The following is a 72,089-nucleotide window of genomic DNA, read 5'->3' as shown; positions in this document are numbered from 1 at the left end:
TTAACCAGTATGCAGAACATATTTACAGAATGACATCTCCCATCAATGGAGAGAATGATAGAGATCTGCAGTTTGCCTGCCTGCTTCCCTGGGTGGAATGGCTTGTGTGTATTCCCACAAAGTGCCTGCTGTAGATGGGCTGTGGTGTGTGAAATAAAGCCATTTAAATATATGTATGTATATATGTATGTACAATTGCTCTCAATTTCTTTGTCTGTGTTTATAATTTATTGCAAACATGGTTAAAGATTAAAAATATTTAGTGTGATGGGTATAATGGTGTCAGACCAATAAGGAGAAAGACAAATATAATAATTTTTCACTCTATCATTTTTTTCACATCAAGACTTTTATCATATCTGGGGTTTTCATGTATGTGGGGCAAGAGGGAAAATGGTGTGTTTTTCTCCATGAAAACACTTGGCTTGAATGTTTTTAAGAAAAAGTCAGGCACTAAACTAATGAACTATAAGCTCTCAGTTATCAGTCTACTAATACAGTATTTTCAACATACCAATCTAATGTATATTTCTATATGCAGAACTTATCCAGAGTTAATTTACTATAACTCATCTGCTGACACTACTTCCAAAAGTCAACAAACAGTATTCCAAGAGGATTTATTATACTTTGTATTCCAACTAAGTAAATAACGCATATGAAGCAAACACATTTCTAGTACTACCAATTATCAAAGCTGACAAAAGAAGAAATGGAAATTTTCAATAATAAATAAATAGTAAATTTCAATAATAGAAAATTCACTCAGAAATCAAAAGCCATTCAAAGGAGACCTCAGGTCCAAATGACCTCATGATTCAATTCCATCAAATATTTAAGGGACCATATTAACTTTTTTCCAAATGACTATAATAAATAAGTAAACACTAATATATATGTTTAATATGTTCTATGATGTATTATCTTGCTTTTAAAGCTCCTGGCCAATGATGTACAAAAAATTTAATGGTGGAGGGAAAGTTACATGATCCTATGAATAAACTCCCATTCCCACCCCTGTAAGAAACCCTAATGAAATCCCTCCCTCCCTCTCTCTCTCTTTCTCTCTCTCTCTCTCTCTCTCACACACACACACACACACACACACACACATGCACACACACACAGGCATAGAAGATGTGGGGCTCTTTGGGATAGGAAGGAGATTGATGAGCATGGGCAGTTATAAAGGGAGAGTAATGGGGTGTAAATGTAACCTAAATACATATTGTTCATATATAAAAATGTTATAAGCAGGAACACAATCATGTTGTGAATAAATGGTAATACAAACACTACAGTTTTAAAAAATACCTGTAGTCAAATATCACTTTTTAAGTATCAGTACAAGAAAAATTATAGTAAATAGAATTCAACAGTCTACTTAAAGGATTATAATTTATTTCCAAGTGAGATTTATCCCAGAAGGCAATTCAAACTTTTTTAAAGCAATGCAATTTAGAATCAACAGAATTGAGATAGGGTATCAGATCATCTCTGTTAATACCAACAGCATTTGACAAAATTCATCCTTTTTCATACTAAAAGCATCCAGCGAATAGAAAGCAACTTTGTCAGTATGATGACAGGCCTCCCTGAACTACCAGTTAACATCATCCTTGTTACAGATTGAGTTATATGACTCTAAAACTAAGAATGTCTCAAAACCCGGGTTCTTAGGCACATGGCTGCATTCAGAAATATGGTTTTTAATGAGGTAATTAAGTGTAAATCAAGTCATATGGGAGCCTACTAATAGGACTGTTCTTTTTCTTTTTGAAAGAAAAAACATTGTGTGTGTGTGTGTGTGTGTGTGTGTGTGTGTGTGTGTGAGTGTGTGAGTGTGTGCTCATGTGTGTTATCATGACAAGCATGTGTGTGCATGTGTGTGAGTGTGTGTGTATATGTGTATGTGTGTGTTATCATGACAAGCATGTGGAAGTCAGAGGACAATTTGTGGTCATCAGTTTTCTTCATCTACCATGTAGCTACTGGGAATTGAACTCAACAACTTTATCTAATGAGCCATCAACTGAACCCTTTGTCATTGCAAGAGGAAGAAACCAAGGACACTTGGAAAAAGATGGTGAGGATGTGGCAACTGGCAAGCTAGTGCTGAAAGCCTCCTGAGAAATTAAACCCATCTGACTGGAGATAATGACTGACACTCTTACACCTCTTACGCATTTCAGGCTTTGGGTTTTCTCTAAACTGTGCCAAGGATGACGTCTCCCTTTAATGGAGATCTTAAATATCTTTAATGATGGTGTTTGTGTGTAAATGTATGTAAGCACGGGGGAAGCACGTTTTTGAACTCTGAAGTGGTAGCAGAAAGGTTATCCTGCAATTTTTTTATGTGTATCTTTTTTTTTTAATTTTAAATTAGGAACAATCTTATTTTATATCTCAATCCCAATTCCCTTTACCTCTATTCTCCCATGCCCCTCTACCGACCCCCATCCTATCCCGCTTCTGCTCCATAGAAAGGGTGAAGCCTTCTATGGGGATCATCAAAGTCTGCTGCATCATTTAGAGCAGGGCCTAGGCCCTCCCCTGTGTGCCTAGGCTGAGAGAGTATCGCTCTATGGGGAATGGGCTCCCTGTTCATGGGTGACAGTTAGGAGGCCTGGGCAGTCTATGGGGCCCCTGGTAATGGAACAGTATTTATACCTAGTGTACAAATGAAAGAGACAATTTTTTTTGGGTGAGAAATGTGGGGCCAATATTTTACCAAGTGAGTCAGGATGAAGGTTTAAGCACTTCTGAGTCTCTGAGTAGTGAGAAGTCCCAACAAAGGCCTTGAATTCAGAGCCAGTTCCTGCAAGAGAAGGTGAGTGAACAAAACAAAATTATGTAGGAGGCCCATGTTATCTTCCATACTCTTTTAGTAAGGGGCCTTGCACCCAATGTCCATTAAACATTCATCTCTTTAGACTCAGAAGCCTCCCAAGGCATTTCTACCTACAGCAAGAGCTGGCATCTCTGAGGCAATAGGAGAGTTTTATGTACACTATCTTAGCTAATAGAGCTGGAGTGATCGATATGATCACTCTCATCTTACAGACAAAAAGCCTTGGGGAGTTCTCAAATGATTTTCTCTAACTAAAGCTAAACACAGACCTCATCCCCAATCCTCACATCCTATGGACTCGTTACACATCTTCCAAATAACATGCTATATTGGACTCTCCAAAATATCTATCTTTGTTCTTAGAATCTACTCTTCTGTTTCAGGTAAACACAGACATTTTTTTTAACTTTAAGTATAAATCTTATTTTTTAACTTTAAGTATAAATCTTATTTTTATTAGTTGATGCTAGTGGAGAGAGCATTTGCCACTAGATGAGTAAGACAATGGCCAGAGTGTGACTTCCTGACCCATATCGAACTGGAAGGAGAACCCTGACTCCACAGAGTGGTCCTCAGACCTCCACGCATGTGATACATACATGTACTGGAAATGAATGTGCCCCCATGATCATACATAAACACATAATTAATTAACAAGTAAACAAGCAAACAAATAAATAACATGGCATATAATAGGTTGAGAGATTGGCAACAAAATAAGTAAGACAGTGTCATAGATGATCTAATGAATGCTGAGAGTTACTAAGCTGGGCGGTGATGGCACACACCATTAGTCCCAGCGCTTGGGAGGCAAAGGCAGGCGGATCTCTGTGAATTCAAGACCAGCCTGGTCTATAAGAGCAAGTTCCAGGACAGCCCCAAAAGCCACAGAGAAATCCTGTGTCAGAAAGAAGAAATAGAAAAAGGAAGAAAAAAAAAAAAAAAGAGTGATGAGCAAAGGGGTCAAGACCAGGCCAGAGAAACCCACAGAAACAGCTGACCTGAACAAGGGGGAGCTCATGGGAAACCAGCGTAGGACTGACCCAGACCCCCTGAACATGGGTGTCAGTTAGGAGGACTGGGCGGTCTATGAGGCCTCTGGTAGTGGATCAGTATTTATCCCTAGTATATGAATGGACTTTGGGAGCCCATCCCACATAGAGAGATACTCTCTTAGCCTAGACACATGGGGAGGGCCTAGGCCCTGTGCCAAATGATAGGACAGACTTTGAAGACTCCCCATGAAAGGCCTCACCCTCTCTGGGGAGCAGAATGGGGATGGGACAGGGGTTGGGAAGGAAACAGGGTAGGAGGGGAGGGTGGGGGAACTGGGATTGGCATGTAAAACAAGCTTGTTCCTACATTTAAATTAAAAGTTATATAAAAAATCACTAAAATAAATGTTAACAGCCTGTCACAAAGTTTGCCAGAGTGCACCTAAAAGAGTAAAGAGTTTATCTCCACCCAGAAAGTATGCCTGAGCTGGGCTGGCCTAGGTGGTGCACGCCTTTAATCCCAGCAGAAGCAAGTTTATCTCTGTGAGTTTGAGGCCAGCCTGGTCTACAGAGGAGTTGCAGGACAGGCTCCACAGTCACAGAGAAACCCTGTCTCAAAACACCAAAAAAAATCAAAAAACAAAAGGCATACCTGCAATTTGAGTTCAGGCTCTATAGCTTAGTGAGAGGGCAAGATCGAAGCCAGAGTAAGAGCAGAGAGAAAGTACTGTGAACACACCTGGCACACTTCCGAACGGAATTTACTTCTGCATAACTAATGCCTACATTATGTGTAAGGAAATGATACAGAAAGACTGAAGGCCTCGGAAAGTCATGTTACAGAGTCTGACATGAATTCAGTGTGCCAAGAGGAGCCATGGTAAGTTTGGGATTGTTTTAGAAGGTAACCAATTGATTATGTATCAAATCCTTCATGTTATTTATTAATTGCCGCAGAGTGAACTAAAAGTGATCATTTATTTTCAATAAAAAATGCTTTTGAAGGTTTCTTTTTTATTTGTGTGTATGCATGTGTGTTTGTGTGAATTTATGGCATTGCGTGGGTCCCTGAGGAGACCAGCAGAGGGTCTTGGATACCCTTGGACTAGAGTTACAGGCAACTGTGAGCCACTTGATGCAGGTCCTGGAAACTGATCTGGGATCCACTGGTAAAGAAAGAGGTGTTCTTACTACCAGAGCCGTCTCTATAGGTCCTCAAAATATTAACGTGACAAAATAAAAACAGTACACATGTTTCATCACAAAGGTGAAGAAGTCACTTGTATAAGTGAAAAGTGTATGTTTAGTTTATGCATGTATATAATAAATACTAAGTGTTACATAGTTATATAAATTCTTAAGTCTCTTAGTCTTCCCTTACCTACTTAAGCTAAAATTACGTGCTGAGCTTTTTATATTATTTCTCCATCTTGGCACAAGGACAGAGAGTTCAAAGCTGTCCTCAGCAAGTCATAAGACCTAAAGGCCACAGGTATGGCTACAGTAGGGTGCTTGGCTGTCTCAGTCTAAATAACAACAGACCTGAATCTGAGGCGTGGCTTCTCCTGAGCTAGGTTAGGGATCATCTTGATTGATTGATTACACTAATTGAGATAGGCAGCCCCACTGTCTGTGGGTAGCAAACTTCCCGCAGCTGGGATTCAAGTGTTTGTCGATGGGGAAAGAACACTGGGCAGCTTTGTGCATTCATTGCTCTGTCTCTCCTTCCTAATTCTGGAGATGATGTGATCAGATGCCGTGTGTCCCTCCTGCCTTGACTTCTCTCCATCATGGTGGGCCGACAGCACTGTGAGGTATAAGCTCAAATGAACCATTTTTCCTTAGGGATGCTTTATTTGTGGCATTCTATCACAGCAATGAGAAAGGGAACTCATGGGAACCAAGCACTTATTAACAATCCCATAAGGCTTTGCTCTGTTTATCCAGAAATACTCCAACCAGATTTGTGTTCTCGCAAAGGCTTGGCTTGATATTATTACTAGGAAGAAATGTTGCCTGCCTTTTGGAAATGCTCTCACAACCCCCAGTGTGAAGTTTTGCATGTATAACCGTGTGGTTCATATGTTTAAGTCACTTCTGATGAAAGGAAAAAGGAACAAAGGAACGAAGTCAAATCTGACTCTGAGGTTGGAGGGCCTGCGGAATCCCAGAGGTGTCATATACACGAGCCAAGAAGGGCAGGGCAGGCTCTGAGCATGGGTGACCACTTCTGCTCTGACTCCATGATTGGAAAGCATGTAACAGGAGATGATATTTGTTTCCCGGGGCCACACTGAATGAGTGCCAGCTCCTAGAATCTAGCCCACTTGAGAAATCAAGAGCACTGTCTGTTGGGAATAAAAATTGTTAATACAATATTTGGTTAGTGTATCCAGCGACATGTGAATTTTATCCGTTCCCACAAAGAACCCTAATGGCAGCAGTCACGTAGGAACACCAGCTTCGGTGAAGACTCCAGAGTAAAACCTTAAAGACAGCCAGCGCTAAGCTTGACTTCTGAAGCCCAAGAGGCCTGAGTTGGTTTAAGTGACTTGTTTCTCATGGATTGCTTTCTGATGCCTTTTTGTCTTAAAGCCAGGGGTTGGTGGCTTAAAACAAGTGGGCAGAGTATGAATATTTGAAGATGTGGATGTATAAGAATATCCAAGGCAGTTATTTCTGAACCAGGGAATACCTGAATTTTAGTTGTCCCCAGTTTTGTGGAAGATATGATATCAAGAATTTTCCTTAGTTCCTAAATGCCGTGTTGGAAATAAGTTTCATTGTTACAAATACTAAGGGATACTCTCTCAGCCCAGATACATGGAGAAGGGCCTAGGCCCTCCCCCCAAATGATGTGACAGACTTTGATGATACCCCATGGAAGGCTTCACCCTCCCTGGGGAGTGAATGGGGATAGGGTGGGGAGTTGGTGGGGGACATGGGAGGATGGGCAGGAGAGGGAACTGGAATTGATATGTACAATATGATTGTTTCTAAATAAACAAATAAATAAAAAAGACAATAAAACAAATATTAAACCTTATAAAGGAGAAAAGGGAACTCTATAGTGCTAAGGTAAGGAAATCAAAGTTGTCTGAAGATTAAGTCCCAGAAGGAAGACTCTGAACCCATCAGTGTGACACAGAGCCTGTCAAATCACCATCCACTGTCTCTTTGTAGCAGCTCTCTCAGTCATATTCAAACAGTGCAACTTGACAGATGAGCCAATGTGCTCTCTATTCTGTGTGAGGTCTCCTGGACACTCAGGTCCACCCATCCATCTCTTTGGTCATTCCCAGTGTACTCTGCAAAACATGCTTAGAGGACTGTTCCCTGGGCGGACCAACCCTGTTCCCCACCCCTTTCCTACATGTAGTTTCCGGTAGTAACTGCGGAATGGGCACGCCATCCTGAGACAGGGAGACGAACAGTCTCAACTGGTCCAGCATTTTCTCACATCTCTCAGTGTTTGGCCAGGGTTTCCTATTGCTCTGTAATATAAAACTCAGGACTAGCTATTATTTCCCTGCGTCTTCAGCAAGTGGGACCTGTGTAGCTCATGCCCAATCCCCTGGGGCAACTTTTTCTTTTTCTTTCTTTCTTTTTTTTTTTTTAATGGTTATAACAATAAGAACAGTTTATTACCATGCCCATTTAGCAGAATAATAGTATTTTCTCCTAGGGCCCTTGACCTAAACCTTGCTGATTAGTTTGCAGTGAGCCCTACATGTCATATTTTGCAACATTGTAAACCCACTTCATGTAACATATAAACGGACATTTTTCTCTCGTCAGACTCAGGCAAATTGATAAAAAAAAAAATATAGTGAATTCATGATTCTGACTGACATCGTAAAATACATGGCATAGTCACGATTAACAAGCTACTCTGAAACTTTATTTATTTACTTATTTATTCATATTTACGAGGAACAAACACAGCACCCAGGCAAGCCAGACAAACAGTCTAGCATAGAGTCATACACTCAGCCCCATAAACTTTTATTTGAACTATAAATTATAAGCTTGTCAAAATTCTTTGGTTCCCAATCTACAAAATTATTTACATAGTGTAATTAATCATTGGATTAACTAGTGGACTAGGTGGGAAAAGAAACATAAAAACAACTTCTTTTACATTAAAATATTAAGTTTTTAACAGATAATGAAAAGTTATTTTTAAAATATTGTCATTAAACTTTACACAGTAAACAGAATGTGTGTGTGTGTGTGTGTGTTTATTCATCAATTTGGGGATGACAGGTAAAGTGTAAAAGTTTATAATCAATTTGAAAGTATCTTTACATCATTGTTCTACTTTAAAGAAGTCAGCACTTGGAATTTGCAAATGATACAACTTTCATTTCTACAACAAAGTCTGCCCATTCTAGTTAGAGGACAGTCATGAGGAAAGCATATTTCTTTGTCAGAATGTTTGAATATGATGTTGTACTTTAAATTAGAAAAGAAATATTGTGCTGCCTATTATTTTAATATAACTTGCTTTCAAAAACATTTAAATGATTATCAAAACTATTGATTCTGAATATGTTGGATAGTAAAGTTTACAATATATGGAGAGACAATCTATTCTATAAATAAAAGAGAGATCCTCTATTAGAATGATTTATGTTGAGCTTCGCATACCTCAGAAATCAAAATGACTTAAATGGCTTGAATATTTCTTGTGTGAATAGTCTACACCAATGGTCACTTCCCTGAAGTATGAGCAACTCTAGTTATAAACAAGTTGAGGTTAGCAGTACAAAAGTGAAGGTTGCTAAAAGCTGAGTTGATATCTTTGTGAAAGTCCCACTCTGGCTCATGAACTCCTTCTATGGCCTCATGGGAAGACTAGTTTTTAAATGCCTTGGGATGCTAAGAATAATCAGTGAAAGCAAAAAAAGTAATCGTGGTTGAATAAGGATTGGTCCTCACTTGTCAAGTTCTATAATAAAATTTCTTTGTGACTGCCAGGCAGGCACAGAATATGGTCACAGAAATCGCACAGGCCTCAGAGTAGTTCAACAGAACAGGCCTGATGCACAGCCTTCTTCGAGTCTTTGTTGCTGGGAAGGGACACCATGACCATTAGGGTAACAGTTCACAGATTCAGTCCATTATCGTCACGGTGTAACATATTGGCCTGCAGCCAGACAATGTACCAGCTACATCTTAATCAGAAGACAACAGGAAGTGGACTGACCTACTGGATTTGGCTTGAGCATATATAAACTCTCAAAGCCCTCCTGGACAGTGACACACTTCCTCCTACAAGACCTCACTTACTCCAACAAAGCCACACCTCCTAACACTGCCACTCCGTTTGGGGATCACGCATTACTCTCTTTCAAGCCACCACAATGGTTTCCCTTGACAGTCCATCCAGCTTCCTGTCCTTCCAATCTGTCAGCCATCAGTTTAAAACATAGCCAATATATCTTAGGGTGTTCGTTCATAAACTCTACATGAATTTCCAGAACGAGAGATTTAAAAGAATGGAAATGCAAGCATAATAAATAAGAGCTTTCATGAGGAAAGTCCAGGCAGCTGGATGTATAGTAACTGCTTTTTTAATGATGTGTGACATCTTCAATGTCTGAAAACTTTCTGCTTCTGTGGCAGGGTCTCTGTCATCCTGGGGAGGAGCTATGCTTCCTGTGGCTTCCTTTTCCTCCTTAGTTTTCCCACTTGAGCTGTTTGGACGGAATATCCCTGTGCCCTCACACATGGTTTCAGAAAGTTGAAAACTGTATTGAGTAGAGAGCAAGTGTGCTTTTAACATCAGCTGGGAAAGGGGAATAAATTACCTGGCAGCTCAATAGCACAAGTGGCCAAACAGCTGATGGTACCTTGGCTGTTGCTTCTTAAAGTGTGATTTTTCTATTTCAGGGTGATTAGCTATTCAGACACTTCTACCCTTCAGAGCTTGTCCTTTAGCAAAATTGCTAAGGTCATTATGGTCATCAAGAGCATGGAACAGTGGGGGGGACTCTGACTGATGAAGTGGAGTGCTTTTAAACAGCCTCTCACATGCTGTACGCCCTCCCATTTGGGGCCCTCCCAGCTGGAAAAGAAACCAAATTATCTAATGGTTGTCGAATTTATTTGCTTTATAACTGACATTTCAAGCTTTCTCACCTCTGGAATTTTATGTGTTAACCCATTATTACCTGCTCTTGAACTTTCAACTTTCTGTATTTTTCTTCTTGTCTTGGAGACTCTAAAGCTGCCAAACAAAAGTAATGGTTGATTTCTTTCATAGGAGAGAGAAAGAGAGAGAGAAAGAGAGAGAGAGAGAGAGAGAGAGAGAGAGAGAGAGAGAGAGAGATGGACTACAAGCCTATGGCAAATGTGAAATTCCCAGTAGCCAAGGTCATCACTGTTTACAGTGACAGAATCCCTCTTCTCTGGACAAAAGGAGTCCTCGTCACGTGAGAGACCAGAGATGAATAACGGGTACAGGGTTTCTTTCCCTATGCTTCGGTCCCAGATCACCAAGTCTCACAAGGTTTCAGACTCTTCCTTGCTGAGATGTAACATTCTCCAAAAGCCACTCATTCAGAGGAGGCGCTAGCCCTCTGCTGGTGGGCTTCTTAGGGGAGGAAGTGAGTTCCAGAAGCCTGCAAGCATCCACCCACTCTCCTTTACATTTTAGAGATATGCTGTTCACCAGAGACACAGAAAAAGCATGGGTATTTTTACCAAATGATACAATTGAAATATAAAAAGTAAAAGCTTGCAAACATGCAAGATATTGCCAAAAAGGGAAGAGGAGGCTTTGAAATGCCACTCTCTTCTAGAAAGATTGATGACAATGATTGTTACAGATAATGTTTGACATTAACTGCCTAACTATAGTAAGATCTTTTCATGAACTGTCTAAATTAATAGTTAAGCTATCTGGGATGATAAGTCATTATTAACTTTCAAAGGAGCAATCTGAGATTTAGGAAGGTTAAATAATATGCCCAAGCAGTGAAGAAATGGTGGAGCTCACACTCGAGTCCACCATGCACCATGATGATCACACAGCTAACTAGCTGGTCACTCATAGCTCTACATATATGGCCAGCTTTGGCCTCATACAGCCATTTTTTTTTTTTTTTTGGAGTCAGATTAGGAAATACATTTCTGGAATGCATTTTACCTAAATTTTCTTTCTTAATCAAAAGGCATTCTCATATAATATATTTTGTTCATGGCGTCACCTACTCCAACTCCTCCCAGATCATGTCCATCTCCCTACCTGCATATTTCCAATTCTCTCTCTCTTTTTCTCTATCAAATGAAAAAATAAACCAAAAGCCAAAAACCTCAAAACAAATAAACAAAAAAGCAATTAAGACTAACTGTTTAAATAACATACAAAAGCATATACACTACACATGTGCACATGCACACGCATGCGCGCGCGCGCACACACACACACACACACACACACACACACACACACACACACATACCCCACACTGAATTCATCTGTTGTTGGAAACCTCCTTCTCCTGGGTATAGGGTCTGCCCTGGAGTATGGTTGATACTGTCTCTCACACTTCATTGGAGAAAACCAATTTTTCCCATTACCAACAGTTATCAGCTGCAAGTAGCTTCTTGGTTAGAAAAGTTATCCCATACCTACCTCCCCTTTTTGGTGTCGGACACCATGTGACTTGAAACTGGGCAGATTCTTAAGCCGCCAGTCTCTGTGAGTTCATGTGTGCACCAGTCCTGCTGTGTCAAAGAAACGGTTTCTTTGACGTCATCTGTCATCTCTGCACTTCCATTCTTTCTACCTTCCCCCCTCACACCAACCCCTGAGCCTTGAGCGGAGGCATTTAATTTAATATGGCATTGGACCCTGCTCCTCATGGGGTTTCGATGTAATCCGCTGGTCCCTTCCTCCTCCTGACTGCAGCTAAGTGTCAGTCCTGCAGAGATCACACTCCAGTCAAACATCCTCCAGGCATGGAAATCTGTATTGCCTCCTCCATGTATGACCTCATCCTCTGTTCCCTCACTTGTGAGTTCCTCCGGATATGTCTGGAGCGTGGAATTGCTGAGGCAGAAGGGAGATGCGTGTTTTTTATTAAATACTGTCAAACTTGGCGTCAGAGCTCCCATCAGAAGAAGTAGAAAACATTTGTTTTTGTGGGAATTTCCCCTTAGTAGTTTTTGTGGGAATTTCCTCACTTTATTGGACGGAAACACCAACCTGCCGCCACTCTAGTGGTTGTAGAAAGGATCTTGTGATTTACATTGCATCTATCTAACTTCCAGTGAAGTGTAATATATTTTACGATCCTTTGCCCTATATTTTCTTGAGTATTTCTCCCTTCTTGCTGTTTCCATGTGAAGCCTGGCATTGAACCATGTGTCGTAGTTGGTTTCAGGCTGGGGATATAGCTCAGAGGGTCGCGGCTTGCTTCGTGTGCACAAACCTCTGTCTTCCATCCTCACAACTTTAGAAAAGAAGAAAATTAATAATGTGCTAGGGGGAGTGGTAGATTGTGGCTGAAGCCAGAGGACCATGAGTTCAAGGCCAGTGTGGGCTACAGAGAGAGAATCACATCAAAGGCAGCATGCCTACACAACCGAAGCAAAGGGAAAGCCAAACCAGCCAAGCTCATTTACTTTCGTCTCTGCATGCTCTTCAGTCTTTGCGATTTTGAAGTCCTATTCTGATACCCATCTCCTAGCTTTCCCTTTGATGCCTTTAGTTGAATAGAATGTTCATTTCTGATACTGCTAAATTCCAGAATGCTTGCCCATGATTGCATATGGTCCCAGAAAAAGCATTTGATTTTCTCCTGCCATTAGCTTTCTGCGCTTACTTTTCACAGAGAGAGCTATGATGTATATCTTCTCCATGCTATAAGTGAATTCCCCCAGCTCTTTTTTGTTTTTTCTTACTTCCATTGACTGGTACTTCATTCTCCTTGGAGACATGAAAAGGACCAACCCTGAACTCTATTCTGTCCTGTCCTCCAGTTACAGGATCATAGAGAATCAATTACTATGACTTTATATTGTATCCATATCTCTGAAGGAAGATTTCTTTCTTTGCTTTACTTCAAAAGCAATTTTCCTCTGGAACATTGTTTATTTATATACATTTGAGTATCTTTTTGTAAAAGCAAACAAACAAGGGCTCTTTAGACATTTGGCCACACTGCACATACACAGTGATTTGTGGGAAACCTTTGCCATTCTACCTGCTATGGAACAGATTTGTAGCGGTTTTGTAATAGCGGTTCGGTGGATGTTCAAGGCTGTTTCTGACATTTTTGTGTCATTTTAAGTTTCAGTTCCTTGGCACTTTGTCTGCTACCACACTTTATATTAGTTTCCAATGTAGAGAAAGGCAATTTTTTTAAAAAAATGGGCTTGCTTTGATGATACAACGAAATTGCTAAACTCCATTACAGTGTCATTACAGGTATGTGTTCACCAGAGACAGTTAGGAACATCAGGCAGCAAACGTCTACGGCGAGGCCACTCACCGCAGCAAATGAGGCTCATCTCCCATGAGCGAAAATAGGATTCCGAAATCTCACTGACCACCTTTACTACACAAGCATTGGCTTTTCAGTGTCATTAGTTGAAGAGCTATGGTAGAATAAATGTCCTACCCATCTATGACACTAATGAAGGTTTTGAGTCCTTACATGACTTGCTTTGTGAAAACAAGTTTGCCTGGTTCTGCTTTTTCACTTACAAACTTTTTCACTTTATTGGTTTTCTTAAAAAAGTGTGCTTTTAAGTGTTTAACCATTTTCTTCCTTCGGTTTCATTTTATATCAACAATGTACGTCTGGAACAGCACACAAATCACTAGTCTACAGTCTGAGGAGCAATCACAATGTAAAAACACAGTTGCAGTCAGAACCCAGACCAAGAAACACTAATGTAAGTACAAGTTCCCAACGCGCACAACCTTATTTACAATTCTGGTTTTATTTCCTTTGGAAAGAGTCCTAGAAAATGAGTTATGAGTTAAATAACATAAGAATTTTTAAAGTTCCTTATAAATATCAGCAAATGCCTTGGGGAGAAAAATCATTTCATAGTGTTAATAAAAGATCACATAGAATCATCTCAGAGTAGTTATTGCTGTATCAATAATTTCCAATTTGGTGTTTTAATCTCATTGTTGTTATTTCTTGTCTCACTTTTAAAAGTGATTTTTTTTTTCTTTTACCTTCTCGACCCATGGATTCTCTCTCCTCAGGTTGTTTCAGTTTTAGACGGAGTTCTAGTGGCTTTTACAGTTAGGCAGTTTATATATGAACAGTATCAGCCTTGAGGAATTCTGGTTTTAAGTGGTTTTTTATTCTATTGCTTTCTAATTTCAAGAATGTATGTTTAGCTTTGGTTGTTTTCCATATTTTGTATATATTATATTTTAATTATTTAATAAAGTTTAGCTAGTCTATATCTGCCTTTCATCTAGTTAGTAATGTTGTCTCTGCCTCTCTTTTTTAATGATCAGCAGGCAGGGTATCTTGGTGGATCAACACCAGGGAATACAGCAGAGACCACACCACACAACAGATCCCAACCAGGAGACTTACTGAGGATGGGGCGGCAAAAGGCTATCTCAGAGTTCAGACAAGAGAGAGAGAAGGAGAGGAGATAGAGGCAGACAGACAGCGAAAGCTCCGTGATGGGGGAGACCTTTGAAAGGGTGCATTTGTCTTGAGAACCATTGATGACATGGCTGCTGATGCTGAGTCACTGAAGGCTGGCCAGGAAAGTGCCTGTTTTCTAGCAGCCTCTATGACTGTTTAGTAATCTACCCTTCCTCTACAAAGCTCTCCTTTATAAGGAGTGTTTGTTCTGGAATTTATTTTCACATTTGTAAACTGTGTCATTTCCTTATGTTAATACTCCTCGCTTTTTAATATCTGCTGGTTATCTGTGAGCTGTCCACAGTGAAGATAAACATTTTGTTCTTACCGCACACATCTCGTCTGCCCGTGTAGCCTTTCTGACTATGCCAACATAACAGTAATATTGCATAGGTCAACATTTAAGGTCCATATTACCACAGGTATGTGATGATGTTCCTAGCTTGGCCATAAGTTAGTAGTATGTATGTATGATTGTTTCTCATCTTTCTTAAATAGTTTTGTTTCTTCTGAAGTTAGTCATTTGTTGCTTTTTGCTTCTTTACCTCTCTATTAGGTCTAATTCACCAGGAAGTATGGAAAGTTCTTCCATATATGTGACAAATCATAAAAGTTTATTATTTTAATATTCCAAGAACCTGTAATTACCTGCAATCTGGTTTCCTTTGTATCGTACTTAGTCAACTGAGGGCTACACATGAGTATATGGATGTGGGGAAATCCAGTAAATCATGGGAAACACACCAGTGGCTACACCCTCCAAAGAACAACGTAAGTGTGCTCTGTATGGGTAAGCACGGCTGCCGGAGGAGGGAAGTGGGGAGTGGGAATGGCCATATTCTGTTGTAGACATATGTGACATTCTCAACACCCAAGAAAAAGTATTTTTTAAAAGAAGATGCTGATGACGAGTTGATTAATGAAACGCGGAAACTGTGGGTCTCCCTTTCATGATCTGGGAGCCACAGCTGGGGAGCCTCTGCATGTGGGTTACAGTTGTGTGGCTTGGTCTGTTTGTGGCAGCAGGATCCATCGCTGGTGCATGAGCTGGCTTTTTAGAGCCCTTTGTCTACGGTGTGATGTCTTGTTTAGCCTTGAGGCAGGGAAAGGGGCTTGGCCCTGTATTAACTTCAAGTGCCAGGTTTTAATTACTCTTTTTTCTTATCTCTACATTTTCGTTTTTATTTTAAAAGATGTAAAGACAAACTTCGTGATTTTTTTATGTGAAGACAGTGTGACCATCTGGGGTCAAAAGTGCTCAAATTCTATTTTAAAAAAATACAAAGCAGAACCATTTACTTTATGATCTAGCTAACCTAGAAGTAGCTGAATTTAAAATGTGCAGCCTTTTAATTTGAATCTCCTGAGCTCATTTCCAGGTATTCTGGAAGAATAGTGAGCTTGATATAATCAAGAGTAACTTGCTATTTAATTCTCTTAAAATTTATTTAACCTTCAATTGTTACGTTTTCATTAGTCATTCAGCTCAGTAGTTTTAATTCCTCTTGCTCTTGTTTAATTTCTTTCTCTACTATCTTTAGTCAAATATTTATCTATCCTGTGGCAGGAGATGCCTGTAGTGCTGGCATTTACATTAAAAGCTGCAGGAAAAGCAAGGGGTTAGGATATAACCCAGCAGGATGGTTACGTGGACCAGATTATGCCCTCCCAAATTCATATGTTGAAACCCGAGCCGCTAGCTTTCATGTATCTTTTTCATGGGGCCTTTAAGGAAGTAATTAAGATGATATGGCAAAAGGGGGTCTCTACCCAATAACTACTTGACTGTTTTCCCAAGAAGAGCAAGAGGCACCAGGCATGTCCATGCACATGGGAGAAAGGTCATTGGAGCGCCCGATGAGCAAACCTCTGCCTCTGGAGAAATCAAACTTGCCAAGGCTTTGAGTTGGATTTCTAGGTGCTGGAACAGTAAGAAAATCAGTGACTTGTGTGTAACCTACCAAGCCTATGGTATTTGTTATGACAAGTCAAGATGACTAATAGGGTAGATAGATTTAAAGGGTATATATGTTTGTTACTTCAAGATCACTGGCAGAAGTAGAACATCACATTTTATGCCTTAAAAAAAAAAGTAGTAGTCTATTAAACCAGCTTCATGAACAAATGAGGCACCGTGATATGGAGATTTGACAACTCGAATCACTTTTAAATACAACCACATACTGTACATTGACCAGATTCCCTTCTATGCACAGAGCTCTCCCTTTCTTGGCCCCTCCCACAACGTTTGTCACCGTGGGCAATGTCACTTCTGTCTTCATGTTAAAAAATACATATATGGTTTTCTATAACTAAAATCCAGGCAGCTGAGATGACAGAAAACACATGACATGTATCTTTCTAGCCTAATATGATTATCTCTAGTTTCATCCATTTTCCTACAAACACATAAAACTGTATTCTTTATAGTTGAAAAATTGTCTATACATCTCACATTGTCCTCATAAATTCCTGTCTTTGCATATCTATCTAGCCTGCTTTGTTAATGTAGCTATTGTGAATGGTGCTACAATAAACATTAATACGCCAGTGTCGCTGATATACTTTCGCTGGGAGACTTTGAGTAAATACACAGAGCAGTATAACTGGGTTGTGTAGTAGATCTATTTTACGTTTTCTGAAAAGCCTCCAAATTAACATGCATGGAGGCTGGACTCGTTTGCAGCTCTACTGGCAATATATAAGCAAGTGTTCCTCTTGATCCACATCCTTGAAAGCATATTCTTTATTTTCTTTTTCTATTTTTCAATTCTTTTTTTAAATTTTATTTTTAAAATTTTGTCTATTCGTGCTGTGTTTATATCATGCCTGTCTCCCTGTTAGCCTTCCAACCCTCCCTAATTCACTCTTAAAACCATGACCTTTTTTCTTGATTATTATTGTCACATGTATGCATTTATGGATACAAGTACAAATAAAAATTTAGTGCATGGTTTGGTAAATGTGAAAAATGCTTCCAATTAAAGGGTTTCACTACATGATACTAACTTTCTACAAAATAAAGATCATGTGGAGACCTGTCATGACTGTGTATCATTTGATTATGAATCTATCAGTAGATTTCATTTAATTGAATTTTCTCATTATGGCTTATTCTTTCACTTTTTTATTATAAAAAGCATACAAACAATATAAGAATCCATACTCCATGATGTTATGTAACAGATTCCCCAAATATTGAACATTCTGTCCCTTGGGAAGCTCCTTAAATAGAAAGGTAACTCAAAATAGCTTCAAGAAGTTCCCGAAACTGACCAGATTCACTAGGTCACTCCCTGACGGAGTAAGCAACAATAATTCATTGTCCTCGTCGGATAGAAGGAAGCCTGGCAGCAAAAAAAAAAAAAAAAAAAAAAAAAAAAAACTGTCAGGCAAGTGGAGGTACAAAGAATACTGTGAGACCAATCCAGTTGTCTGAAGAAACCAACCAAGTTTCCTGGTTTAGAGCAACTGAATCTCTGTGAAAGGACACTCTGCAACTTGGTAAAGTGCAGTGTGCTCCAGGTTCCCAGAGTTTGTGAAATGTCACCCACTCTGGGGTGGGCTTTGGTGATGCAGCTGTCTTTGAGTCATTTCTGCTCCTGTATGTAACCCTCCACCCATATTCCTTTAAGTAATCCCAATAAATCTGCTGGTTCCCAAGCTGCTCTTTAGTGTTACTCATACTTTGGTGTGTTGTGGGTTCCCTGTCTGGGGTGAGTAGACATACGTAGTACATCTCTCCCCAAAAAAAAATGTTGTCACAGAACACATAACAAAAGTTCTTTAATATGTTTTATTTTTGTTTTGTAGGTTGTTTTTGTGACTACTATGATTTAGATTCAAGCTGTCTTGGAAGCCACCATGTAGGTCAGGATGGCCTTAAATTGGCTGTCTTCCTGTTTCAGGGTCCCCAGTGGGGGGATTACAGGTGTGTGTCATCATGCTCATTTGAAAGGTCTTAAAATGATTTAATACAAACTCTCAGAATAAACATTGGCAGTTAGATTTTTTTGTCCTTGGGGGGAAAAAGATGATAATAGAGACAGATAGTTGGCAATGGCCTTACTTCTGTGCTTGGCTTTTAATTTCCAACTCAGGCTTCTGCTTAACTCCAACCCTGACATCACAAATGGCTTTGAGGAATGTATAACACTGGTGGAAAGGTGGTACTACTCAGTGCACAGGTACTGGGGGGTATATGGCAGGTACTGGGGGGTATATGGCATGGTTAATGTCTGACCAACATTGCTGCATCCAACCCTTCATAGAGTCCATAATTCCACTTACTTCATTTTCTCAGTATTTGAAACAAGTACATTGGTGGGATTTGTCTCTTCCTTTGACGTAATGACACTTGTCCCTTTGGAGACAAGTATGGCTGTCATAGCCATTTCTACTTTAGTTACTCTCCATGGGCTGAAAATTTCTCAACTGAGAAATGAAAAGTTTGCAGAAGATTTCCTGGAAACCAATGCTTACTGTGTGAGACATTTTTAAAAACATCGTATTTCCTGAGAGGGAATTCTTAACTTCTTATCGTCTCCATAGTACCCAGCATTTTAGCTCCAAAGAGAGGTCTTAGACTATTAAGCATCATATAAGTAGACACACATCACAACACACCACCTAGGTAACATGTGCTGAAAAAAAAAAAATGGAAGTGTCAAACTTCCCCAGTGATGCAGTGACTTAACTTTTAGACAAAGTGGGACATGTTTCTTCAAGTTTCTTTTTGCATGTTTACTCATCTTTGTTTACATAGTACAAGTGTTATTAACCATAACTTCCTGAGGAATAGAATAAATGATACCACAAGCAACTCTTTTGAATTGTAACTCAAAGGTGGGATTGACTTGGTTTTTTTTATAACACTTGAACAATCTCTGCCAAAGTGAAGTATACAAAACTGTTTCTATACATCTTTAATCTATTTTCAGCAACAAAAATATCATTGCTTAGAATAGCAGTGTGTCATACTTAATGACCAATGCAAACTGAATACACCTGTGCTTGTGACCTATGAAAATGCAACCCTAACTAACATTTAAGCATGTGTTAAACTGACCTGTAGTTTTTGAGAATTAATGGAAATGCAAACTTCATATGGAGCCATTTCTCTGGTGTGAGCTGCCAAGAAAAACAGATCTTTGAAGCAGATCTGAAAAGCAGGTGGAAAGCAAATGTGCTTCTAAAAACCATTCGATCATAACCTACTTAATGAAAGTACTACTAAAATTTAATTGTTCCTACTCAGCAATTACATTGTTTGTACCAACGATGTGGTGTCTTTCAATGAAATTTTATCCCTGGTCTCCCCCTGATGTAACTGCATTTTAGTCTACTTGCCAGTATTTACATGACAATATCTTGTTATAAGTGTTAAGAAAGTAGTGGCTTCAATGATGAGATTATTATACTTTGCTGAGAAAGGGCCACCAGGAGTAGGATGTGCCAAGCAGAGGAAAATGTCTATCTTGGAGACTTCTTGCTATAATAGTAAGGCTTTTGATGATTTGACTTGCCTTCTTGACTCCCCTGGGCATCTCTTCTTCTGTCCATCGTACTGAATCATATCACTGGTATCTGCCATGCAACTTATCCTGCTGCATGCTCGAAAACCACATTTCACCCTTGAAAACAAATTCAAGAAGCGTTTCTTCAGGGCTCTCTTTTTCCACTCTGCCTCTTGTCACAAGGCTTCTTGCCTCTTGTGCCTCTCAATACTCCACACGGCCATTTATTCCATCTGGCTCTGCCTCTGAAGCCCTTTAGCATGGCATTGCACTTTTCAGGGTCCATGGATCCCTGAAGCAGAAAATAGTGCCTGGCATGGTGGAAAATCAAAAAATATGTATTGAATAAGTAGAAATATTTATTTATGGAAAAATCCGTGCCAAATATGTAAAGTAACATACATATTTTAAAGGTTTAAAATGAAAATATTCTATTCTATTGAAACACTTCTCCTGTGCTAGGTTAGGAAAGGGGGTTTTAATGAATAATAATTTGGTTCCATGAATTCTTATAGCCATAATTTACCCAAGGAAAGTGTTTAACATATTGTTTCAGATTTTAAAAAAAAAAACTGGTGTGTTGTCTTAAGAGAGGTGTCCACTGTCCCCTCTTTGTTCTGTATTTACAGACTTTTTATTACCTTAAAACTTGGGAGCTTGAAGGACTTGACATGACAATGTAGATAAGCGATTCCAGATGCTGCCATCACAGGAGACCATTGTGGATTACATAACACTTAGCTGCCAGGGGTCACTCACTTTCCCAATTTCCAGGGCCCTCACTGTAACCCGTGTTCTTCTACCACAAAGTGTTTTCAGAGAGTAATTCCTCTTTCTAAACACGTATTTTTAAAGATAAAAGTTGTACATTTCCTGTAAAATGAAATTCCAGTGATGCTTATCAAACTGGAGAAGTTTCTAGAATGCCTTGTCACGTGTGTATGACTACTACAGATAATGACTATTGTGAGTAATGTCTATTAATGGATCACCATAAATCCTTCCTAGCTTGACTATTGTCTGTGTGTTCTCTTACACAAACGATGCGCACCACAGTACACACATACTCACACAAACACACAAGTCAGCTTTAAACCAGGAGGTAAGTGATACTTTAGATGATACTCACAAAATGCATCATTTAAGCTTCTGCTTTCATGCATCCTCCTGTCTGGATTGTTTAATGTCTCCAATTTGAGGTGATTTTCTGTGCACTTAAGTCATCTGCTGAATCCAATTTTCCCATACTAGTAAAATGCTTTAGGAAGGGAGTGAGGTCTATCACTTTACAGAAGGTACAGCAATGAACATTTTGTCAGTATCTCTAGATTTGATGGGTATTTTTTTTCTTCATGGAACTAGTAGTGTGGTTACTAATTATTCGCTATAATGAGGCAATTATCATACAAAGAGGAAAAGTTTATTTTAGCTCATGATTTTGGAGGTTCTTTTTCAAGATGACACAGCTTCCCTGTTGTTGGGCTTTTCATGGGGACAGCATGTCATCACAGGCATGCATAACAGAGCAATCTATTCTTACCATGGTCTGGGAAACTGAGAGAAGGCTGACCTTGCTTTCACAAAGTCCCTTTTAGGGCATGTCTGCAATAACCTAAAGGCCTCCCATGATATTCCACTAGGTAGTCTAATGAGTTCCCAGGAGTGTCGCTCTGGGGTTCAAGCGTCAAACACTTGGCTCCTTAGGTGACATTCCTCCCAACCCACCAGCTGAATTGAACCCATGTATTCCCTCATGTCAAACACACTTGCAATCTTCCCTTCAGTTTCAGTTACTTTACCTTTATTACATTTTTATTCTTTTCAGAATTTCTCATAAATATAGTTTGATCACATTCATTCTTCTTAGAGTCCTCTCAGGTTCTCCCTACCTCCCTACACACCCAACTTCATCTTTCCTCTCTGTGTGCATGTCTCTCTCTGTCTCGTGTGTGTGTGTGTGTGTGTGTGTGTGTGTGTGTGAGAGAGAGAGAGAGAGAGAGAGAGAGAGAGAGAGAGGCCAAAAAACCCAAAAAAGACATGTTTTCAAAAGAAAAACAAACAAACAAAACACAAAAGCATACCAAAACAGGTACACAAACAACATGGAGTCAGTTCTGTATAGGTCAGACGACTCCTGAGCAGGAGACCCGCCCTAGGGAGTGGCTGAGGAACACAAGGGTCTGTACTTCTCCTGGTTCTTCGCCTGGGGTCCATTTGTTCCTCTTTTTGTCTTAAAATGTTCACACTGGCATGCAAAAGTGATTTTGTCTTTTAATAGATCATATTGTGCATTTGAAAATTGTTTCTTTTAACTTATAATCACATTTCTTCCTTCCCTTTCCTCTCTCCAAACCTTTCCATGTACCCTTCCTTCCCGTTCTCTTTCAAGTTTGTGACCTTTTTTATTTTTATTTTTTTCATTAAGTGTGTGTGTTCCTAAATACATAGATATAACCTTCTCTGGTTATATAATGTTAATTGCATTGTGTTTTCAGGACTGATCACTTGGTATTGGATAACCAACTGGTATGCTTTTCCCTGGGGACGATGATTTTTCAGTCCACATTTATCACTAATAATACAGTTATCAACTGAAATGTAAACGTAGTCAGTTTTTTATGTAGAATATGAAAATAGTCAACAGCGACAACACCACGGGCTTGCATAGACTCTGTCTTATAAAGATTGCTCTCTCATGGAAAATTCTCCCCATGGCCATCTGTAGCTTAAGGAGGCTTCGGTCTTTTGTGTATGACACAGTTTGCTCTCATTATTTATGAAATTAAGCTGCGATCTTGACTATTTACATTTTTCAAGCAGAGTCCAGTGAATCTGAAAGCACATTAATGTGCCATAGCATTAGCAAGGCAAGCAAACACTTAAATGTTTCTTTTAACTCATAAATCTCAAAATTTAAGTTATAATCTCACGTGGCTCCAACACTACACATTGCTGCAGCACCGGGTCCCATTGTGTGTTGCAAAGCTGAGCCTCAAGATGTGGGATTATATGGCCATAAATTAAAATTATTTGACATGTGTCAATAAAATAACATTGCCAAGTACTAAAACACTTTGGCTTTTTGTCAACTCTGAGGTCAGGGTCTGTGAGAATGGCATAGTCCCTTTTCTTGCTGTGGCCCTGAGGCTGTAACAACCAGATGTCTGGCACTTTGCATTTAAAGGGCTCACAGTTTTAGCAGATAAAGCCCCAATTTTCCTTCTTTAATTCACGTTATACTGTTTCCATTGAATTATATGCTCCTTTTTATTAATGTGATTTTTCCCTTTTTCCATACTCTGTCATTACCAGCTAAACAACAAGAAAATCATAGCTTATTGTATATTTGAATTACTTTTTACCAGATGGTCAGAAGAATAAATATGCTTAATTTTTTCTCGTGTTGCTTATATTGTATGTCATAAATCTTAGATGATACCTTAAAATTTTTCCATGCAGCTTTGGCATCCTAAAAGGCTCTCATCTTAAACATCTGCCATGTGCCTAAGGTGTGTGCCTGTATATGCTGAAATGGAGAAGGGATGAATATGCATCATTTGCAACTATGATTTTCTTAAGACTGGCTAAATACTATCCTTTAAAATAAAATTAAAAACAAAACAAAACAAAAAACCCAGGAACATTGGTCTGCACTAGTTCCTTGAAAGACTGTTGGCTGATTCTCCATAGATATGTTTGCAGTTGGTCCTACCATCATAGCTAAAAAAAAAAAAAAAAAATGAAATTTCATAGACTTGCAGCTATGTTTTGTGGGGCTTTGAGGCTCTAATCGTCTGTCTAAGGGAACACTGCGTCTCTATCATTTAGTTCCCTTATTACACTTTAAAATGAGATTTCACTGTGGTTCTTACATGCAACCACCTGGGATTTATCTGAGCACTCGAAGAAACTAGGGCCCTGCTATACCTTCCATAACCCTTACAAAAACACTGTCCAAAAGCAGCTGAGTACTGGAACAGCCCCTGAAGACAGAGGCCATGAACGCCCTGGCTCCTTCAAAATATGATTGATTCTAAATCTTGTCACAGAGACACAGGGTGACCTCAACATGTTGTTTGATCGTGAGCGGAGAGCTCTGTTAGAGACTAGAGAACCAAGAAGAGGTTGCCACCTGCCAAAGTGAATAACTTGAGTATCCATAATGAGATGTTCAGAATCACAGAACAATATAGGTGTGTCTCAACCCATATGTGCATGCCTCCCTGTTGGAGGAGACTAGGGGGACCCTAACGGGGTGTGAACAGTGGTAACAGAAGGAAATAAACATTTCTCTTGACTTTTCTCTATGAATTATTCAAAGTAGTGTAATAGGTGTTGCTCTGAATGAAGCTCTCCTTTTTAGTGAATCAGGAAAGAATAATTGCGTTGTTACTCTTTTGTCATTATTTGTAATCTAAATATCTAAGAAATGATGTTTGTAAGTGAAGTACCACTACCAAAAATGGCACAGCCAGACATCTATGACATATACGCCTGCTGGTGGAAGGCCTCTAGAGCCTAGGATCTCATCCTGTTAAAACATTAATTTCTAATTCTACATGACTTTACACAGTCTGCCCATTCATAAATGGCACAGTATATGAAAAAAAGCACAGTATACGAAATACCTGGTAAACAGCATTCTGGGGACACCCCATCAATGATTACTGTATCTCAAGGAGAGGAAGTCCCTGAAGCAGAAACCCCGAATGGTCCTTGGCCAGCCCACAGTACTGTCAGAGCTCATGGAAGAATCTATGTTAATTACATCACTAGCCACATGCCCTAAAATGCTCAGGTGACAGAAGCTGTGTCATCTGGGACAATCCTTCTTCTCACACAGGTCAGCAGGGCCAACATCACAGCACTAGTTTGCAGAACAGCTTGACTCCCTAAAATGATATACTTATAATTAAAACCATAAATATGTAAACATGAATAATGAGTAACATATATTGTGAGGTACATATAAATTAAAATATATAAATTATAATGTGTAATTTGAAATATATATATAGGGGAAGAAGTAAAAGTCTGTTGATGTATGACTGGTGCAGATGAGGCCCTTAGTTTGATTTCCAGAACTTAAAAACAAAATTAAAACCTGAACAAAGATGTGACCCTCCCTATTACTCAGTAAACCCTGGAGCTAAAAAGCGAAGTGTATGCAAATTGTAAACTAAGATCAAGGAAAGCTGAATAATGATTAGAGTTTGATATTAATGGACTGTTCATTTAGAAGTGGGATAACACATTGTTGTTGCATTTCCTATTAGGAGACAGACTTCAGGATGCTGTGGGTAGAATAACAAAAGGCTTAGCTTTGCTTCAAGCAATGGAGAACTGAATAAACTCAAGACAGACTAAATGTTGTCTTTAATTGAGTGATGGTGCACTCATGCACTTTCATCATTGTATTCCCCCTGATTTTATGTATATTGACATTTTCCAAACTAAAAGTTTAAAATTAAAGCTAAAAGAAGTTTGATATCAATATAATAGCGTCACCTCCTTAAAATCAAAGTGATTGTAGAAAATGAAAACCTAACATTAAGACTAAAATACCACTGAGTAATTTTCAAATAGGCAGGAATAGTTAATAAAAACATGATATGTATATTGGGAACAAGTTAACCCTTCTCTTTGCCAGAAAATTGCTTTTCCTAACATTGAAATTTAGATGTCGTATAAGGGTATATACATAGATGTTCCTGTAACCCACTGAGGTCCATTGTCTCTCCATTGCATGCACTGCCTTAGCCCAGGGACTGTGGTTGTGAACAAATTTAGAAATTGAATTCAGTCAAGGCAGGCAAGTGTCTACAAGAACGGGGAAGGTCTTGAATGAGATGCTGTGAGAATCCCATGTTACCACATTGGCAAAGACGGAAGTTACAGCAAGGCCCTCTCAAAACATGGCTGGCACTCAGAATTTAGCAAAGTGGCATGGAATTCTCCTCATTGAAGCCATCCAAAGGAAGAAACCCCACTGATGCGTTGGTTTCAGATGTCATCCTCCGGGTCTAGGAGAAAATATGTCTGATGTTTTAGGCCACCTGAGTTGTAGCACTGGGAACTAATACTTTAATTGAGCTTATTAGGAACATGCAGACAGGAAAAGGGTGTTTTACTATGTTTCTGCATAATCCTCATCAGAAAATAAGATCTCTGCTTAATGGTTAAATGGGCTGTTGGTTTAAAAAGAATCTTGGAATTGGAGCTTCTGTTCTCAGTTTTAAGAATAGGTAACATTACCAACTATCATGAGGCAGGAGGAAAAACCAACACTTTTGACCCAATATATGAGTGTCTTGCCTGTGTAACAAACCAGGGCAATGGAATAATACTGAGACAACTGGCTGTTTGGAAGAAACCCTGATCATTTTCTAGACTTTTTAATGTGTGCGATAATATATAGGTCCCACCCAAGCCAGTGTTTCCCAGTCTGTGTTCTTGAAACTTCTAGATAGCCAAGTTTTGCAAAACTTTGTAAGAAAATTTGACTTGCTTGTGAAAACAGTTCCATAATGTTACGGAAGTGAGCTTTTTTAAAGCCTTTTACCATGATTATGAGACAAAAAAAAAAAAATAGGAGTATAAGGAGTAGGTTTTCCCCACTGCCAGTCTGGTCCCACCACGGCGCCAGCTCCAAAAAACACACAGAGACTCTGTATTTGATACAATGCTGTTGGCCAGTTACTTGTTTCTTATTGGCTAGCTCTGTCTTAATTATTAACCCATTTCTATTAATCTAAATATTTCCACGTGGTCTCATCTTACCGGAGAGAGGGCCTGGACCTCTGTTGTCTCCAGTCTCCCCATGCTGACTCCTCCTTACTACTTCCTCTTTCCTCATTGTCTCCTAGTCCCGCCTATCTTGCTTTCCTATTGGCCAACATTGCTTTATTCGTTAACCAGTATGAGAATCATATTTACAGAATGACATCTCCCATCAAAGGAGAAAGTGGAAAAAGGACTTCTAAAAACAAACAAAATTAAGGTAAAGGAACAACTTAGGACTTTCCACTACTTGACCTGTTACATGTATCTTACCTTTTAGTGGCATAGCTCTTAAAGGAACTATGAAGTTCCTTTTGTGACCTAGCTAAGATCTAAGAGAAACAGAACCTGCTAACCAACAGAATTATACCACAATAAAATGAGAGTGAAACCGCACCAAATCTAGGAAACAATGCTTAAAATGTCCTACACGAGGTTCTCAGGATATGAAATTCAGTCCAGAGCAAGATCTTTTTAAAAAGATTATATTTGTATTTGTGTTTGTGCACATGTGTATGTGCTGTGTGTCTATGTATGTGTATGTACACATGAATGCAGGTGACTGGGGAAGCTGGAGGTGGAGTTAGAGGTGGTTGTGAACTTGCCCAACATAGGTACTGGAATCAAACTTGGGTCTGCTGCAAAATCAGTGTAAACTCCTAACTGCTGAGCCATCTTTCCCAGTCATAAAAATCTTTATTCTTGGTGCCTTACAAAGCTCTGTCAGTGGTGCTAAAGCCACTGCTACCCTCTACTGCGTTCTCCGAGTTGCACGTAGGATAACCTCTTGCTGTTTTCTAGCATCTGCTGTCACAATGTTCTTCAGAAATGGACCAACCTTATGAACAAAGTATATATATATATATATATATATATATATATATATATATATATATATCTCCTCTCTCTCTCTCTCTCTCTCTGTGTGTGTGTGTGTGTGTGTGTGTACTAATCTACTAATCTTGATGTGCATCTCTGATATCAGAGTATCTTAACTCTGAGCTAGTGTTATACTCAGTGGTATTCAAAAGTACTATCAGAATACTGGGCGTGAAAGTTTGGAGGCCAAGAGGGGAGCATTCAAGGAAATATGTGTCAAAATATCTTGCGTTTGAGTATGGAATGCCTTAAATAAATATTAAAGGTTTGAACTGAAAAGGATTAAATCATATGAGATAATAATAATATAATAATAATAATGAGAAACCTGAGTGAGCAAGAAAGACAATGTGTGGGAAAAGGCAGCGTGGAATGACAGAAAGCAAAAGCCAGTTCAGGAGAAGAAATGGAGAACAAAGGAACAGAACACTCAGGAAGGTTGGAGGTCAATGCTGGTTGATTTATTAGGTCATGTGGAAATATCTGATCTCTGAATGTTAATTTGCGATTAGTCATTGCCCATAACTTTTCTTTCTTAAGCTTAAATCTAAAGCTCTCAGACCTGAGTACACACATTGCAACCACATGGACATTTAAGAAAGTACCGACGTCAGGAACTCACCCTGGAGAGTCTCTTTTATTTGATCTGGGTACAGCCTGCAATTGTGTGGGTGACTTGTTTGTTTTGTTTCGTTTTAAAGTCCCCCAGATGAACCTGATCTGTGGCCAAGTTTGAAGTCACTTTCATGAGGCTTCAGTGAATGACAAAGATGAGGGCATGTTTCCCTCCAAATAAGATAGGAGCATCCCCTTGAAGCTGTTGCCTCACCCATAAGCAGGACCTTTGGTCCAGCAAAGAAAGGGCACATCTCTTTGACAGAGATCTTCTACTGACTGTAGTTTTGATCCTGTTTCAGGGATTCTATTCAGTAGCTTTTGAGGTTTTGACCGAGCACATGTGTTTGGAGATGACTTGATACAGAACAAAGACATAAAGTCATTGACCTAGTTGTTCAATCTTAGCTCATTAGGAGTTCAGGATGAGAAAAATGAGGATCCTTGTGTTTACTGCAGCTCCCAAAAATATTGAGGTCCGCATATGTAAGAAGCAGGGATTTTTACCTTAGAACTTCAGACTTCAAGTTGGGCTGGAAGGCTTAGTGTAGTTGAGTCTGTATTAAGATGATCAAAGACCACCTCTTCCTGCTTTTCCCCTAGCTCCAGTGGTCTGCTGGGAGTCCTCAGCATTCCATGGTTTGTAAATAGAACTATCTTGTGTCTTCTTCCAGCATTAAGTGTGTGTGTATCTAACACCCCGCTCCCCCCCCCCCCCCGCCGCCCTTAAACAGGAAGCAGTGTTATCCAACTGGGTCACTGCAATGAGTTCACTATATGATTGCATCTGGAAACAAACAAGCAAAAGCACACCTTGTATTCAAATAGGGCCATGATATAGGATAATGGGTTAGTGCATCAGCATGAAGTCAGGGAGTATGTAATGCAAGACTGAAACATCACCCATCTCCATTTCTTGGTATTGATATTGATGTTGGTAACATATGCACTGTTGATGCCTAAGAAATAAGGATTTAATCCAGTATACATAATTCAAATGGTTTGGATTTTACCTAATTCTTATTCTCTGTCTTGAGTACTAGAGCCGAAGTGGTGCTCATTGTCCATCTCTTGGCCTGCTGTATTTAAGACATTCTTCAATTGCTTCTCTGTGCATAAAATGGGTATCGAAATGCCATGCATTAAGAAGACATTGGATTAGAGAATTTTTCATCTAAAATGGAGTTGATAGAATTATCCTCTTAAAATCAATGCCACATTGTCTTTTTCAATATCATTTCTGACAAGTAAAACTTAAATCGAAAACCTGTCAGCTTCTAACTAGCAGAAGACATCAAATATATAATAATAGAGATATCAACTAGTTCTGGTTTCCAACACTTCAGAACTTTTCTGGGAAATACAGAAAAATCACGTCATTTTTGTCAGGATAGAGAAGCTGCTGAACCCAGCATGTTTAAATGTCAACAAATCAATTAAACTTGAAAGAAATGAATAGCTGTAAAGTGTGTCTTCTGATGTCTCGGGCTGGGGAGAAAGCAAGAGCCGAGGGAGAAATAATAGATGAAAGTGAGTTATTTTCCTGGCGGTCTTCAGCTGAGCTGCAATCGTTTACAGTGGGCAAGGATGTTAAAGCAAGATGTCCTGAAACTGAAGAAATAAACAGACTTGGGCCAAAACACTAAACAGTGGGATTCGGATTAGTTCTATCTTTCCACAATTGCTCTTTAGGGACCTTGCTTTAATGTGGAGTTCTGATGTGAATTCCGAGCATCTGTCTTTTTAAAGGGATTCTATATTTTGTAAGACAGAGAACAAAACGTGTATGTGTGTGTGCACACATGCATATATGCAAGTGTGTATGATGTGAGTATGTGTGAGTAATGAACCTTAGACCTTCCCTCTGGCATACAAAAACAGTGTAGCTTATACGCACATATTTTCCATCCAGAAAGAAAGGAACCCAGAATGCAGGGACATTCTGGCGGAGAGCCTCATTAGGGATATGGAAAGCAAACAGAGGAAGGTTAGTGGAGGTTCAGCTGGGCTGTACAGATGTAGTAATGTTGTCTTTAGAACAAATTAGCTCACTGGGACTTGGTGACACAGCGGAGTATTAAACCTTTCTCTACAAAAAGAACATGTGCAGGGCATTTTATCCCATCCTAGCTTGAAAAATGCCAGTGAAAAATTACACAAAGATCAAGTTTGGAAAATGTTTGCTTTGCAGAAAATCATTTAAAAATGGAATCGCAATTTTGTTGGCAGCTCTGCTTTTGAAAGGGGTTATTTATTCTCCGCTCTGCAGCACGTGGTTTACGGCCATTTATAGAGCACGTTGGAACTGCCTGAACTGGGGCACCTTGGGGAGTGTTTGTTTTTATATATTTTTTTAAAGGTGCTCGGACTGAAATCCACCATGAATCATCTAAGAGAGATTTAGAGCACATGGAGATAAATGCTTCCCAGGTGACAGGGAGCGGCGCAGCTGGAAGGTGATCCTACATAAATAACCCACCTGAGAAGACCCTGCTTGGGTGCTGTCAGGGAAAAGAGGGGTGAGGAGTCTTCGTTCCTCCAGTGGAGAGGGTAACATGGTTTTCCATTTAAAAAGAGACTCCTACCAACTCTTGCAAGAAGTGCTGGAAGCTCTCGGTGAAGGATATTTTAAAAAATTGTAATTATTCTTTTGAAATTTCACATCACGCCCCCCCAATCCCACTCACCTCCATCCCTCCCTACCTACCCCTCACATGGAGGGGCTGCAGTATGCCTCCCCCACCAATTAGTTAAAGAACAAAACAAACAAAAAACCCACCTCATTCCTTCATCTTTCCAACACCTCTTCATTCATCATAGTGCCATCAAGAGCTGTGGCGTGTCACCTAGTAGACCCCTTTTGTCCATTCAGCTCCAGTTACAAAATGTTCATTGCAAGGAGTCATTGGTCTGGTTTAGAGCCTCTGGTTTTTGGCACACCACCATCACTTGGCTCTCATTGAAACTGCTCCGATATCCTGTGTTATGATTATCCTGCGGTTATTGTTCAGCAGGATCAGTCCCTTTGAGTACTCAAGCAGGTCAAAGATGAGGCAGTTGCTAGGGTGGGCCAACCCAAGGCCCAGGATGTAGGTCTGGATGGTAGCTGAGCTACCACCCCCTCAGCCACAGGGCAGAGCCAGCCCTGGTAGACCCATGCCATCAGGCCAGCTCTCCTATGCCTGTGGTGCAGGATGGGGCCATCTCTCCCATGGGGGAGGAGGGCATAGCAGCTCTCCTGCTACAGTGACCAGCAAGGCACAGGGCCAGCTATCCTGGTGCCAGCGAGGGACCAGGATTGACTCAGCAAGGACCTTGGATTTCAACACACATGGTTCCTATGAATCCCTGTGGTAACACAAGCTATAGACATCAGCCCAGAACCTTGCTGCTGTTGGGCCATAGACCCAGACATGGCTGTTGGCTACAGCCCTCACCCAGGTGACACCATAGCCCCTATGACAGCACAGTCCTCACAGATCAGCCTGGTCCCTGCAAAAAAAAAAAAAAGTGGCCCTGAGACACTGATGTGGCCGCAGGTATGTACCTACATCTCTGGCTTCAGGATGGCCTTGGATGGTATGCGTAGCGACTCAGACGCCGGCTGTGGTAGGGTCACAGACCCAGACATGGCCCTTGGCAGCAGCGCTGACCCAGACAACACTGTGGCCCCAGGTGGCAACACAGGCCACTCAGATTGGTTTGAACCTGGTAGTGGCATGGCCCTCAGGTGCCAGCATGGTCCAGGCTTTAGACCCAGGTGGTAGCTCAAGCCACTCCCATTCGTAGGGCTCCAGCAGCAGTGTGGCACTTAGAAAGCAACATGGCCCCAGGTGGTGAACCAGTGCCCTGGAATCCGAAAAGCCTTTGATGGTATACTGTGTGAGCCACAGACATTGATACAGACCCTGGCTGCTAGCGGTAAGGCCGGAGACATGGCTCTTAGCGGCAGCACAGGCCCAGATGTCACCATGGCACCTCATGGCAGTGCAAGCCACTCAGATCCGAATGGCTCCATCTGCAGGATGGCTCTCAGATCCCCACTTGGCCTCAGGTAATAGCCCAGAACCCCAGGTATTTACATGGCCTTTGGTGGTGGTATCTATCAGAAGTCACAGATATCAAAACTGGCTATGGTAGGGCCATGGACACAGACACGGCCCCTCGCCACAGCCTAAGCTCAGATGTCACCATGGCTCTGGGTAGTAGCTCAGGCCATTGAGGTTAGCAAGACCCCGGCAAAAGCGTGACTCTCGGAAACTGGCATGGACTCGGGTGGACTCGGGTGTTTGATGATATGCCAGTCATCTGCACGGCCTTTAGTGGTTATTGAAGTCATGGTCACCAATACAGACCCTGGCTGCTGCAGGGGCATGGATGCAGACATGGCCCCTGGCTACAGCGCAGGCCCATGAGGACCAAAGCTGCCCCGGGGTGTCTCTGGCCCACCTGAGCTTCGTGCATCGGGGACTGTGAACACTTCAGGCAGCCCTCAGCATGAGGACCCAGGCTACCCCATGGGTGTCTCTTGGTAAAGAAATTGAATCTCCTTATTTATTCATTATCTCATTCACACATCCATTACCAAGTAGCAACCCATTAGAACTGTTCTTCACTTTTTGTCCTAAAGTGTTTTCTTGACTCTTCATTAATTTGTTTCTTTTCCAAGTATAAGGCTTCTGTGTGTGTCAGATGCCCCAAGGTGATATGTTAATATGCGACAGTGGCATAAAGAATTATTCCTAATGGCTACAAGTCCTTCAGAAAAGGATTACTCTTTGATATTTTTGTATTATTTTTTAAAAGTTCACATTTACTTTTCTCCCACTTTGCCAAGGATATTTCTGTATCATTTGGTCATCTTTAACATACAGTTTTAATTTTTGATCAAAAGAATATTAATAAAGTGAAGTGACTCAGTTCGTATTTGAAACAAGTACCCTTCGAACGATTTGTTCTGCTTTGTATCTTTAAAAGGAAATAGTGAAAAGCATCTATCGAGTTCTGGAAAAGTACACATTCATTCATGCTTGGCGCAGTGTCGGACACAAAGGAAATAAAGCCACTTAACGGTAGAGGGGAAAATTGTGGAGATGCAGTAATGGGTGCTGTCACTAAAAGACAGACAAGACAGGAGGGAAGACTCTGGCACCAGATTCTCACTGCAGTAGTTTCTTTGTCAGTGTGGAATGGAATCTTTATAAACTCCCAACAGCTGACTCAGTGTTTCACCCATGCCCAAAGCTCAGCTGGTTAGCCGTGTCTACTTCCTCCTAACCACACAGACCATTGCGGAGACCTTATCAGTTAAAAGTCAGGATGTAGATAATGACCTATTGAGACACAGGAGATGGGACTCGCAGCATCCACGCCCTCCCTAGGCACACCACTTTCCAGGAAGCTCTGTGAGTTCAGCTGTCGGAAAGCTATTCAAACCACTGGATTTAATGTGAATACCACTAAAGACTTTTGTGTTATCACATCTATTATTTTTAAGAACCCTAACACAAAAGTCTTTAGTGTTTGTACAATATTTCCAGGACCATGAGAATAAAATTAATATAGAGATAGTTGCCAAAGAGAAATTTCCTTTTAGAATATTGCTTTCCTGGGTAGCTTCTAAAAGTAATGATGTCCTCTGTTATAATTTATTTTATAATTCATTCAGCTTGTGGGTATATATTTGGATCCACAGAGAAGGACTGACTGGAAACACTTGTTGAATGAGAATTTACCAAATGGGCCTCCTCTGCAGTGTTTTAGAACACATAGATAGCATAATAGATAGTAGGATCGTTATATGGGGGAGTTGGGGTCTTTAACCTAGAATGGAATCCCATATCTGCCAGTCTCTTCTCTTTCTATTCTCTACAAATAAATAATAATATTAGTCTGAAACCTGAAGCCACAAATATGTGTATATATATATACATATACATATACATACATACATACATACATACATACATATATATATTCTGTTAGATCTGTTAGATTGGTTTGCACGGTATGGCTGGGTAGTAGGACCAACGGTGTCTTCACACTGTAAGACAAAACAGTCACTTCTCACTCTCCACTGTTCCAGTCTGGCTCTGATGGCCTGGGGGAGCCCTAAACAGCCACCAACCTTCAGTCTACATTGCAAAGCCAAAGAGCTGACAGAGACAGGCAGAACCGGGCAGGGGGGGGGGAGGTCTTTATGAGTTTGAGGTCTATCTGGCATGTATACTAAGTTCCATACAGCCAAAGCTACATCAAGAGACTCTGCAAAAGAAAAGGAAAGAAGGATGGGAGGAGAAGGAGTGGGGGAGAGAAAGGGACAAGAAGGAGGAAGAGGAGGAGAAAAAACAGCAGCAACAGTTGGATTTCAGTAGAATCGAAGATAGCAGCTGCAGAGGCAACAATAGAGTAGATGCACTCCTAAGCAAGATGCAAAGGCAGGCAAGCAAAAAGCAAAAGATTTTCCCATGGATTTCCTTGTATCCGTCTGCTACTAAAAGATGCTGCCCTCTTTGGAGTAAGTCTTCCCACTTCAACTGACCTGATTAAGAAATCTCCTCACAGATGTGTCCAAAGGCTTGCATCTTTGTTGACTTCAAACTCAGTCAGTCAATTGAGCCGCCATGATTAACCAACAAGGTGTCAGATACGAACTGATGGACAGCTCTGTTGAGACATGACTGGACTGAAACTGGCTGATCTTATGTTCATTAAAGACCCAGAAAATCCAGTTGTCTGCTCAGCTTCTCCTGCATTCCTTCCTCGAAGACCTGGGGCATAGAGCTCACGTTACCTAATACCTTGCAGTGTTGTTCAGAGAAAAGGGGTGGAGATGGGCATTTCTGTCCTCTGAATCTGGAAAAAAATATTCTAGTTGCTGTGGACTGTGGCCTACTTTGAGGAAGGGTCTTTCTTCCAAGAACTATGGGAGAGTCTTTGTATATATATATAAAGGACCAAAATAAGCATGGCTCATTTCATGGAAAAATTCATTCCCCTAAAATGGGTACAACATTAAATGCAGTCGTGGGAGTTTGCAGGCCATGCTCTCTGGTATGTCTGCTTTGGGACTGATTCTGTCTTTATGGGGAATTTAAAATGTGCAAGTAGCATGCGCAATAATTGACGTCTGTAATTACTAAGCGTCTAATACGTAGCAGGTTCAAAATGCAAAATCGAGTCTCATGGATACTAATCAGCTGCTTTTAAGGAAGGCTGTATCTACATTTCAATTGTTTTGATGATGTTCATATTAAATTTAGATAAACAATCGCATTTCAGGTAATAACTTACAAAATCACTCCCAACTATACCAGCCATTTATATAAATGGTGATATTTTCATTTTTGGTATTAAATTCACATCCCTCTAAGTATAAATGTACTCAAATTTAGCACCAGACTGACAGACAAGCCTATAAAATAGGCTTTGCTCACAGAACAATAAAATGGATAACCGGAAAAAGGCTATCACTTTATTGGCATGCATTTATCTGTGAAGTCTGGAAGAAGGTAGAAACCAGAGCAGGCTGAAGACATGAAGTCAGCTAGCTAAGGGCACAGTATGACAGTACATGGTGCTGTTTATCTTGCTTACTGTGGCAGTTTATGGCGCTGACAGGTCTGCTCTACACATAGTCCAATGTCAGCAAGTACCTGTGAGCTCAAAATAAATTTCTTGTGTGGCAAAAACAGCATTATTCTCAATGGTTTGGGGAACTTGATGCCTGTTGCTTCTCCAAGCCATGGAAAATTAACCCCAAGCCCTTGGGCAAGGTCTATTCATTCTACATGTTGCGTTTCTTGGGGAACATGGTACACCCAGAAGGAATGGCTGACACTGTCGTGGAGAACTATCTCTGACTTTATACCCCATGTTAAGAAACACGTCTACATTCTACAACAGTTTCCCCTGCTCCCAGTTACTTAAAAAGTCATGCTCCACTTAATTTCCAAAGCAGATGACTTTTGCTGGAAATATTATAATTACATTTAAATTTTATCACCTAGAACATGTGGCTGGATCACCTATCTGGGACCCAGTGTTACATCAAGAGAAACAAAGGTATGTTGATGTTGAGCACTTTCAGGACTTTCAGAACACAATGGAATTTGTTCCTTTTTGATGCTCATTGTGATTTTTGGATTTCTTTCTTTTCTTTCTTTCTTTCTTTTTTTTGATATCATCTGCATGATCAGCATGCTTTAGATTGTCACATCTAATTGTTTAAATTGTGTAGAAAGAAGCTTGTGTAAATGTCATTCTCAAAAATATGTCTGCTTTAGATTTTCACACTTCAAGATCAGCCTCGACTCATGGTGACTTATGAATTAAATACGTCTCTAATTCTTGTAAACAGCAGAATTCACTTTCCTGAGTGGGAAGTATATGCCTTGACAGAATTCAGCCTCTACCTTGGGTGAACTGAACATAAAAAATAAAATAAATAAATAAATGGGAGAGGTAGGCGGAGCTTACCAGTTTTTCTTGCCTCTTAAGGGGACTCTAAGTTCAAGAGCTCTAATTCCACGGATTCCACGTAAATATTTCCTATGCACAGAACACTCCATCGCTGTCAGGTCCCACAGTTCAGCAGGGCCACTCCCACTGTTAGGCTTATTTTACTGATAAGGAAGGAAAAGGTAGTTGGGAGGAAATTAAGTATCTTCTCTGGGATTCTCACCAGTAAGCAGTGGACATCTGGGCAGAGGGCTCACTGAATGGGCAGGACCTGACTGCAGATCTCCAGAACTGAGGGAGAAAGATGGGGGGGGGGAAGCTTTCTCAAATGAATAAGACAAAGAGAATATGGGTTCTGTATATGTTGTAATTATCTTTGTGGGGCTTCAGTCTGTTCCAGCCCACTTGCCTGGTTAGTGCCTGAGAAGGGGAGTGTGGATTGAGGAAGGACAGGTTAAACACGCTAAGAAAACAAGACACAGGATAGTCAGGAAGGCAATCCATTCAATACTGCCCCCCCCCAAGTTTATTATTCAACATTCTTAAGTACCCCACCCACAAAGGGGACAGGGTAGAAGACTTCTATTATCATGTATAAGGAGCAAACAGACTGTCTTCCCTTAATCCTCAAAGCATTTGGTAGCCACACCTGTTACCCTGCCTTCAGGGTCAAGAGTGAACACACCTGAGCCCAAGTCTGTTGTTATTTAGGTAAGAATTGGCACCAGGAAAAGCAACTGTAGGAAAACTCACACTACTCAAAGTGCTTTCTTTCTATCTACATAGAAAACAGATTTTAGCACTTCCTTGTGAAAGACCCTCAGAGTGTGGACCTTCACGCTCCGACTCAGGAAAGGTGACACCCCAAATCACTCACGAGAAGCAGTCTTGATGCAAACAGCATGAGGACTTTTTTATTCCAAGTGCACTGGGGCCCACAGTCATACGCCAGGCAGGGGTAGAGGACTGAAGACCCCGAGTGCAGAATTGAGACAGCTTTTATAGGATTGCAACAAAGCCCACGCATTGTAAACCAATCATCTCATAGCATCAAGAGCCCATGCGGTGTGGGCCAATCAATTTAAACCATTTTATAGTTTTTAGACCAACCAGTTTAAATCATCCAAGCCTGCACTTTATAGACCAGTCAGTTTCCTATAGCCCCAGAGGTCTGCATTTTGCGTGGGCTCCTAGGTGGGGTCACAGATGGGAGTTAGGAAAGGTCACTAGGGCTGGGGTTTCACAAGCAGTTTACAAAGTCAGGTAAGGGGCCCATGTTTGCCTTGGAGTGGTTCTTTCCCTTGTTTTCTATGGTAAACTGTTGTTAAAAAGCAGTCTTGAAGGAGAACCATGCTAAGTTACTAGGAACTTGAAATATCAAGTTGAAGACAATTTCCTTTTCTGTGCATTAGTTATCTGAAAACACAGTGCTTTTGACCTGGCCTACTTCCTCTGCCAGAGCTAAGACGAGACTAAAAGGGACTAATGGTTTAAAGAAATTTCTAGAGAATAAATGGAGGATTAAAGTAGCCAGTTTCCACACCCCAGCCTCAAGCTAATGGATGACTGAATCGCTTTTCCCCACCTGCCTGCTCTAGTACTCCTGTTACAAAGCTGTAGCTAATACTTGCAAATAATAAATAAAGGAGGGGAGAGGAAGAGAGTCAAGCGGAGTAAGCAGAGAGAAGGTAAGGGACAGGAAAGGCAGAGAAAAGGAAGGGAGGGAGGGGGAGGGAGAGAGAGCAGGTGGGAGGGAGGGAGTGATCATCTTATTGATGGATAGTAATTTAGGTAGTGGCTGCATGAGCTCCAAAACTCACACACTATATTAAAAACACTAACTCACAAAAAAATGAAAATATTGGCTGGACCTAATTAATTTTCCCCTAACAAATCTAAACATCACTCTGAGCTCTAGTCCTTGGGGTAGGGGCAGTGTGGTAGGGGGGGGGGCAGAGGGGGGTGGCGGAGGGAGGAAGGAGCAACTATTATCTGTTGTAAAGAAATTTGACAAAACTAACGCATTCGTTATCGTCTCCTAATGGAAAAATCTAGTGCTGTGCTGGTCTGGTGTGTGCCCGCCCAGAAACAGATCCCTCATTACCCTTATGCTTCTTCCCTTCTCTGGATTTACTTATCTGGTTCACACTTCTTACCCTTCCTGCTGCAGCCTCTGCTTCCTCCAATATGCAGAGTGCCGAACACACAAATTCAACCTGAGGAGCGATGCTCACCCCCCACACACACACCCTTTTTTGGTTTGAACTTCTGAGCTTCCGTGTGAGCATAAGTACAAATAGCATTTTTCTTACCATGCTGCTCTCCAGACTAACCTGTGTTGCTGCATGCGACAGAACTCTTTTATACACTTAAAACACCACAATTTCTGTATCTGTGCATTGATGAGCACTTAGGCTGTTTCCATATATGGGCCACTATGAACAATGTCACAAGAAGCCTGCGCACTTTGGCCTGATGGTTCCCTTTTATTTGGACACATACCCAAGAACAAGGACATACTGCCTGGTCACATGTTATGTTCAGCTTTTTGAGGAGAATTTAAATTTGTCTGGTGCTGAATTAATTTACTCCACAGCCTCACCGTGGATTGTCACCTTCTCTTGTTGGCAGTAGCCATTCTAACTGGGATGACAGCCAGTTGATAATGGTGAACATGTTTCCCACACATGTCAACCATTTGGATGTTCATTTGAGATGTGTGTGTTTGGATGACTTACCTTTTTTAAAAACTGGACTATTGGGTTTTCTTACTGAGATGTTAAGTTCCTTGTATACTCAGGAAACTAATCTCTAAGATGAACAGTCTGTGAATGATTTCTCCCAGTCCCTTGCTGTTTCGAAGCATTTGCATTCGATATGGTTCCTTTCCTCTACTTCCAGTCTTCTCGCCTGTGTTTTTAGGATCTTATCCAGAAGACCTTTGCTCAGAACAATGCCCTGTAGTGTACCCTCTGTATTACCTCCTGGTAACTCAATAGTTTCATAGCTTCTATTTGGGTTTGTGGTTTTCATTGGAGAGACAGAGGCCTAGTCTCTCTCCTGCATGTAGATTGCCCTGCATGGCTTGCTGGAGGGCTCTCCTTTCTCCATGGCACACTCTTGGTACCTTGGCTGAAAACCAATTAGCTGTGAATTGATTTGTGTGTTGTACGCGGCAGCGATCAGTGTCTGCAGTTTGACTGGCTTCAGGATTGCTGAACATCTTATGACACCTCAGGCCTTTATCATTTAGACTTTCTTGGACTGTTCAGAGACTTTTCAATTCAATATAAAAGTTAAAGCTTTATTTCACCCTTTGGGTGAAGAATGCATTTGGTGTTTTGTCAAGGATTGCGTTGACTCTGCAGGGCATCAAGGAGTGTGGACATTTTAGTGATATTCGTTCTTTTCTGTGGATGTGGACACCTTTGCATCCTTTGTCGTTTTCTTCAGTCACTCACGTGAGTGTTTCCTAGCTTTCAATGCAATGATTTTCACCTCCTTTTGTGTCTTGATTTTCTATGTCTTTTTTTTTTATCCAGCTTGTTATTGATATATGATAATGTTACTTACTTTGGGGTGTTGATTTTGTATCAACCCACTTTATGTTTTGAATTTCTTTTATCAGTTTTAAGTGGAGTCTATCACATGGGAAGCAAAATTCACTGGACTCAGTATAAATGAGGTTTATATGGGGAGGATTCACTTAACACATGACACAGATGCCTGCCAAGGGTTCCCATTTCACGGATGCCACCCTGCCACCCGGATGCTCTTTGCAACCCCACCAGGAAGCAAGAGAGCAAGCTGGGGCCAGGGGCCCCAGAACTAGCCTCTCTCCACCCCACGTCTGTCCGCACCTGTGACCACGCGCAAATGGGTGTGGTCAGTGTTATTATTTCTGTGAAATAATTGTTTAGTTTCCATACTTAGCATCAGTTTTAGTTAACAGGGCAATAAACTGGGAGGAAATTTGAGAATTCCTGGCTTGATGAATGTCTATAAATGAGCCTCTTAAGCACTGCATAACTTTGGCTTTTGTGCTCAGGTTCCTGCTAGCATTCTTTCCAGAACCATCTTCCCTAAGCACTGTGTGAAGCATTTCCCCCACAGAATCACGGGCGGGCAGGCCTGTTTACAAAGCAGAGGGAAGAGTCTTCTGTCTCCTCCCTCATTGGATGCTCTATGGGATGCCGTGATGATGGCTATGAACAAATGGGCAGAAGAGGAGGAATTGCCTCTCTCAACAAAGAAAGTCTGAGAAGAAATGGATCAAGGCCTCTGGTTAAGTGAAGCAGTGATGTTGTGATAAATTCCAAGGGGGAAAAACCCTGTCAGAAGAAAGCGGTGTCAGCACATGGAAGCAAGCACATGGGGCAATCCTAAACTTTAAAGAAAGGGAAGATTATTTCATCAGGATAATGGCATGCTTGTTAACTATTTGCAGAATATAGAATATTAAATTATAACTTTGTCTCCATTATACACTTAAATAAATTCCACATGGATTAGAGAAAAAAGTGTGAATGTTAAGCCAACATCAATAAATCATAAAGAAAAATATATCACATATGTTCACAAAAATTTATCATGTTACAGACTGGCCATGCAACATGTTTGTTTAAAACAATAGAAGAACTCATACAGGATAATGTTCACAAAGGTTTTCTCACAGAGAGTTTAAAATTTAATGTGGCATCAAAAACACTGCAAACAAAATTTATAGTCAAATAAAATATTTCTGAAGCTGTTTGCTCCTATTGATCAAAAGAACTGAAAATCTTAAAGGATAAACATTTCCCCCAAAAGAATTTATTTATATGTGCTGTATCAAAATGAACTGTGTGTGTGTGTGTGTGTGTGAGAGAGAGGGGGGTATAGAGATATTAATAGCAAGTCAGAGATGACCTTTGCATAGGGAAGGTAAATATATATATACATATATACATATATGTATATATATATATTCTCTAGTCTTTTATATATATATGCATGTTTATCACTCCTCTTCTAAAAACAACAACAACAAAAAAAAGAATAGAAAAGAGCAGATAATGAACTATACCACCCACTCAGATGCCCAGTGAAAGACATATTAGTGATAATCCTGGGTTTTCTTTTGCCATCCTATATTCTAGACTTAAAACTAAAAGGCCAGTATCTAGGAACAACAGGTGTACAAAATGCCCCAATAAAATATTGCAGTCTTGGCAAAGAACCAGGAAAGAGGCAGCCAATTGAGACAGGAAACATAAACAATTACTGCAACCACTCCAGACCCCTTTACACCCGTGCAAGCAAAGCCCAAATGTGAAGTCTAGACTTTCACCATCATAAAGTTTTGAAGAGATGCTCCCAAGAACCCCAGTAGGGGTGATGTCAGAGAGTAGCAAGACTCTCATTTCATCCAGAGGGACAAAGTTCTCACCGCTGCAAAACTGCCTTGCCACCTGGAACAAACAAGGCATTTCTTCATGTCTCCAGTCAGATGGCGCCAGAGAAGGATAACCCTGAGGGTACTCACCACCATTCAGTAACAGTCAGAGTACCTCCATCAGTGTCAGCGGAGATCAAGGGACAGTCAGCACAGACATCCACACCCTTAAGTATATACAGTGATAGAGAAACAAAGGCAGATTAAAAACCCACAACAGTCCCAACTGCCACCACAGTGCGCCATCATAGGGAGCTCACACTGCTGTCGGAATGCAAAGTAGTAGAGCTGCTTGAGAGCTTCTCTGTCAGCATCTGATGAAGATAAGCATAATTCCACAGGTAGCCTGCAGTTTTACTCCTAAGTGAGTGAGTTGAAACGTATCGTCTGTGGGAAAGCCTACGTAGAAACACTCACGTTGTTTTCATTGATATTGCTGCAAGCTGGAGGCTAACAGACAATGTCATTCATTACAAATTGTACTACATAAACAAATTGTAGTAGATCTGTGTTGCCTAACAGGAGCAAATGAACTACAAGTCGATGAAAAGAAATCTGAAGTGATATCAAATGTATCTTAAGTGGGAGAAGCTGGCATTAAATGAAAACACTGCTTACTGTATGTAGCGGCTTGAATGAGAAAGATCCCCCCCCCCCAGGAGTTCATATATTTGAACATTTGGTGCCCAGGTACTGAACAAAGTAGATTAAAGTGGCTTAAAACAATACAAATCCATTAGAATTAATTATCTCCTTACTATTTATCTTGTGTGCCTCCATGTGCACGTACATGAACTCATAGAATTTGCAAAATAACTTGAAGAAGTCTGTTCCAGTAATGGAACTCAGGTCCTTGGGCTTGGCTGCAGGCATGTTTGCCTATTGAGCCTTCTTGCTGAATAGTCCATTAGCATTCTTTGAGATGAGATGTCTGGATTGTGTTTCTTTCCTGAGTGTAAAATCAAATACTGATCTATCACCATTCCTTCCTGGCTTTCTTCTGGAGACTATCTTTTCCAGCATTTAACAGCCACTTCCATCATTGGCATGCTATTCCTCCTCTGCTTCTAGGATCTAGTCATTGTGTAGAAATCTGTGCTGCTTTCACATAAAACCTTTAACATTGTGTCTGACCTAGAAAAATTGTCGAAGAAAATCTTCCTCACTGAACATACAAGTGCTCTCAGATCTGCAGCATCCATTTTTACAGTGTAAGTAAAATATTCACATGTACCAGGAATTGGGAGACATGTTTGTGATTCCTAGGGTTAAGAGTAAAAGTATTTTGGAACAGAGAGATATACCACACTCACAGATCAGAAGGCATAATAAAGATATCAGTTTTCCCAAAATGGATGCATATGCTTAATATAATCCTTATCAAAATCCCAGGAAGATTTTTGGTAGATTTAGATAAAAGTATTCTAAACTAAGTGAAAAGACTAAGAAATAAGAATATATCAATGTCTTAGGAAAGAAGCTGGAGCCACCAAATGTCTAGATCCATTACTAAACAACATGTGCTCAAATCTACTGTCATTTTAGTCCTGTCTCCTACTTTCTACTACAGGAGCATTTCCATGGAAACATTTTTCATAAATAGTACAAAGACTTTTAGCATCTTTTTCCATGCACTGTGTCCCATACCTGCTACACAGACCAATACATTCACCTATCAGATTATGATTAATCTAAATCCTCATTTTACCACCTGTTTCCCTAAAGAACTCCATGTGTTTGTTTGGGAGTTGTTTCTCTTGTTTTGAGACAGGGTTTTGCTATCTAACCAACACTAGACTCAAATTCTCAATTCTTTTACCTCAGCCTCTCAGAGGCTGGAATTACAGGCCTGTGCCTTCACACCCAGACTTTCATATTAGTTCATAATGAGGTACTTAGAGGAAACTTGTCTAGGAACTTTTTATCACTAGTTTAAAACTATGAAACTAGTCTAAAACTATGAAATTGGGTGTTTTCATCATGGTGCCTTATTAGGACCATCTCTAAATAGTAAAGCCATCTATCCTTGAACTTTATAAGGAGGACATTCTTTATGTAGGAGCAATTCTACATTTAGCCATTAGACCAACATTCTTGCTTTCTCCCTTTAATGACTTTTAAGTGAAATAATCTGGAATAGTAGATAGACCACATCACATTAACATATGTCTTTCCTTGGTAGCAAGCACCTCATAGATATTTTAATTCTCATAAAATTTCATGTTAGTCAACACATACTTTTTCTATAATAATCACTCAATCTATTTTTACAGGAAAATAATTACATTTCTTCAAGTGTATAAGAATGGAAAAGTCAAGCTAAGAGACCAAACAGATGAGCATTAACTTCTCCTACCCTCGACTGCAAATCTCATGTGACTAGCTATTTTATTTCCTGCTGCTTTGACTTCCATATTACAGAACTCTGAACAGAAACTAACCCTTTCTCCTGTAAATAGATTTGTTGGGATATTTTATCACAAAAGCAGAAATAAAACTAGAATATAAATTGGTTAAATTATACAACACCATTCAAGAGAATAAAACTAAATACTAATTTTACAAATAGAAACAAAGCTATTCTTGACTAAAATCTAAAGGACTCTATTCACTTTCTACCAAATCACACAAATTAACATTTCTGTAACATAGTTTAAAAACAACAGTATGAGTGTTGAAATCCCATGTCACTGGAGGTAATTTATATTCATGGCTTAACCTACTAAAGAGAGAGAGAGAGAGAGAGAGAGAGAGAGAGAGAGAGAGAGAGATCTGAAGAAAATAAGTAGAAATTAAATATGACCACTTGGGTTCCACTACCGAAATTCCCCCAGAGGCTTACACATTGAAACCTTAATCACCACACTATCTAGAGGTGGTCACACCACAAGGGCATTAACTTCATCTCCAGGTTGATGTATCAATGGGTTCAGAACTGAATCAATTATAAAACGGTGAGGACTGAATAGATTAAATTGGTCTCCAGGGGGCTAGAGAGATGGCTCAGCAGTTAAAGACTAGGCTGACAACCAAAATTATAAATTGGTCTCCAGGGGCATGATTTAGAAGGACATATCTCATCCCCAGCCCTCTTACTCACAGTGACAGGAAATTAACTTTATCAACGTTTTAGAAGAAAATGTAACGAGCACAGATTGAGTATGAACAGGAGCTAAAATGAACTTAGACAATACAGGGGCGGCGGGGATGAATGCCATGGTTTATGAGAAAAAGCAGTCTAAGTTTGCATTGTAAACAGATCATTTACCTGCTTGTTGTTTTGCTTCTTTATTTCTTTGCTATTTAACTTCAATTCTTTCTCATTTCTGGATACCAGGCCCTTGTCTAACATGTAGCTGGTAGGTATTTTTCTTCCATTCTGTAGGTATTTGCTCTGCTGATTATTTCCTTTGCTACCCAGAAACTTTTGGGTTTTATTCCATGAAATTTCATCTGTTGGTACCTGGGGTTGATTCCTCCACTATTGGTGACCAACTCAAAAAGTTCTTGCCAAAAGGGACCTCATGAAACTGGAAAGCTTCTGTAAGGCAAATACACCTTCAAGAGTACAAAATGGTAGCCCACAATATAAGAAAAGATTTTCACCAAATCCACATCTGACAGAGGGATAATATCTAAAATATATAAGTAACTCAAGAAACTCGATACCAAGGGAACAAATAATATAATTAAAATATAGGCTACAGTGAGTCACACAATAAGCCCTTTTATTTATATAACTTTAGTTGCAAGTGTTCATTGCAAAGAGTCATTGATCTGGTTTGAGTCCTCTGGTTTCTGATATATACCAATGCTGGGCCTCACAGTGTCACACTATAGCTCCTAGAATGAGATATTTTTCCTGTCTCTGTCTTTTATTTTCTCTTAAATTTTATTTTGTTTTGTTTTGGATGTAAAGTTAATGGGTAGAAGGTAGATATGAATGGATAGGGAAATGAATGGGATGGAGATTTATGATGTGAAAAACACAAAGAATGCATAAAAAGAAGAAAATTTGGGGTACAGATCTAAACAGAGAATTCCCAACAGAAGAATTTCAAATGGCTGAGAAACACTTGAAAAAAATGATCAACATCCATAGACATCAAGGACATGTAAATCCAAACAACACTGAGATTCCATCTTACACCTGTCAGAATGGCTAAGATTAAAACCACAAGTGACAGCTCATACTGCTGAGGATGTGGGGCAAAGGGAACACTTCTCCTTTGCTGGTGGCAATGCAAACTTCTACGGCCACTTTGGAACTCAATATGGCAGTCCCTCAGAAAACTGGAAATTAGTCTACCTCAAGACCTGGCTTGGCCATGCGTGGCCACATACCCAAAGGATGATCCACCCTCCCACAAGACATATGTTCAACTATGTTCATAGTGGCTTTATTCATAATCACCAGAACCTGGAAACAACCCAGATGTCCCTCAACTGAAAGGGTAGGAAGCTGGGAGGAGGGGAAGGAGGAGAAAACTGTAGTCAAGTGTAAGGAGTAAGGTTTTTCCTCCAGCCGCAGGTCTTGTCCTGCCGCCGCACCAGCCCCAATTAATACACAGAGATTCTGTATATGATATAATTCTGTTGGCCAGTTACTAGTTTCTTATCGGCTAGCTCTATCTTAATTATTAACCCATTTCTGGTGAGGCAGAGACAGGAGGGAGCCAGTTGGCCAAACACTCTAGCCAACCAGTGAACTCAAGACCTCAAAATATTAACTCTAGGTTAGCCTCTGACCTCGCATACACTCAACATAAGTACATAAACACACATACACACACACACACACACACACACACACAGAGAGAGAGAGAGAGAGAGAGAGAGAGAGAGAGAGAGAGTTGCCTACACACATAAGCTTCAAAGGAGTGATATCATTTGTTTACAGGGTGAAGATCTTGTCTTTCCTTACACCTTCAAGTTCCCATGAATCAGCCTAACCTGGCAGTCATCTGTCCTGAGTGCTTGTTATGTAAAAAATTAAATAGCTAAAAAATGGCACACTAATATTTTAAATACAGAAAAATGCTGGCAATTTTATTTATGCCCCCATCCCCACTTTTAAGGGGGAACAGATTTTTAAACAAAGTAACAGAGCTTGAAATTCTATTCTACAGGCAGCAAATTGGTGTTAGTTTACATATATGCTAGACATTCGGTGCAGAGTTTGGAGGTTGACTGATGAAGGATGAGTTCATGGAACCTGTGTGTAAGGACACTATGATAAAAAGAAAGACTGTAAATTACATTCTTTCTCATCAGCAAAACCTCTTCCTCTTTATAATTTCTGTGAGACATTGTTTTGAGTAACTTTTGAAATCCCAATAGGGAAAAAGTCAAGCCAGGCTTTAACTGAAATTTCCAGCAAACTTGGGTCCTCTGTCACCACTGGAGAGCATGTGGTATACTCTGGGGCAGACAATGGGGGATGTTCTTGACATCTTCTGTTTCACATCAGCTGAGGCTGGCAGGTAATGCCCTACTCCTGCTGCTATTTTGTTAAGAAGGTGGAATGTGCTGTAAATCCCCTCAAAATTAAAAATAAGGACCAACTTTCCCACCCCTCCCCAACATTAGTTAATTCAACTAAAATGACTTCTTGTAGAATAGTTAAGGGAGAGCTTAGACTCACATTTTTCTCTACCCAATTACTGGAAATCTTTTCCTTTATTTATTTATTTTCCTCTCTGGCCTTCCTCATGACGGCCCTGGAGAGGAATGTGAGTCTTCTCTACAGACTAAGTAATGGATCATACCAGACTTGTGAATAACATCCCCACTCAATAAGAAGAGAATGTTGACAAAATCAAACAAGATTACTTATTTTCAACAACTAAAGGGAAACACAGTCAGAAACCCGAGGTGAGCATCCTGCTTCTGGCCCTGCAGTTAGACTCTGAGACCTCAGTTTACCGCACTGCCAAGCAATGCAGGTATTATGCTACCTGTTTCATTTCTTCAATTGTTCTGCTAGTTTTAATCAGGAGATCACCAGTTCCACCTGCAAAGACAAGAGACAGTAATCAATACCGTTACAAGTAGGTTTTTCCTGCCGACCTGGACCCAATTAACATACAGAGACACTGTATTAGATATAATTCTGTTGGCCGGTTACTAGTTTCTTATCGGCTAGCTCTGTCTTAAATATTAACTCATTTCTATTAATCTAAGTACTTCTACGGAGAGAGTCTGGCATTCTACTCTCTCTTTCCTCCATCTTGGAACTCCCCCCCCCCCACTTCCTCTCTCCTCCTAGTCTCCTAGTCCCGCCTATCTTGGTTTCCAATCTGCCAACAGTGCTTTATTCATTAACCAATAAGAGGAACATATTTACAGAATGACATCTCCCATCAAATACCCTTTGAGTGAAGAACAAAACCCAAGGTGCTGTGAGCCCCCCTGTGGAATCCCAAGGGCACAATCATGGAAAGCATTTGTGGGTAGCCAGGGGAGAAGCGCACTTGTTTCTGGATTTGACCTTCCGTCTCTTGCAGCTTTGATGGACAGGACAACTGTCAAGCTCTCATAGTTCTAAGGGCTGAAAAGGACATGCCTGTGTGTTTATGAGCCATACTGGAAGGTTTCAGTTTAGCATTCATACCTTGCTCTGGTTCATTCTGCCCTTGTAGGCATTTATATAAACCTGAAAGAATTTGTCTTGTATAAGTCTATCTTGGGGAGCATGAGAGAATCTCACTTGGCTCTAGACAAACTCATGCAGGATGAGAAGTAATATGCAATAACTATTTATTATTAACACCATCATTTATTATGCCTATAATATGATACAAGGGAAGTCAGAGCTGTTCAGATACATTGTTTCATTCAGTCCCTTCACAAATTCTCAAAGATGGCTCTGCAGATAAGGGAGTGATTGTTCTTCAAAGACCCGAGTTCAGTTCGTAGCACCCACACTGATGATGGGGGATATTTCTCTTATTGGTTGATGAATAAAACACCAATTAGCCAGTAGCCAGCCAGGAAGTATGGGCGGGGCTACCAGACAAGGAGAATTCTGGGGAGAGGATGCAGAAAGGAGCCACCACAGAGATGGAGATGCCGTACAGCCGCAGAAACTTCATCTACACACCGGGGCAGACAACTGTGTCTAACTCCAGCTCCAAGAGATCAAGCACCCTCTTTGTGATTCTGTGGCGCATGCGCATACGCATGCGCGCACACGCGCCTACACACACGCACCAAGCATTCATGCAGACACATACACATAAGTAAAAATAAATATTGTTTTAAACCCTAAGAGGTAAATATTATTGTTATCCCCAGCAGATGAAGAGGAAATAAAATCAAATAAGGGAAAAGCTAAGATTCAACATAGTCCCATCAATTTGAGGAATCCACATCATTTCCTAACCTGCAAGTGTTAGGCTCCTGGATTAATCAGCTAATGACTGAAGAGAGGGGCAGCAAACGACCACAACCAGTGACAGAAGTAGCCTCCACGGAAGAAACATTACATGATGGACAAGCTAGCGAGTAGGGAATGTAAATAGGAGTGAATCAGTTCAAGCAGGGCTGAATTGAGGCTCTGGGGCCAGCGGTGAGAAAGGCTCAGCAATGCTTCACTTGGAAATCATTTCATCTGTGCAGACTAGGAAAGACGGGCATAGACAAATCCCCATGAGCAGACATTTTCTTCTGCAGAGACAGCGGTGGCAGCCGACTCTGGTGCTGAATAAGGAAGGTTCTCCCCACTGACAAACCTGTTTTTGAAATTAAATTGTGGGGAAACACAAAGACCTGTACAATGAGAGATATGTTTGCCCAACAATGCAGTCCAGATTCTGTCTGATGCTTCTAACAACTGTGCTTAATATAGGGTATAGTATGTGGCTTGTAAGCATTGAAAAAAAAAAAAAACACGAAATTGTTCTTTTATTTCTTATAAACCCTATTAAATTATTCTGATTTCCGTGAAGATTTTACTGAAATATTAGAAAACATGTGAAAGAGAACAAAACTAATGTTTGACTTTTAAAAACACAACAAGCGTTGCCCACCCATCTGCATGTATGCCAGCAAGGGAAACTGTGGATCTTGGAAATTCCCTTGCAGTCGACCAACTTCCTGACAAAAAGAATGTGACCTTCTGTATCCTGTAGCCTGCAAAAAAAAAAAAAAAAGTGGGGGGGGAGGGGCGCTAGGTTACTGTGAGAGTGATTTGTGCTAATAAAATTATTTGATCTCTTGTCAGTTGTGTTACTGTGTATAAAAAGCTGTCTATCCTTACTGCAGACAGAACGGAGAGTAAAAAGCAGGCCTAATACTGTATGGAGTTTTCATCATCAGGGCCAGGAAGGATGTCAATCTGTAATTGAGAACAAGAATTCAGGAACGGCTGGGGTAAAACACAAATGCACATGCTATATCTCAGGATTGTTGGTTTCTGATGAGATCGTGAAGAAGCTAAAATTAAGGAGGAATGAGTACGTGGATGAAGGGAGATGCCATTCTGCAAATATGTTTCTCTTATTGGTTAATGAATAAAGCACTGTTGGCCAATAGGAAAGCAAGATAGGCGGGAATAGGAGATTAAGAGGAGAGAGGAAGTGGTAGGGAGGAGAATCAAGATGTCTACAGATTCAAATGCAAACAGGAAAGAAATCTTGACATTTTGGGAGGAAACATATCCTTAGAATGCAGGGGACAGTTGTTATCAGCAAAGGACACCCAGAGTGAACAGGATCATCTTGATTCCTTCCCACAACTCCAACTCAAATTTACAAGGTCAATCAACCCTGCATTCAAAATCCACTTTCCATGGGAAAGAAAAGTGTAATTTTTTTATGCCATTCAGCATAGCTTCCACTGTTCCAAGCCAAAGAGGAGAGTGGAGGATCACCATGATCAATAGATACTAAGACTCACCTCACAATAGCTGATCGGTGAAACATGACCTGGACAGCGATAGGGCACGTACTGAGATCCACAAATCCAGTTCTATACAAGCCCATACATCTCCTGTCACACAGTTAAACCCTAAGTGCTCTGCTTCTGTAGGCTGAGAAGTTTAGCTGCAAGTCATCCCGTGGGAAACTTTGTAGAACCCTAGTCATTGCAGTCGGACAAAAATGAAGCCATAAGGAAAACTGCATTTGAATTTGGACCCAACTCCATTTTACCACTTCATGAAAGAAATGTGAAATGTCCTAGGATGCAGGTCGATCAGGGTGGTGCTATAACACACACACACACACACACACACGCACGCACGCACGCACGCACGCACACACACACACACACACTCATGCACACACACACTCAGGCACACACACACACACACACACTCATGCACACACACACTCAGGCACACACACACTCACGCACACACACACTCACGCACACACACACACGCACACACACGCACGCACAAAGGGAATATCCTACTGCATTATGGCTATGAAAAGACCATTAAATAATTATATTTTATTATTTTGCATCTGGTTAATTATTCCAACCACAAAGAACTACCACGCTGGTTAGCTTTTTGCCAGCTTCACACATGCCAGAGTCACTGGAAAAGAGGACACCTCAGCTGAGAAAATGCCTCCAGAAATTGGCCTGCAGGCAAGTCTGTGAGGGCATCTTATTGATTAAAGATTGATGTGGGGGGAGGGTTCAGTCCTCAGAGGGCAGGGCCTGCTATCGCTGTGCAGGTGGTTCTGGGGTGTACAAGACAGCAGGCTGAGTTGGGCATGGTGACACACTCCTTTAATCCCAGCACTTGGGAGGCAGAGGCAGGCAGATCTCTGTGAGTTCGAGGCCACGCATAACTACATGGAGAGGCCTTATCTAAAAAATAAGGAAGGGGAGAAGACAGGCTGAGCAAGGCATGAGGAGCAAACCAGTAAATAGCATTACTCTATGATCTCTGCTTCAGTTGCTGCCTCTAACCCTCTCCTAGCTGAGTTCCTTTTGGTTGTGGTGTTTTATCACAGTAATAGAAAGCAAACTAAAACAATGACTAACTGTCACTATGAACTAGTTGTACTTGGAAAAATAATAGCATTTATGTAAAAAACAACTGCAATTTCAAATAAATTTGAATTCTAATAACACATGTTATTCTAGTACATATTGATCATCCTCCTTGGTGTGGCTCCCAGTTAGGTTGTTTGATAACAAGTTGTTCATCTTACAGCTACTCCGTTCTGCCATTAACTAGCAATGTAGTCTTGACTCAGGCACTTAGCACAGCTAGCTCCGCCCAGTGTTCTTTATCTTGAAAATAATTATGAATAGTAGTAGTTCCTATGTACTCATCATGAAGGGGAGGGGTGCTGACTCTCCCATAGTAAATGACTAGCTTCCGGAAGCCTGGATGACCCTTGTGAAACTGCAGAGCTATGGCCTAGTCTTCCAAGGTGAGTCCTGGTTATTTTCAGGTTTAACTTTATTGACCTCAGAGTTTTCAAACTTTTTCTATGAAGATTTTCCAAAGTTCTTGGTGCAGATTTTGTTTGTTTTTTTTTTTGTTTTGTTTTATTGTTGTTGTTTTGATTTTTTGTTTGTTTGTTTGTTTGTTTTATTGTTGTTGTTGTTTTGGTTTTTGTTTGTTTGTTTGCTTGCTTGCTTTTCAACACAGGATTTCTCTGTATTGTTCTGGAGCCTGTCCTGGAACTAGCTCTGTAGACCAGGCTGGCCTTGAACTCACAGAGATCCGCCTGCCTCTGCCTCCCGAGTACTGGGACTGGGTCCAGATTTAAGCTTAAGCAAAATCATTTTGGACTCCTTCCCTGGTTTGTTCTTGAACCATCTATACAGTTAAAACACCCCAATTGAAAGTGCTTCTCTCTTTCTCTCTCGGTTTTAAAGTGGTTTCATTTTTTGAGACAGTCTCGTGTAGACAAACTTGTCTTGAATTAGCTAATTAGCCAAAGATGACACTGAAGTTCTCATCTTCCAAGCGATGGAATTAGAGATAGGTACCACCATGCCCAGTTTTTGTTGTTCTTGGATTGAACCCAGGGCTTTGTGTATGTGAGGCAAGTACTCTACCAACTGAGCTGCCCCTTCCCCACTGTTTATCTTATTAAAAAGAAAACACATTTCAGAGAACTTTTCATTCTCATCGATTTCTTTCCGAAAAGCAGGTCACATACTTGCAACTCAAAATTTTGAACATAGTAGGCTTGCTCCATTTTGTCAACCAATAAGAGGTAACTGCGTGTCACAAACATGATAGCCACGTGTCACAAACATGAAAGCCCTGGAGGGTGTGAACAGTGCTGTGAGACAGGACTTTGTTTCTTATAAGTCTGCTAGCAAGAAGCATGTCTAAGTGGAGACAGGAAAATACAGAGAGGGCGAGTGTCTGTCACTTTCCAAAAGGGATAATTTTCTAGTGGCTTTGTTCCAGGAAAAGTATTTCCCACAGTTCTCTCTTCTCCACCCCCCAAAATTCTCTTCAAAACTGTATGTATGGTCAGCACAGACTGTGATCAGTCAGAGGAGCCCAATTGGAAATAAATGTGATCTGAGGTTTGTGGTGAGTATGGCCATGACGCCCTACTGATTAGTGGTGCCAGGGAGTTCAGGGGCGGGTAATCAGAGGGCAGCCAGGGCATGAATAGTGTCATCATTTATCTTAGGACTCACAGGCCAACACAGTGTCTAATGATGAGGTGATATAAAACCTCTCTTCAGCCTTTCTGAATGGCTTTCTCGATGGAGAAAAAAAACTTAAAGTAGATCTGGGTGATTGGATGGAGTAAAAACCCCTTACAGAAAAAGGAGGGGGGTTGGGGAGTAAAGCATCAGAAGAATACAAGAAACCAGTACTTGAAAATGCCTGTGAAGACAAGAACCTGTTAACTATGACCTGTGCCCTCTTTCATTTAGATAGGAATACATCAGTGGAAACTCCAATGAGACAGGGATGGTGAGGCATTTCAGGATGTTAAGACGTTCTAATAAGAGAAGGTAGCTTCCTCCAGAAGCCTAGATCTTGCAGAGCACCGATTCCAAGTCAATATAACAATGTTAGAGTCTGTGGGACTTAAGCTCCCAGGCGCTAGGATTTGAGTTTAGGGTGTGGAAAATACGGTGGTGAATCTGACCAGATGAGAGAGCTGATTTCCCTCTGACCTGGGAGCTGACTGTTACCCTGGGTTCTTATTTATTAGTGGAGACAGGGAAGGCGATCACCAAGAGCAATAAATGTGACGGAAAGTCAATAAACATTAAGACTTTGGATCTAAGGGTTTAGTGTGGGATACCTTTGTATTTAAGTCTGACACATATTTGATTTTGCAAAGATAGAGGAAGTGAACTGAAATCTTGTGTTTTTACCTGTACTACATATAGAGCCAGTGTCCCCAGCTGTGGGTAGCAAACTCAGATGGTGTCATGTTACTTAAAGTGAGGGGTGTGGAAAAGTTGACAACAGCCCTGAGTTCAAGATGTGCAACAGCAAACTTTTGTTCAAAATCAAGGGAATGAATCTGAGGGGTTCATGGCGGCACTCCGTGGTGCACGGAGCACCATCAAGGGAATGAATCTGAGGGGTTCATGGCGGCACTCCGTGGTGCACGGAGCACCATCAAAGGAATGAATCTGAGGGGTTCATGGCGGCACTCTGTGGTGCGTGGAGCACCATCAAGGGAATGAATCTGAGGGGTTCATGATGGCATTCCGTGGTGCGTAGAGCACCTCCATGCAGTGTTGGTTCTCAACACAGAGTGTGCAGCTGCTCCCTCAACCCCAGTAGACGCTGCCTGCAACACATTAGCTCAGATGTGAGACTACCAAGTGGGTGACTTTCAGCATTTTTAGTGTCCATACCAAGTTGTCTCCTCTAGCCGTAGTTTAACTCTTCCTACCCTTATGACTTAAAATATAGAAGACAAACACTTTCAATATTTTCCTACTGGTTGTCATTTGAGTATTGCACTGATATACCCTTAGATTATGTTGGGTTAGGCGGACACAGTGTTGTGCAAAAGCCTGGGGGATTCACTCTGACCCAGGCCCCAAATACAATGCCCAGCTGCATGATAGCCCTGGTTCTGAGCAATGGCATGATGTCCAAGATGACAAATGGTGCCTTTACTGGATTAGACCCCTGGAGGTCACCTAAGGCCATGCAGATGTCCTTGGCCTGGGCCACTGCCTGAGGCCACTGAGATGTCTATAACTATGCTTCTGCCAGAGGCCATATTGATGCCAGTGGTCTACGTTGCCACCTGCAGTCACGGCGATGTCCAGGTCCATGCTGCCGCCGAGGACTGTGAGGGTGTTAAAGGCTTGTACAGCAGCAAGGGCTATGTAGATGTCATGGTCTGTGCTGCCTGCCACTGGAGACCATGCTGAGGTCCTCGGCACATGCTGACAGCAGAGACAAGCATGTGAGCATTCATGGTCCCTACTGTTACCAGAAAACATGCCTAAGTATAAGACTCCCACTGACTGTAAAGGGCAAGGAAGCTGCCTTTCCCAGGGTATCGATGACTGCAGACTCATAGTTGAGAAAGAGGAGAATAGAAAACTTCTGTGATAACCCCTATCTCCACTACCCCCCCAAAGTAGCAGCCTAGACAAAAGTCATCAAAGAGACAACTCTTTATAAATTGTGATGAGGATGCTGAACTGTAGCTCTCCACAACTAATGGCTTCTGGGGAAGGTGGGGATGCTGCTGGGGAAGGACTCAGTTCTGTTTAAGGGGCTGGCCAGAGGGAGTTTGACCACACTCCAGTGAGTATGTGAACAACACAAATTGGACTTTTTTTTGTGGGGGGCGTTCCAAGGGTGTGCGCTGGGTCTGGGAGGACTATGAAGTAAGGATATGGGGGGATTCCTGATGTGAAATTCCCAAATGGATAATAAAAATACTAGAAAAAAAATTGTTTTTGAATGAATTTGTTATCAATAGGTAATAGGTTTTGGATTGTATTTCTCTTCCATAAATTCTTCTAGTCAAAAAAAAAAAAAAAAGCTTTGAAAGCTTTGCAAATAGAGCAGCTGAAGAAGCAATCCAGAGAGGAAGCCACTAAGTCAGGCCACCTAGGATCAGGGCGGGAAGTGACACCCCGGGTGAGCAAAAGGCAAATGGAGTGATGGAGTGCTCCCTGGCAGGCTGGAGCCTGGTCTTGTAAGAAAGGCAACTGGGAACCCATTTTCCTTTTCAGTACTGTGGAAGATGCTAGTGGACAATTAGAAAGCCTAGAGATTTACTTTCAGGGTTGCTGTGAAATCAATAGGTTAATTTAAGAATTGACAGGGGTAGGACTTTAGACCCATGGGGTCAAATACAGGATCAGCTATGCTAAGAAAGAACCAAATGTTTCACAAATGAAATGGAAAAGGCATCTTAACATTCTACTTGACTATGCATTTTATAAGAGTGGGAAATTCAGTGCTGAACAACCTTTAGAACACAGCAAACTGATCAAAAAGGCATACATAAATGAATGTAAAACTGTTCATGACAGTTCAGATTCATAAAGACCAGTTAAAAACATGGCTCACTAAAAGCAATGAGAAAAATAAAAACATATGGTTAGTTATGTTTGAGTAGCAGAGATGATTAAATATTTTAGATTTCTGAGACCTAACTAAAAATATAAGGCATAATTCAATCTAATTTATGCAAACACTTACTGGGTGCTTATTTCATGCCCAACACAGCGCTGAGTATTTAATTGAATGAGGGAATTCCTGTTCTGGAGCAATCTGGTGAAGATGCTCAATTCAGAGAGACGATGTTCAATTTCAAACCAGGCAGGCTAGCATACCTCGGCAACCCCAATAACCAGGAGAGTTAATCAGGAAGGTCACGAGTTCAAATCTAGCCAAGATACATAGCGAGAGCCTGTCTCAGAAACAAAACCACAGATATTCCAGTTAATGCACTCAGCAGTCTGGAAGGTTTCAGATTTACCCAAAGCAAACTGGAACGGGTGTGACGAGCTCCCTGGAAATGTGATCAAGATGACTCTAAACCAACAGGAAAAGATTGAGGAAGAGAAAAGATATAACCAAGAACAGAAGAACACGTAGTGTCTTAGATTTTGTTACTAATGCTTTGCTTCACAACCGCTTCTCTCTGTGCTGCCAATCTGGCCCCAGATTCACAACCCATCTGCCTGGTTCCCCTCCCCAAGTGCTGACGTTTCAAGGGTACACTAGTGTACTCAGCATCTTCAGTGTTCGATTGGTGTGGCTAAAAGCTGAATGTAAAAGAATATCAATTGAAAGAACAGCTAAGAGGTTTGACACACGGGAATCATGTTCACACATGGATGTGGAGTAATTAGTGCAGTCTGTCTGACCTTCTGTAGGACGGCAATGGATTGGGCGATTTCTACAGCGCTACTTTGTTTACAGACAAAATTGCTTTCCTGCGTCCGGCTTCGCCCCATCTGACTTCTGGCCTCGGTCAGCAACCAGAGTCTGCCTCCACCAACCACCAACACGCTTTTTCCTTTTGTGTTGTTCCTACTGTCTGTCCCTGTGCTGTTCATCCTGCCCCCCCTTCTGGCCAGCTATTTCAAACTGCGACTGTTGGGCAAGGTTTTCAGGATTCCCGGTTTTTTGTTAGCCGCTGTCTCAAAGGCATGAGGAAGATACTCCGCTGCGAACAAAACCAAAGGGAGACACTCACTGAGCCAGAAGCACTAGTGGGTTAGTATAGATGCAGAAGGCAGGTCTTTAATTCAAAATGCTCAGGACTAAAAATGCCTTGGATGTTAAACTTTTGTAGAGTTAGAAATATGTGGATATCGCCAATGAGAATCCTAGGAGCTGAAACCCAGACCTAAACACAAATTTATTTATGTTCAATAGAGACTTCATACACATGGCCTGAAACCATATTTCACACATCAGTTTTAGTAATTTTGTGTCAGGACAGTTTTTCTCGTGTGGAATTTTCCATGTTTGACACTATATCCCCATTCAGAAAGTTTAAAATTTTGGATTCCAGATTTTTACATTAAGGATGCTCAATTGAGTGCGTACTTCTGATCTGTTGTGTTATAGAAGAAATATCCTTCTTTGTTATAAAAATTGTCTCCAGCCAAGAGCAATGATCTGTGCCACTCCAGTGTTGCAGGCTCCAGAGAATTGCTGTAGCTACCTCTCCCCACTCTACCTGCGAGTCTGTGATTTACTGCCAGGTATTGACACATCTATTCTGTCAACTCTTCTTGTGGTAATTTTAAAAAAACAGTGGCTTCAGAGAGATAGACACTATGCACCAGAATTCAAGTGGAGGGTTTTGTTTTGTTTTTGTTATTGAGACAGACCTCTAACAACAGGAGCCTAAGGAAAGAGGCAGGAGGGAGGGAATGATAGGCAGAGAGAGGGAATGAAATAAAGAGAGATGGGAGGTGGGTAGGGCCCTTTTAAAAGGGAACATAGTGAATGTGCACAGGTGGAGCTCTTAGTGGCAGCAGCTGAGGGCGCATCCTGTCAGGACCCCAAGGACAGGACAGTACAGATGCCTGAATACGGACACTTCTGAAAGCCCCTGGTTTTTGTGTGTGTTTGTGTTTTTGTTTGTTGTTGTTGCTTTTTGTTTTGTTTTTTAGATAGGTTGGACATTCAAAGCAACCCCAGTGCTCATTTCTTCTGTACAGAAAACTTGACAACAGCAGTAGAATGAGTTTTGAATGAGTGAATTTATCATGTGACAAGCAAAAGTGAAGGAAAACTGTAAGCATAGAGATATGGGAACATCATCAACTCTGACGTTACAATGTCCAGCAGAGATTACTAGAGTACCCCGGTTGAGAAAGCAATCAGAACTAGCATCATCAACAAATCCAGTCTTATATCATCTGGCAGAAACTGACTGGGGAGAGCTATTGAGTAGATATCCAGGAGAGGCAGAGCAGTGTCTCCATGGATGAGCTTCCAGCCTCTCGTCCCTCCTGCAAGCATTTCTATAACAGAAGATAAGCAGGATGGTCTGCTGTTGGAAGTAGCTGTTCTCTGGGGTGCCGTGTGGGTGCGCGGTTTCTCAGACTCTTATCCTTTCTCCATCACAGAGGCAGAGGACCAGCCTGCCCCAGGAAAGAGACTCAATAGACACTTGAGACAAACACACTGGACTCTGAGAAGAGGGCCCCCTGCTGTCAGGGTTCCTCTTTAACAAGCACAGACAAGAAGTGACTATTAATCAAAATAACTTGTATCAAGCCATTCCACTTCTCTTAGCTCAGAGTTCTTCATTCCTTCATTCCACATTATCTAATTGAATACCTCTGAATTTTATAGTCAAACTTCAAATTCTAGCCTATTTACGCTTTTAGAAATTCTTCCCAAAATTCCAACAATATCGCTCCCCCCCCCAATTCCTTTATTTAGTTTATCCTTCTCTCATGAAATACATCCTGACTGCAGCCTCTTCTTCTCTCCCTCCTTCTCATCCCCTCCCCCGTCTCCCTTCTCCCCTAGACTCATGGCTCCTCTGTTTCCCTTCAGAACAGGCTTCCCAGTGTTATCAACCAAGCCTGGCATAACAAGATTCAATAAGACAGATACAAACACTCATATCACGGCTGGACGAGGCAACCCCAAAAGTAAAAGGGTCCCAAGAACAGGCAACAGAGTCAGGGACACACCCGCTCTCACTGCTAGGGGTCCCACAAAATCCCCAAGCTAAACACAACATATATGTAGAGGACCTAGTTCAGGCCCACACAAGGCTCCATGATTGCTCCTTCAGTCTCTGTGAGCCACCATGAGCTGCGCTTAGTTGATTCTGTGGGCTGTGTCCTTCTGGCTACTTATCTTCATAAGCCAGTAGCCCACGATTAACTTTTGAAAGCACGCTGGTTGTCTTATCAATATCCACTTTTATTGACATAGGTTTTTCTCCCTCATCATTATGTTGTATTTAAGCAAAGCGTTTTGCAGTACCTTTGTGGCAATTACAAGCTACCAAGGAAATCTAATCAGCTATAGGGACTATTTGAGGAAATCTATTCAATATCCAGTTAAGTCCAGCAAGCTTTTACACCAATTATGTTGTCACCCTTTTGGAACTGTGTAACCCAACAGAAGAAAGACTCCAAAATTGCTAGTAAAAAAAAAACTGAAATTTTGTTTTTAGTCAATAAACAATGATGGTGTTTTAAGAATGACCCACATTTTAATATATATTAAAGCAAACACAGAAAGATGATTGTATAAAGCAGAATGCTATAATATGATATTAGAATGAAGAAGTATTTCATTCATTGCAACCATTCAGTATTTTTAAGAGGTGGGAACAATTTTCAATGCTGACTTTTTCTTCTTTATGTATGTGTCTGTGACTGGGCACACACACCACACATGTGGAGGTCTGAGGGTAACCACTATGAGGGTCTTTCTTTCCTTCTTTCAGGTCCCAAGGATTAAACTCAAGCCATGAAGTTGTCAGGCACTTTACCTACTAAGCCATCTTACTGGCCCTCAGTAATTTGAATGAAGGAATTATGTTTAAAATGACTTGAACTAACTGATTTGGATTAATCAACCCAATTAATTTGTCTATAAAGCCTATTTCATTTTAGCTCCCAAATATCTTTTTCTGGATCTTATAATGGAATAAGTCAATATGACTAAATTTATACAGGTTTATTCTCTGGATTTGCCAATAATAGATAAATTTTGCTTCTTTTTTTCCATTAAAAAAATAAAACCAATGTGTTTAAACATAAAGTTGTTAAAATCCCCCACGGCTAAATAAAATTTGGATTGATTGCTATAGAGTTAATTTAGAATCTTAACTTTAAAACTATAATTTCAATAATAGCAATAAAATATTGATTATTTTTGAAAATATATGAATTACTTTTAACTATTTAAACACAGCAAGGCAACTGAATCAAATCCAAGTATTTGTTGTTGTTATTCAGGGTATTTATTATTTTTAACCACCATGTAAAGATTACCCATGTGTATAACAAATAATTTAAAAAATAAAGCCATGATGATTTTAAAAATTTTCTCCTTAATTATTGTATATGTCACTCTTCTAGAATGTGCAGTAACAAACTCAGAGAAATTTGGGCACAGATCAAAGGAAAATTGTGAACTCTGGTTTAAAATGCAGTCAACCCCATTTCCTATAATTAAACAATGTCATAATCGTGTACCTCTTTTGGATGTTTATTCCAAGCAAGTGTTGTGTGCAAATACCTCCTTTTTCAGCAAAACCTTCAAACCAGCTGATGACGGAACATGTACTACAGAAAATTTATAAATAATTTCAATTTTACTGTTTGAATTTATGCCACTTGTCTAAAGGTAACCCTTAAATTCTTTCCTGTCACCAGTTTTAGCTAATTGGTATAGAAAATGCTAAGACACTTGAGATATTAATTGAGTAATTAAATTGCAACTTCTATGTCATATTTGACATTAATAGGATCTTAGATACATAAGACAGTTTCTCAAAAACTCTTAAATTCATGCTCAAGCTTAATGTATTTTCTTCATAGTTTTTAAACAGTAAAGTTAGAAATAGCAAATGCTTCCCTTCAAGTGTTTTACATGTTCTTTAGTTAGCAAATAAAAGGCAAGGGGCAGGGACTGCACCAAATTTCTTCTGATTTGCTCTTCTCCATTTGCTTAGTATATAAGCACAACAAACCACCCTCCCTTCCTTTCTTTTTTAAGAAAATGAGCCTTTAAAACTATGATGTTCCCTGATCTTGCAAAGGACCAGATTTAGAGTCACAGAACAGAATGTTCATCGAATGGTTTACAACTGGGTAACTTCAGTTCCATGGGAACCATCGCTCTCTCCTGGTCTCCATGTACACCTACGCATAATAAACACATGAAAAGGAATAAATCTTAAATGAAAGGAAAGACCAGACCCACATCAGCAAAACCTTTTTATTTGAGCCACCTTCACAAGCTAAGCTTCTTACCCTCTACCATTTTTGGAGTCATCGCCTCACTCCAGAGAGTTGAAGCTGTCACCTTTAACTGATCCGCTATGCCTTTTATGCTTTATCTACAATCTACACAATGCCATGCCTAGTTCCAGACCTATGATTTTGGAGTCACTGTTGCCTGGCCCCAATTAAACAGCTTATCCATCAGATTTACCTTGCCTACCACAGGTCACAGATCTACTGCACTGGCCCATTCTAAGGATTATCATGTAAGACACACAACCATAGAAACAAATCCACATGCCCAGGTCAAATAAAAAAAAAAAAAAAAAAAAAAAGCAAAACCACACAGATGGCAAAGATTGTGTGTCATTCATCACACCTACTAGCCATTCAGAAGTGTTACCTAATGTGAGCTACCTAGATGAACCCAAAGGGGAAAAAATTAAATATGCTCATAAGCTTTATCAAAGAATTCAGGAATTTAAAGGCAAAACTCCAAACAGACAATACCAGAAAAGAAATGTTCTATGACATATCATAGTTAAAACGTGATACATACAGAATAAGAAAAAGAGCAAATATAGTAATTGTTAAAAGAAAAAAAAAATCCCACAAAAATAAACAGGTAATTTTTTAATGGAAACTTTCAAGCCAGAAGAGCCCGAACCAATGAACTTAAAGTTTTAAAAGACCATACTTGGACTACGTACACAGAAAAACTATCAGCTATAGTTGAGGCTAAAAGATAAAACTTTCTGTGATACAAATAGCCTAAAACAAATTTACATCCAACACAAACTCTAAACACAACACTGGAAGAAATACTTTGAAGCCAGGGAAGGAATAAACATGACCAAGAGGCCCTAGAGAGAAAACAAATGAAGCTGTGATTTAATGAAAACCAAAGCAAAAGACCACAAACCAGAAAAATCATTAGAATGACTGCAATCTACATGTATCTTTCAACAATAACTCTGTTAATGGCTCCAACTCTCCAATCAAAAGCTATAGGCTAGCTGAAAGATTAAGGAAACAAATCCCATCTATTGATTGTCTACAAGGAACTCAGCTTTGATCTACAAGGAACTCAGCTTTAACAATAAGCACAACCTTAAAGGGAGAGGATAGAAAAAAAAAAAAAAAAAAAAAAACGTATTCTAAGCAAACAGCATCAGAAAGCAGGAAGGTATTGCCCCCTAATAGCTGACAAAATAGACTTCAAACTAAATCCAACCAGAGGAAAGAAAATGAAGAGAACTTCATTGTAACAAGGGATCAATTAATGAAGAAAATATTATTTCACTAAACATATGTAGCCCAAGTCTGTTGTACCACCCAGCATCATAAAAAGCCTACAAACAGATTTAAAGATTGACATAAGTTGACATAAACCCAATAGCTGTAAGTAATTTCAACACCCAATTTTCTCCAATAAATAGGCCATCTGAACAAAAAATTTAAATAGAGGACTTTAGATGTAAAAAAAAAAAAAATTCAACATCAAATGGATCAAATAGATAGCTACAGAATATTTCATCCAAAACCAAAGCATATGCATTCTACTGAGTAGCACATGGAAGCCTTTTTAAAACAATGCACATGACTGGTCACAAAGCAAACATTTAAAAAATACAGAGATTTGAAATAAACCCTAACATCCTATCCAGCCACTAATAAACTTGAAACTGCTGATAGCAAACAGAACTCTAGTAAGTATCTAAACTCATGGAGACTAAACAAATCATTACTGAATGATGAACAAATAGAAGAAAAAAATCAAAATGTCCTGGAACTAAATGAAAATAAAAACACAACAGAACAAAACCTCTGGGATGAGTAAATTGGTTCTGAGAAGGAAGTTTACAGCCCAAATGCCTACATTTTAAAAACTAGAAAGAACACCAATAAATTACTAAATGATGCAACTCAAGAATTTGGAAAAACAAGAACAATCCAAATACAAATCCAGTAGATCACAAGAAATAAAAAAAAAAAAAAAAAAAAAAAACAAAGTGAAAAGAATGAAATAGAAACAAAGAAAACAATACAAAGAATCAATTATTGCAAAAGATAATTATTTGCCTTGGCCCAACTACCCCCAAAAAGAAAAGTAAAGAGAGAAAAAAAAAAAAAGATAGCCCAATTAACAGAATCACAAATGAATATAGAAATGATACGACATACCTCAGACCTTAGATAAATCCAGACTTTCATAAGAGAATATTAAAAAAATACTCTATTAAGTTGGAAAATCTAAAAGAAATGGATGGTTTTCTTGACTCATCCAAAGTATCAAAGATAAACTAAGACGAGATCAACAACATGAATAAACTAGACCCATGACAAAAGAAGATTGAAACAAATATAAAAAGGCTTCCAATGCTAACTCCACCACACACACACACACACACACACACACACACACACACACACACACACACTTCCAAGCCCAGATTGATTCTCAGAAGCAGTTTACTGGCCTTTCATACAACTACAACTGTTACTTTATAAATTATTAAAAAAAAAAAAAAAAAAAAAAAAAAAAAAAAACAAAACTAGAAACAGAAGAACTGCTTCCAGACTCATTCTATAAAGTTAGTATTACTCTAATATTCACACCAGGTAAACACACACATATGCATGCACATACAAACAAAACCCTACAGACAAATATCCCTGAACACTGACATACAATCCATGATAAAATACCAACAAATTGAAAACAGGCACACATCAAGACCATCCACCATGATCAAGTTGGCTTTATCTTGGGAACTCAAGATTAGTTTTACATATATAAGTTAATAAATAGAATAAATTTTATGAATAGACTTAAAGACAAAACTACGTAATCATCTCTATAGATACAGAATGGACTTCTGACAAAAATCCAAATCATGTCCCACTCTAGGACATATCTTAACATAGCACAGGCCAAACCCAGAGCCAATATTGTCTGAGAGGGAGAGAAACTTGAAGCAATCACATTCATAAAATCAGGAACAGGAAGGGGTTTTCCACTCTTCCTGCTTCTTTTCAATGTAGTTCCTGAAGCACTAGCCAGAGCACTAAGAAGGAAGAAGGAAACTAAAGGGATAATAATAGGAAAATAAGTCAGATTATCTCTATTTGTGGATGATATGCTATTATATATATACACGATCCCAAAAGTTCAATCAAAAATACTTCTAGACACTATCAACAACTTCAGCAAAATGGTGAAGTACAAAATCAACTTCCAAAACTCAGCTGCCTTTCCACACACCTGCAACCAACACACTGACAAAGTGGTGTGGAAACACTCCTGATTACAGTAGCATCAAAGACAGTAAACTATCTTGAAATAAGCCCACACAAAGGATGAAAAAGGCCTTTACAATGAAAACTTCAAATCTCTGAATAAAGACACAAGAAAATGGAAAGATATCTCATGTTCATGAATCGTCAGAATTTACAATATGTCAAAATAACCATCATTACAAAAGCAATTTACATATTTAATGTAACCACTATCAAAACACTCACAGAATTATTCACAAGGAAAAAAAAAGAGAAAGAAAACAAAAAAAAAAATCATAGAGAACTAGAAAAGACTCAAGATAGCCAAAGTAATCCCTAGCAAAAAGAATAATATTAGTGGAATTGCCATTCTAGACTTCAAGATATATTATAGAGCTACTGTAATAAAAATCAGTGTGGCACAAAAACAGACTCGTAGACCAATAGAATACAGTAGAAGACTCAAACATGAGGATGTATGTTGTGTTGCCTTCTCTGAGACCACTAATAGAATCTGACTTTGGTTGAGAGGGTGAAGTCCACAGTCAGCTGGCCAGAGTGGACCATAGACTTCCCTGGCTGACACAGAAGGAGATAGAAGGGCACACAGAGAAGGAAGAGGAGGAATCTGAGGGTAGTGTGGTCCTTTCTAACCTGGAAGTGGAGGGAGGAAGGTGATTATTTCTGCATCCCTTCGTAGATCTCTCAGAAGTATTCCCTAGTATTTATTCTTGAGTATTATTTTTTAGTAAAATAATAAAAGAAAGCACAAATCAGGCCCCAATAAACCTAGAAATAACAGCCATGTGATAAATGACAAAGGGGCAAAACATAATCTGGGGGGAAAAAGAGCATGTTTAACAAATTATGCTGTGAAATGGGATGTCAACAAGTAGAATAGTGAAATTAGACCTGTGGCTATCACCTAAAAAAAAAAAAAATAGGTTACAAGGAAATCAAAGACTTCAATTTGAATCCTGAAGTACTAAAACTGCTTTAGGAAAACATAGGCAGTGCCCTACAAAGAATCATTGTAGGAAAGGACTTTCTGAATGGGATTCAGGTTGGCCAGGGATTAAGGCAATCAATTAGCAAGCTGAACTTCATAAAACTTGCAAGCTTCTGTACAGCTAAGGACACAATGAAAGGAAGCAGAATCCCACAGAATGGGAGAGAATCTTTCCCACTGTCCAACTGGCAGAGGATTAATGGATAGAATACACAAAGAACTCAAAAGACTAAGAATCAAGGAAACAAATGACCCAATCAAAATGTGGGGTAAAGATTTCAACAGAGATCTCAATAGAAGAAGTAAAAATGACTAAGGGATACCTCAAAACATGTTCATCACCCTTGGAGGCTGTCCTGGAACTAGTTCTTGTGGACCAGGCTGGCCTTGTACTCACAGAGATCTGCCTGCCTCTTGCCTTCCAGGTGCTTGTATTCAAGGTGTGTGCCATTAACACCCACCTGGCTTGAGCCTGCTTTCTCAGTTAGAATGGCTAAAATCAACAACAATAAATCCTGACAACAGATACTGGCAAGGTTGAGAGGGAAAGGAACCTCGTTCACTGTGAGTCAGAATGTAATTGGTACACCATGCTGAAAGTCAGTATGGAGAATTCTTGAGAAACTAAAAAGAAATCTACCATAGTATCCAGCTATACCACTCAGTGGCATGTGCAGAAAAGACTTAGCATCCTACTCCAAGGATACCTGCCCAGCCATGTCCACTCTCGTCTTATTCACAATGGTCAGGAAAGGGAAGTGACCTAAATTATTCTTCAACACATGAGTGGATAAGACCCTGATACACATGCACAATGCAGGATATTCAGCTGTAAAGAAAAACATAATAAAGAAGTTTACAGGTAATTCGGTTGACCTAGAAAAGATTCTATTGAGTATTGAATGAGGTAACCCAGAGTCGGAAAGTATAAAACGACCATAGGCATAGTGTGTGTGTGTGCTTGTGTGTGTGTGTGTGCTTGTGTGTGTCTGTGTGTGTGTGTGTGTGTGTGTGTGTGTGTGTGTGTGTAAAGGAAGTTAAGATACCGTGGCTAACAATTGCCACCCAAAAGAACCTTAGATTAACAAAAGTCCCAATACCAGGTATGAGAAACCTCCTTTTGAATGGCCGGTTTGAACAGTTCAAATGAGTCTCAAAACAACAGACCATGAATGTAGCCCTTGGTTGTTTCTCAGAGCTTGAAGGTTGCTGAAGACACCACATATGTAGGACCCAGGACACAGACTATTTGAGCTACATCTAATCTGAAAGCCTCCTCCCTGGTCTAGCTTTCATAGTACCAGGAAATACTTTTCAAATTGCTAGGGGAGAGGAGAAATCAATAATTCTACCCAGCATCAACACAACAATGTAAAATATCCATAAAGTTGCAACAGGTGGCACTCGAATGTTGGTGGCAACCAACAATAGTCTGGCTGGACTGAAGGACGACTCAACAGGAAGAAAATCATTGCTGGTATGACAGATCTGGCCAGACTCCTGGAGAGAATGAGGTCATAAACCTTAGATGAGAATATACTATTGTCATGTTTATAGACCAGCATAATTCCTACCACATTCTAAATCTTATGTTTATATCCAAAGATAAGTGTACCTACCACTCCTCATCAAAGAAGTTTCTCTTTATGGTTCCCAAAGACCATCACAGAAAGCCACAGCTGTGCACAATACAGAGACCAACAGATGTGGGGAGCCCAGTCCCAGCTGATACAGCTCCATCACAGATCCTGAATCTATTCTGGGAGAAGGGTGGAAAGCTTGTAAGAGCCGGGGTTTCAAGAAGTCTGCTGTGAAACTGTCTCCTAGGAATGACTGCACACAAGATCTATACAATGGCACTATCCATACTAGTGTGGAAGAGAGGAAAATCTCACAGGGCCAGGCAATTAATGAGCGCCAAGAGAGGAAGAACTAACCTCTCCTGGAGATAAGCCTCCTTATTGGTTATCTAGTATGGTGCAATCAGCCCTGAAACCATACACACTCAGCAACAAAACAGACTCAGTATGTTCTACTTATCTATTTGCTCATATTTTTACATATATATGTAACGACAAAAATAATAAGGGAACTACAATTTCAGAGGGGGGAAATATGAAAGGAATTGGAGGGAAGGAACTTGGAAGGGCTTGGAGGGAGGAAAGGGGAAGGGGAAAGTGATATATTTTAATTAAATTGTGTCAAATTAGGTGGGTGGTTGTGGTGCACACCCCTAATCCCAGTATTTTGGAGAAGGAGATAGGTGAATATCTGATGTTGAGGCTAGGCTATCCTACAGAGTACATCTCAGGACAGCCAGGCCTACACAGTCTCAAAATCCAAAATCCAAAAAACGTACAAAATTGATTTTTTAGAAGACTGTATAATTTATGAATGCTGGCTTATTATTCAAATATTTTAATATCAGGCCCTTTGTCCATATCATATCTTTGATTTACAAAAGAGAGTTTGATCTAGAGAATGCTGCTAAAGAGCATTTTTTGAACATTTTAGTTCAATTCCTTGTTTTCTGACAAATTTCAAAAAGTACCCTCATGGTAGACATATGAATGAAAATCTGACTTTTGCATGGGATAGTACTTCTCTCTAGATCTCCCCTTGCTTTCATTCTCTCATCCAATCAGAAGCGGATCAACTCACCTTCTGTTCTTTGACTGTCTGACCACATTCCATTTCTAATAGCTTATATAAAGGGAAAGAAGAATGAAAATATAAGGAGCTTTAAGGCATCTTTGTGGTAACATTATTAAGGAAACACATTTTAACTTAAAAAACTAGCAAAGATAAATAGTTCAAAAGTTGATGTATAGTATTCAGATAAGATGAAATAGAATGCTTTGAAATGTAATTGAGAATATAAAATGGTGTAACGCTTGTAGGAGAAAATGCAGGTATGACTAGTGGCCAGCCTGTAAGAAGTGTGGACATTGTGTCCCAGAAGAAAGAGCACTGGATTCTGAAGTAGCCTGAGTAGCCAATGGCTTCCATGTGCAATAGTCTGCACTCTCATGTTCCCTGTTATGTGTTTCTCCCACATAGATATGCATGGTATGAGCACGCACTGTCCAATCCCACGGTGATGTGCCTACCAATCAGGGTCAATAAGCTTCCACTAAAAGTAGTTGTTCATTCACAGTAAAGCAGACACTGTTCCCCAAATAGTTTACACATCTTATGTAAAAGAATCCTTTTCTCTAAATGAGATAACATTATAGTACTGTGAACAGGCACAATGCCGGCTATGCTAGACAGCACAGAGTTTGGCAAGTGTCTAAGGTTGTAAACACTGGGGCATGGTATAGGAAATCCTTGAGAATTATAATCATTAGAGAGCTGGCTACAGTGTTGGAAGGCTTGCCTTGGTAGAACAGGACCAAACACAGAGTCTCTCCTCTGTGTTTAAAGGTAACATTTCCAGTGTCTTCTATAAAAAAAAAAAAAAGAGAGATATTATGTCTTTGGTTGCATAAATATACATGGCATTAATTCATCCCCCATTCAGAAGGAAGACACAATTTTAGCAGCCAGAACTTCTCTTATTTTATCAAGAATCCTTTCCTGTTTCTCAATTTTTACTAAGCCAAATCATGATGTAATCTCCTTGTCTTCAGTCTGACCCCTCTGCACTTTCTCCAATAGGAAAAAGGAAAGAACAACAGCAGAAAGGCCATGTTTACAGTTATACTTGTTTTGCTCCAAAGCCATCATAGCTGACTGTACAGCAGGAAATCCTTGGTGGGCTAATTTTTGTCATGGGAGCACTCTGTCACGAAACGAAGCTTCCTGCATCGAGATTGGATTACATCTAAATGAGTTGTTGGCCAAAGGGGTCCAGTGGGAATCCCCAAATAACCCAGGCAGTGGCTAAGAACATAGGGTGTATTCCACAAACTGATAGCAAGCCTCTATGACTGAAGACAGCACCTACACAACTCTTTGGACACGGAGAAGTTGAGCTGCTGCCTACATAGAGCTTCCGCCCCTGTTTTCTAGTGTCTTTGGTATGGGAAGGTACACTGCATGCTACCAAAAGAGAAACGTAAACACCAAGCAAGACACAACCCCTTTGATGTGCAATACTGTCCTGCCAGTATGATAAGCTTACCTGCTAGGGCAGTCGGAGTAACCAACCAATCTTTGATTTTACTTAAGGACCACTCCATAAGATGGAACCATACCCAACACTGCTTGGATGACCAAGAACCAGAGATGAGGTAGCCCAGGGACCTAGGGTAAAACTAAATACTGTTGTTCTAAGGAAAAATGCCAATAAAATGATATGCTGCTATATTCACAGATGAGTGCCTTGTTCAGCCATCATCAGAGAAGCTTCCTCCTGCAGCGGATGGGACATTACAGAGACCGCTAGTCAGAAATTACACCGAGTGAGAGACCTTGGAACACTCAGCCCAAATTAGATATCGTCATCCAATCCCTCCCCTCAGAGCTCAGGGAACCTCAAGGAAGAGGCAGAAAAGAGTGTAGAAGAGAGGGGAGGTGGAGGGCACGAAGAAAGCCAGCTCCTCTAAACCAACTGAGCGGAGCTCACATGAGCTCGCAGAGACTGAAGCAGCGAGCGCAGGGCTGACAAGGGTCTGCACTGAGCCCACTGTATGTAGGATATATGTTTCTATGGGGCTCCTAAGTGTGCCAATCAGTGGATCTCTGATATCGGTGCTTTCTTTTTGGGCTATTTCTTTCCGTTGGCTTGTTCCGTTTAACTTCTATGTGGTAGCTTTTGTTTTATCTCATGTTGCTATTGTCTCTCAGAAGCCTGTTCTTTTCTAATGAGAGACAGAGAGAGAGGGAGTGGGTCTGGACGGGAGGGAATGTGGGGAGGAGAAGAGGGAGAGGAAAGTGTAATCGGGAAAAGAAGCTATTTGCAATAAAAGGGGGAAATTGTTGTGTGAACAGGATTGGAATTAAACACTAGCAGCCTCAAGTTTCTAGTCTCTTACATGCATGGTATTTAGATTAGTTTTACCTACCATAGGCAGTATATGTATACAGTTGCACTTGATAAAAACATATGTGTAGTTGCACTTTAGCTTACTCTTTTCCGGTTATTTTCCATCTTTCCTCTTACGTGCCCCCCCTCATTTTCATACTCTTGTTCTCCCCCCCCCTTTTCTTTTGTGGTGTCCCACTTGTTAAATATACTGACGTTTGGATTCTCCTGTTGGTGTAATTGTCGGTGATTGCCCAAGAGACTACAATATATACTTATCTTTTTACCACCTGCTCAGTGAAATTCACCACCTCAAATACAGGGTAGAGAAGTTACAAGCCTCGCAACAAAACACTGCGGTTGAAGTGCACAGTGCCTTTGTGTACACTGACAGCCCTAAGACACGATATCAGCTGTTCGCCATAGGCTGGGATTAGTGCTGAAAGAACCGAAGGAAAAGTACAGCAGTGATGTTTACGGCAATACTTACTATGGCTCTCGTTGTGTTTTGGTTTGTTTGGTTTTATTCTTAAATTTTCATACATTTGCTGTCAGTTTTTGTACCCGGAAGCATGTGAATGTCCTCATACCTTCCTAAGGGACATTTTTAGTTGACCTAGAAGTCTAGTTGACAGATTTTTTTTTTTCAGTTCATCTGTCTCTATGGTCTCTGGTGAGATGCAGGAACTCACTCCAATCACTGTTTCACGTGTGGGTGACATACATTGTTTTTCTCTCTCCACTTCCATAGTCTACCTCCTCACTTTTCTCTATTTGATGAGGGCACACCTCGGAATGCTCTTCT

The sequence above is a fragment of the Phodopus roborovskii genome, unplaced genomic scaffold (genome assembly GCF_943737965.1).
Source record: "Phodopus roborovskii unplaced genomic scaffold, PHOROB, whole genome shotgun sequence".
Classification (NCBI taxonomy): domain Eukaryota; kingdom Metazoa; phylum Chordata; class Mammalia; order Rodentia; family Cricetidae; genus Phodopus; species Phodopus roborovskii.
This window is presented reverse-complemented; position numbering follows the sequence as displayed.